This window comes from Micropterus salmoides, unplaced genomic scaffold (genome assembly GCF_014851395.1).
Source record: "Micropterus salmoides isolate LMB-PRFRI ecotype aquatic unplaced genomic scaffold, ASM1485139v1 Ms_hic_scaffold_7, whole genome shotgun sequence".
In the NCBI taxonomy this organism is placed as follows: domain Eukaryota; kingdom Metazoa; phylum Chordata; class Actinopteri; order Centrarchiformes; family Centrarchidae; genus Micropterus; species Micropterus salmoides.
The window spans coordinates 11,754,533-11,826,621 of record NW_024044459.1 but is presented as its reverse complement, the minus strand read 5'-3'; the positions used below and the strand labels follow the sequence as shown (position 1 = coordinate 11,826,621).

Sequence of the window (72,089 nt, the reverse complement as noted above, 5' to 3'; positions counted from 1 at the left end):
AGTCCGCATCTTTGCTGGGGCCTAGCTGCTACTAACACATGAGAGTTGCATTGTGGGTAATGTAGGTGCCAGGTTTTGACAAGGAAGAAGAATGTATGGAATAAAAAATATATCTCTTGTTTCTTCTGCATCGATTTTAATGTCCATTGTGAGTCCAACAATGTTATAGTAGTGCAATGCTAAATCATTGAAGTACTCTTAAGTATATAAGTACTAGAAAGTAGTAATATACAAAACTCCACTCAAGGACCTAAGTAGCACATACTCACTTTGTCTTGGCAGTGTGACATTTGGTTGAGCAGTGAGGGTTATTGGCTCTACTCGGACATTTGTGGCACCACTGTTAAACTTATATGAAAAAAAAGTCCAGATGGTGCAGCTGCTGAGCAAATGTTATCAGAAGGCTGCACCGCTGAGCTAACAGGCTGCAATCGTCTCTTTCTACAAGCCAGCCACCTGCTTCGGTGAATGTTTCAAATCCCACCATCAGTCAAACGGCTGAATGCAGAGATGACTTGAAATCTATCCACATGCCCACATGGGGTATGTGGGTAAACCTCCCCCTGAAGACAATATGATGCCATTTGACTAAAAACTTGTTTTAGATCAATACAATATTTATAAAAAACAAAACAAAAAAACCCACACTGCTTGTAGTTCTCATCTCCTCAAATCTTAGCATCTTTTTAATAGCGCCAAAATTTAGCACAGATATTTGTGATCTCCAGAGAAAAACATTCTAATAACTATTGATCTGACATTTCATCCTGTACCACCAACAGGTCAAATTTTCTATTTTTCAGTTCAGTTTATGAAAGAACACTTCAGAAAGTATTGAATGAATTCCCATCAGCCTCACCTCTGTCTATATTCAGCCATCAGTCATAACGTTATGACCACCTGTGTAATATTAGTTAACAGCAGATCTCTTAAGTTCTGTAAGCTGCAAGGTGGGGCCTCCATGAATTGGTATTGTTTGTCCAGCACATCCCACAGATGCTTGATTGGAGAGATCTGGGGATTTTGGAAGCCAAGTCAACACCCTGAACTTGTTGTTGTGTTTCTTAAACCATTCATGAACCATTTTTGCTTTGTGGCAGGGCGCCTTCTGAAAGAGGCCACCGCCATCAGGGAATACTTTTGATAGGTGGTGCATGTCAATGTAACATGCACATGAATGGTAGGACCCAAGGCATCACAGCAGAACATTGCCCAAAGCATCACACTGCCTCCGCAGGTTGCTTTCTTCCCAATATTGCATCCTGGTGCCATGTGTTCTCCATTTTCAACACATCAACTTTGAGGACAAAATGTTCACAAGCTGCCAAATCTATCTCACCCAATGTCAGTTAGCATGTGATGACGTAGTCATCGTGACATCACCTGTTGGTTTGTGGACTGCCATTTTGAAGCCTCGAGTTTGGCCGCCATGTTGAGTTTTTGCAACCCGGGAACACCGGACGTGACCATATTTAGAACGAGACAGTGAAGCTAACAGCTCTGTGTGGAGCTAGCTAGCTTGCTTAGCTAGGTGCATCTGTAATTCACGTTAACGTCATTTTAACGTCAGCGTTAAAGTCATTTTAACTGGGCTGACAACTTTGTCTAGAGAACAACAGTCTTAAAACTAAATGTACTCACCAGAGAAAGTGAACAGCCAACTCCTAATACGATTTTTCAAAGCCGCTGGTTAAATTTACACAGTGCCGTGGGTGCAAGTCACTCTAGCCCGATTAACAGGTTGCCATGGTAACTACTTGTCAATCATCTATTTTCCTCTAAATGGGACCATAATCTACCAATTGAACATCATGTTGTATTGAAGAAGACTAGCGACTGAGACCATAAACTCATTAGGAAGGTGTTTACTGAGGTAATAAATCAGGTGCGAAGTGAGGTCGTTTTGCCATTATTTCTTTTTTATTTCTTTCTTTTTTTTTTTTTTTTTAAACCTGTCCTGCCCAGCAGCCTGGTATAGAGTATGATGAGTTGGATACCATTTTGTGCCAGACAGATTTTAATTTAACAAGAGCGTATTAATATACTCCTTTGTCTGTTTTATTATTTATTTAATTATGTATTGATTTGTCACCGGGCCAGACAGGGGAGCAGACATGGGGATGGGGGGGCACAAACAGACATCACAGAGAAAGGACAAGACCTGTAAGAGGAGGATGGAAGGTGGGGACAACAGGGAAAAGCAGAGGGGAAACACCAATTGCAGAAAGCAATGAAACCTGCAATAGAACAGAGAGGGGGGCTTGGGGAGGAGAAAAACAACAACAAACAAACAATAAAAATAATAATAATAGTAAAAGACAACCAGCTGAACAGCAGCAATAAACAGCTGACATAGTAAGACAACTAAGAGAAAAATTAAAACAAGAAACAGTCACGCACAATAAATAAGCAACACAGCACACGAGAGCTGAAATAATAACAATTCATTTAAATAAGTTACTGAAAGAAAAGCATCAGGAATAATTTTGTGCCACACCGACCTCAGCAACAGGCAGGCCTCAGTAGCCAATAGGGGTGGGAGAAAGAAAAATAAATAAATCAAAAAAATATATATATATGACTCCCAGATGCACCGCGATGCAAGCGCGGAAGACCCTGACCCAACCAACAGACGCCCCTAAAAAAATAAAAACGACCATCCAAATGCCAGTTGACAACACAATGCCAACGGAACGCAAGAGGCATAACCCGCAGATGAGCAGCGCCCGGACCGACCGCGGCACATACACAACATAGACCAGTGCCCCCACCCAGCACCACACCGCCGTGCAGCGAACAACCAAAACGCCCAAATGTCAATGTCAATCAATAGAATGCAGGTTTAAGGGACTTCTGTCTTCTGTCTCAGATCGGAAGCTTCCTGCTTGATAAAAGCTAAATTAACGCCACTGCTAAAATAGGAGAATTAAATGTGGACTCAAAAATCTTAAAAATCACATCTCTCTCATATAAAGCTGTACTTGTAAATGAATTAATATCAGATTATAATATTAATTAATTAATTTTGTCTTATTGAAACCTGGCCAGCTCATGAAGAATATGTTAACCTAAATGAATCCACTCTCCCCTGTCATATTAAAACTCACATTCCTTGAGGCACAGGCCGAGAAGATGGAATAGCATCTATCAAGGCTATCGTGCCTATTAATCACTTCTAAACCTAAACTAGATTAAAAGCAGTCAGTAGCAGTGAAATTGAATATTTAATAGTCTTTCCACAGAATCCCTTTTTATCTGACCACTATTTAATAACGTTTGAGTTTCTATTGGTGGATCAGATGCCAGATCTGTGCTGTAGTTAAATTTAAGGAAGTCATTTGATCTGCATTTAATTTAATACCATGTCTCAATATAACAGTCGCAGCTCTATTGAGCCATGTATTCCTACAGCCTTCGGTAGTAACGACTTCATAAGCTTCTTTAATGATAAAAGTCTAATTATTAGAGACAAAATCCATCATCTCTTGCCGTCACCCTCAACCCTAGAAAGAATTTTAATGATTTCTTCATCTTCTTCATCAGCCTGTCTCTTAGACCCCATCCCGACTATGCTGCTTAAAGAAGGTTCAACCTTGGTCAGTACTTCTTTACTTGATATGTACCACAGTCTTTTAAAGACTGTAAAAAGCCCACTCTTGCTCCAGGGGTTTTAGCAAACTATAGACCTACAGTATATCTCATCTTCCGTTTCTCTCTAAGATCCTTGAGAAAGCAATCGCCAAACAACTATTTGACTTTCTACACAACAATAGTGTATTTGAGGATTTTTCAGTCAGGATTTAGAGCACAGAGACAGCACTGGTGAAAATTTCAAATGATGTACTAATTGCATCAGACAAATGAATTGTCTGCATTCGACATAATTCATCATTTTATCCATTTACAGAGACTGGAACATTTAAATTGGCATTAAAGGAACCACTTGAGTCTTTACCTGTAATTTCCCATTTAATATTCAGATATTAAATACTTTCAAATACACACAAACACACCACAACACACTCGATTCCCCCATTTTAGCTTGATTGAATTTCCCTTGGCTAAATGTTGCACCCTGATAATATTATCAAACTAACTCTACACATTGTGATTTTATCCCATCATGTTGTTGGAATGGATGTTGGCAGCTTTCACACTCTGACACACTGGCATTACTGCTCCAGTGCCTCGTTGAAAAGAGGGTGGCAGAGGTGGGTTATAAGAGTCCTTTCTGGTGGTCATGTTTAATATGGAGACTTTTCTCTCCATGTCACTCGGGTCTTACCAGAGAGGCTCAGAGACCAGTGGAGAGACCTCATAAGTATCTTCACTAAAAATAGCACTGCCCTTAACTGCTTACATATTATTTGATGATTTCTAGCATCTTTTAGAAGAATATTGAAAATGTTTTGAGTCAACATCTTTTTTTCTTTGAAACTAAAAAACATGCAAATGATTTTGCAGTATTTTTGCAGTATTGTTCAAATGATGTACTAATTGCATCAGACAAATGAGCACGATTTCATACAATTTGGTCTGACCCGCCATATAACGGCTTGGAAAAATTTGGCCCAATGCCACACTTATTTGCCGACCCCTGCCTTATATGCTCACATTATGGAAAGTTTAAGATTGGCGATTTTAGTAAAAATATTGTGCATGATGATTTAAAGAAGAAAGAAAAAGTAGCCAATTAAAATATTTCTGATCTATTCATGATTTATTTTCATGAGAAAAAAAAGTTTAAAAATATCCCCCTCTCTGTTTTTTTCACAAATCACACCACACACCACAGGCATGCCCTCAATAACACAGGTGGAGAATCACACTGAGCTGCAGCACACATGCAAGACATCCACCCTTTAGTCTAGGTTGCAAAGCTGGTTTGGGAACATGTATGGCTGAACCGAAGCTCTGGTCAGGACCCGTCCTACCCTGCATCTTATTGGCTAGTTGTCATAGGTACTAGGACTACCATCTAGTTAGGCACTGCGAATGCACAACTCCAAACAAAGATCAAATTGAAGTGAGATGCTTCACTCCGTTGCTAAAACAGAGCAGTCAACCCACAAGGTGAGAAGAGCTGGTGCAGCCACATGCAGTATTAAAAAAATGGTGCTTATAAAAAATTTAACCATGTAACCTATTACTAACCCCTAAATAAAATTATGAACTTGAAAATGAGCATAATAAGACCTCTTTAAGTCACATGATTCATGTAAGTCATGATTTAAGTCAATCAATACATCAACTTTTCTACCTTGCCAAGTGTAAAACCCCTTTTGTGATCCTTGAGTTTTTTTTTAGCTGTATTTATGTGCAAATTGAAAATGTACATAAAAACAGGCAGATGGAAACGCACTTAATGACTTACATTCAGAGTAGGGGAGAGCGGGGTACAGTGTGCAAAGTGTGACAACACTTTGCACACTGTCTAATACTGACTGAGCAGCGTACATCACAATGGTACAAATGTCATACCAAATGAAAGAATGAAGTCTTGAACAGAAGTTTTGTATTCATTACATCTTCGTATCTTATCTCATTATGGAGTTGTAGACTGTTGAATAGAGAGTGTGCACTTGTGACAATTTTCCCCATTGGCAGGTAAGTTGTCACACTGGACTATCTGTTTGAAAACTTAATTGTGAATATTAATTTCAATTTGTAACCAGAACTATAAATAAAATCAATCAACAATCAAATTTGGAAAATAAATCATTTAATTCAGGCCCTGCGATGGACTGGCGACCTGTCCAGGGTGTATCGCCCGATGTCAGGTGGGATTGGCTCCAGCTCCCCCGCGACCCTGTACGCAGGATAAGCGGTTGACGATGGATGGATGGATAATTTAATTCAAAACAAAAATGTTAGCAGGGCACACATTAAGTGGCACAACCTCTTTCTTTGAACTTTAAAATCAAACGTTCTCTGGAGTGCAAATAGATCTATGGTAACTGAATGTAATGCTGCAGATAACTTGCTTAAATGTATAATTTCTTAACTAAACAGATGTGGTGTTTAAACACACTAATGCAACAATGTGCATTTTTGTCCAATTTACATATGTATCTGACTCATCAGACATGTGTTTAGAGTCAATAGTTCTGGTACACATAAATTGCCTGGCCTGAGGTGCAAACATCGCAGGCCCATTTGTTGCATTTCACACACTTAAACCACGTCTCCTTTGGAATACTGTATGAAAATGGCTCCACATAGATGAGGCCAAAAGAGATGTCAGCAGCTTATGTCAAAATCCTTAGCTGTATAATATGCCTTTAACATTATGTCAGGTGGGGGTTTGCCATTCTCTGTCTTCTGTTGATCATTTTCTTCCTTCCTCCAAAACACATTCCTCCTTGCAATTACAAATGAATTACAAGCTTATTTGTCTACTACCCTTGTTGCCAAACTTACTTACTTACTAATAACTGTATGATGTAGTGTGTGTGTGTGCGTAAGACCGTATATACTCTGTCATGAATTCAGTCTTGTCCAGGCATATGGCTGCTGCTGTAAACTACAGTGTGTAATATTCTATTTACTGTATCATTTAATACTAGTGTCAGAAGTAATTACACAATTTCACATAGTTTTTTTGAGCATGTTTTATGTGTTTATTTGTACTGAGGCAAATAATCACAAGTGACGACTTGCCCCAAAGTGACATGTGTGCTAATGTTGGCTAAATCTCAAGGTTAGCTTAACATAGCACTTCAGCTGAAGTATCAAAAGACACGTTATTGTCTTCTATACTTTGTGCAAAGATATCATTTTGAACATTCATGCCTAATAAGGTTGGAATACATAAAATGTAAAGTGCAAATGTTTTACTTTTGAAGCAAAAAAATCATAAAATTATGCTCACCTCAGATTAGAGTGACCTCGACCACATGTGAACAGGAAGTTGAACATAGAAAAAGAAGTCACACAAAGTGGCTATTTTATTTTTTACATAGAGCGTTGGAGTTATGAGCAGTGTGACAACTTACACACATGACATCTTACCCCGCTCTCCCCTACAGTTAACACTGACAACACACTAGAGGATTATTGGGACGACTTTGGATCCGATTGGATCCGACAATCACGGGGGTGTTCCTGATCCGAGGCTATTCGGAATAGATTATCAGCCCAAACAACTGGACCAGAGGCATCCTGATTTCGAGTCGTAATCTTTGATATTTACAATTCTAAATCTGGGAGCCTCCGATCAGAAACCCGCAACAGCCAATGAGAGCAAGCTGACTGGGAAGCTTCATCAACACGTTGTGTATTTGCTAGCACTATAAAATAAACCATGCTGATTCCCTCTACTCAGTCATGAGTTCATTGGTTCATCCACAGTTTTATATTCTTTTTTTGTTTTTCTGTGCAAAACATAGCACACACAAAGGCAAGCAGTCGACAACGGCACTCTGTGTTTGTTTATGTCTGAAGTCACGTTTGACCTAGAAAAAGCGTTTTCACAACACGACTAGACTTATAACTGAAGCTGGCAGTAGCGAGTGTTACCACAAGGATGAACGGACGATCTGGCGGAGATTGAGTGTAGAGCCGGGGTTTAAATCAGGAGAGGTTCACTGCTGAAACTCACCTCACGTGTGTAGGAAGCCTTGGGAGCTCTGGAAAAAGGCAGGGAGAGCAGGTGCACTGCCCACAAACACCCAAAAGGTGCCAGGTGACTGACAGCTGACAAAACACAAACAGAGAAAAAAGGGGAGCAGGAGCCATCAGAGTCCCTCTCTGATGAAAGGGGTGTGTTCGGCCGTGCAGACAGAGGGTCTTCTTACAACTGCGCATGCTCCGTATTTTCCCTAGAAGAATGCGTGTTTAGGATACGAGAAGTTTAAAGACATGTTACGCTTCAATCTAATACAGAGGAAGTTAACAAAGCCAGGGAGGTTTGTTGCCATCACATTGACAAATTTGTAATTATCTTCACAGTGTTCTTATTGTAGGCTAATTCTCTATTTTGTATTTTATGGACTCTTCTTTTATGTGTAATATGATTAGAATATGATTTGTTTCCCCCTCGGACTATTAACCCCAACCCTGGCTCCGTATTTTTTGGCCACGTAATAGAGTCAATCTAAAAAAGGATAATTCAGTTAGCCCATTCAGATGGGCTAGATCTCAAAAATTAGGCTGTTAATTTAATCAAGATTTCCTTGCTAAATCACCGAGGCTGCAGAGCTGTATAAACGTAATGCTGTTGTGTTAAGAATAACTTCATTTCAGCTACAAGCCCAGTTGAACAAATCAGGATGAAATCTAAAAATATTTTATCAAGTGGTGTGTGTTAGGCGTACAGATGTAGTGTGTAGTTCACGTATACAGGGTAACCTCAAGTTAACCTCAACCTCAAGATAACCTGCTCAGAGCAGTTTAGAGATGCAGCGTATATTACCATCGGGTAAAACCTATCCATCTTTGGTAGTACGGGTTAATCGGAAAGTTACACCGGACGTCAAAAAGTTATTCCTGAAAGCATCTGGATTGGTTAGGTTACCTCGCTTCGTAGTACAGGCCGCTGGACTGGGGGGGGGTGGCAAAGCCAAACCATGACATAAATAGGTTAAATCTGTTATTATGTCTGTGGTATCACACATTTTTAAAATTGGTTAAGATGTGATTATCCTCAAGTGGGCAACAGGCATTGTACATAAGGAAAATATTCCATATTATATGTTTGTCAATACAACTTTGTGAAAGCAAAACTCCAGTCTGACACTGATGGGGATCCAGGCCCCACAGGGAGTGTTTCTGAAGTTATGATGGACGACTGCATGGATTATTTGGCACAACTTCAGCACATCTGCTTTTCATATCACAGGTGTGTGTGTGTGTGTGTGTGTGTGTGTGTGTGTAGCAAATGTCCAATATGAATAAACTGTGTCTGATATGATGATTTAATTATGGTTTAACAGAATAGCAGATGTCTGTGACAAACCCACAAGTTCAGACGACGACAGATCAATTCATTACCAATAATTAGCGATAATAGGAAACTAATTCAACATTGCAGCAAGCAGCTTATCTGCTTATGGCATAATGGGAATGAGAGCCAGTACAGCTGTAAGTCAGACCAGCCGGGCAGAACCCAAACAGGCTACTTATCTCTGTCTGTCAAGTTTGGAATTCTAAACAGAACAAGTGAGTCACTTTTGTATTTGGCAAGTGGATAGACGTTGTTCCACAGACCTTGATGAAACTGCAGATCACACGCCAGCTTCACCTTCAGTGTTTATCAATCCTGAGAACCATGAGCGCCGTCTGATGAATTGATCACTCACTGCACATGGTCCACTTGATTGGAAGGTTATCTAAGTTCATGACGAGAAACAATGGTCGAGCTGATGAGATGGGGTTGATTTAAACTTTCACCTAAAGAGTTTGTACTGAAAACAAAAGGCTTCTAAAAGATAATAGTTGCTATTGTTCCAACAAACATTAACTTACAACATGTGCAGCGCTCTGCATGATATTTAGCATATCAGATCCCTCTTTACATTTGTCATGCTTTAAAAGTTAAGACACGATGGCTACTGAACCTCAATACTTCTTTAAAAGGAAAAGACCTAAATGTGTCTACCTGTCATTTAGTATTTAAAACTGTCAACTGGCATCAGTTGTCTGGTTAGATTCATAATCTTGTTTAGTTGCTGTTTGATCACATTGTTCATAACTTGAATCTTGTAAATCTTGTTTTTGTTGACATGCAGCAGTTTAGCTTCTCACACAACAAAAATCAAGCAAACATGTACTAAAGTATCTCCACCAGGGAATTTAAGCTGAACCAAGCACTTTTGGTGGAAACCCAACCAAACAATGTTGACCACATGTTGGAAAGCCTTTGGTAAGGTTTAGGGAAAGATCATTGATTGGGTTAAAACAATACTTTAACACTAACTTTCAGGGTTACACAGGAACCAAACCCCAATCTCACTTGCCTTTCTTTAGTTACCAGTGCATTTATTCTGATTACTTTGATGAGTGAAAGGTATTTTTCTTAATGACACGATCAAGTTGCTCCTCTGACTTGAGTGCAAGTGGCACTGCCTCATGTGGCTTCAGAATAATTGGAGAGCAATATTTTAGAATCAGCTATCAAAGTGTTGTTTAAACGCTCATTTTCAAATAAAACACATCTTCTTTGTATCTGTGCAATTTTCAAGCAGGCTGAAATCGCCAGATATGTAGAGGCAGGAGAAAATGTAAAATGAAAATGTAAAATTTGTATAATTTAAATGACTTGCCCATGGACATTCTGCTTACTTTCAAGTTCACCAAGACATACTTGTTGTGATGTTAGTTATAGTAGCGGGAGAGTTGTGAGTACTGTTGTGTGCTGGCTCTTGTTTTGCAGCAGCAACTGTGGCCACAGTTTGCTAACCCACAACTTGGTTAGTTACATTACTCGCTATGTTGTTGTTAGCTCTATGTTTTGGATTTCTACAGAATCGCATGTCTTTCCTAGGGGCATCAAACTCTTGTATTAATTACTTCATTCATTCAGCAAACATGGGGCCAGGTTTACGTTTAGCACAGGACAACTGCTCAGTTATAGCAATATACAATTAAGCTGTCATGTTTTACCTGCTGTGTGCACCAGGAGTGGCAATTCAGGCCGTGAATTTGACTCAATCCCAGGCCACCCTGTTCACGACAACCACCAGACCGCTAATATTTTGGACAAAGCTATTTGTTGATGTAACCGGTACCAAACCAGGTACAGTCTTTGCCGCTGTGTTCATACACAAACATTAAAGGCTATGATATGCAAAGACTGAGTTTTCAAGGTATGCTATGGCTGCACCCTCAAAAACTCCAGAGAAATAGCTTAGACTAGCTACATTAATCATAGCACACACAAATGTACAAGGCTACACACTAAAAATTAGCCAAGCTACACTTTTATTAGGCCTATCATGCAAAAGTCCAAAAAGGACTCCTATAGCCCACAAAAAAAAATACTGATTAAAATGTTCAGTCCATAAAGCAAACAGCACAAAAATAAACACATTTCAATAATTTCTACTAGATATATTTAATGTTTTCTATAGAAAATACAGTTGCAGAGATTCAGTACAGAAGCTGTTGCCATGGTTACTACCAACAGAGCGGTGTTTCCTCATGGAGCACTTGTCTGTCTGTTTGTTCACATGAGGAGCGCAGTGAAAGCCCGCGAATCCAAAACAGTACGCTTTATAGGCACTAAAACATGTGACCTGCTGCGTGGAAGCTCTTAACACTTGGCAGAGAAACAGCGAGACAGAGAACACGGACACGGTGGATGCGCGGCGCAGATTGTCCTGCTTGCTAGATTATAAAAACGCTTGCAATATTATCGATGCCGCTGGTCAAGTTGACAATTAACGGCAGGCCAAAACGGCCCTCAGGCCACTGGGAAATCCCCTGACTCTCGTGACGGCCAGTCCACCAGTGGTGTATGCGCTACTTGATGGCTACTAGGTGACAGAGTGCATTTACAAGGCAAAATGTGGAACTGGGGTCAATAGGGGATTATAGCAAATATTTTTGGTAGGAGTGTAGACTGTAGTCAGAGATGAATTCATGATGAAGCTCATGTGATGACAAAACACGTTTTTATTCACATAATCACTTCCACCGATGAAATCTTCCACATCAGGAGAGTTGAACAAAATTGTATGCTTCACCTTGAGTTTCCTTTGTGTAGCACAATTTCTGTTACATTAGTAATAGCGTGTAGTTATTTATCAGTCATGAAATGTATTCAGAGCCATCGATTTTCTACCATGGGGAAATAACTAATGCATTCATTATATGGTGTTTATTGAAACATTGCCTCTCTTTGTGCAGCTATAAGGGAATGAGTATAGTATTTGTTGCCATTTTATTCTGTGAAAGCACACCGAGCTGAATTTGTGAGAGAAATACTTTATGTACATTAACTCACCTTCATCGACTTGAACTGGACCATGTAAAATGTGTTCTGTTAATGGGGGAAACTAGAGTATCCCACTATTTCAGAACTTTTAAGAAAAGTATTCTTACAGTAGACTCACTACTGATTGGTGCCAATATGACAGTGCTTCCTAATTTCTTAGTTTTTTTTGTATATTTGTCCCACTTGAATGTTTCAGATCTTCAAACAATTTTTAATATTAGATAAACATAACCTGAGTAAATACAAGATGCAGGGTCTTAAGCCTACTGGAGACGGTGTCTGCCTCCTGAATTTTAAAACACACTTGAGTTAAATCTGTCTTCAGTTTGGTACTAATGCTGCGTTCCAGACATCGACTGTAGGTTCCAGACTGCTCGGAACTGGGAAATTTCGAAGTTGAAATATACAACTTTCTACCACAAAGCGTTCAGGGGCATGGTGGTGCCTGATGCCAATAGTGAAAGAAAGACATGGCTGACCATGACAAACTCTTTGTCAAGTGTACACCCAGTTTCACCCTCAGCTCTGCCCTCGGTGTTAATTAATTTTATGGCCGTTTTACTGAAAACAAGTGAGTGATGTAGTAATCCTCAAAAGTCAGTAAATGTTGTACATTATACTTCCTAATGTTTTGGCGTTTTTAACATTTTACTGAATAACTCTTTTGATTCTTTTGCTGTAATCAGCTACCTAATAAACATTTCTACATCAATTTACATGCAGAACAGGTTTTACTATATGATAGCATGAATAATTTTAATTCAAATACATGGAAATATACTTTATGTTGTCTTTTAGTTTATGTTAAATGTGTGCTTATATATGAGCTGCCATTGTTGTGTGATTGTCATTCGGCTGAACTTGTGAAGTTGGAGTAGATATTTTTCTCCAAGTTCACCAGTAGGAAATCCGACTTCAAGTGGCGTTCAAGGGTAGTTTTTCTAGCTGGTCGGAAATTTCCAAGTTACGAGTTGCCTGGAACGCAGCATTAGCTCCAGTGATGTGATGTATATAGGGAACTTGTGGTGTAGACTCAAATCTTTTTCAAAAGTGTGCATTCACTCACTGTCCTTTATTTTCATGAAGGTTTTTGCATTCAGTGATTCATGTAGTTATATTTTATCACACAAATCTCCTCTTCAGTGTAAGCCACTAACCTTGGGGGTATGATTTGTACTTTAGAAACCACATTAATCAGAACACAAAATAAATACCAATAAAGAATATTAGATATGATGATCCATGCTGTGGGATAATGTAAGAACTTTAACCGAGATGCAATATCTCTATGTAATGGCCCACCCACCTCAGCTGGCTGCTGTCACCGTGAAGACTGGGGTCCTGAACTCGTGATTATATCACGTTTGACAGAGTGAGTCGCCCTGCACAGGAAGCTCATCTCCACCTCTTGTATGTATAAGCTTGTGCTTTCAGTCTCCGCACAGAGCTGCGGCAAAGGGTCCGGGTTAGGACAAAGACTGCGATAATTAAATGAGGGTGGGTGTGTAACTGCAGATGTCATTCAGTTACAGAAGCCTCAAATGCTGTCTGTTAATGCTGACAAGCTGTTAGATTGAGATCATTATTTATATAGTCCAAAACAAATTTAAAAGTGTTCCTGCATCCAGGTATAGATGTTTTCTATTTCTTTTTATCTGTACTTCACAGCTGTTATGGGTAGAGCAATATGCGCTGGACCGAAATGCAGATAACAGAGTAGATGCAGTTCAGCCTTACAGAATGGTCAAAGTCAGAGAGACTCAACGAGGAACAGTCCAATTAATCAGGTAGGTACAGGTGACAGGTTTGAAAGTAATTGTGTGAAACAACTGAGCAACATAGGACAATCTGGCAAGTGGAGTGGAAACAGGTGAGCAACGCAGGTCAGGTAACTGCAGGGCTGATGAGAGAAGTGGGGACAAGTGTGTAAAGAGAAGTCAGACAATGTGGAATTACATCCCTGCATCCGAACCAATAGAAAGAACATGCGGTATCATTCTCAGGCTAGTGCAGTTTGCTTTATATATAAACTAATGCTGAAACATTTCCTAGTCAACTAACAGAAAGTGATCAGCTAATAATTTTGACAATTAAGTTATTTATCAAGGAAAATTGGCAAATGTAAGAATTTCCTACTTCTTTCTGTTTTATATCTTTGTAAATTGAACATATTTGGAGTTTGGACTGTTGGTTGGGGACAAAAGCAGTTTGAAGACATCACAATGGGCTTTGGAAGCTTGTGATGGACATTTCCTTATTTTTAGACATTTTACAGACAAGGTGATTAGTTGGGGAAAAAGTCACATTCGTCGATGATAAACAACTGTTTGTTGCAGCCTTTTTATATACACTATGTTTGCAGCCCTAATAAAAACTTTGGTAAAGGAACCAGGTGCATGCTTTTAGTGTATATGTCCTGTTTGTGCATGAAACCCCCATTGTCCTTGTGTCTGTGATTTAGCCTTTCAACTTACCAGGACTCAGCGTTGCAAAGATAAATGAGCCTTTTCCTCGATCATGCGTTAAACTGATAGTGAACCCCGGAATCCGAAGGGAGACAAAGCCTTTTCCCGCTCTTCCTTTTAAGTTGTGCAAGAGTTAGCGTTGATAGCGCCCGTTTCCCGCCTGGACTGTTGACAGGTTACAACACCAGATAATACTGGATTCTCTAATAATAGAGAGCACCTGGCCCTTTCATATCACCATTCATGAGTCAGTAGGAAGGAAAATTCCCTGAATCAGTTTGCGATTGGAAGGACCTGCATCTGCTGCTTGGAGAATGTGATGATTCTGGACAAAAGCTACAGAGGAATAGCAGAAATCGCACTGGCACCTGACTTTTTCCAGCTGACATCTCTGGCACTCAGACAAGGATTAACATCCAATTTGCCCCTCTCTTCCTGGGCTCAAGTCTATCCCAACAGCTCGGCACTTCAAAGAGGGAGATAAAAAGGAGCCAATGGATGGTCATTCTTCAGGGGGAATTGACTTAGTGAGGCTCTGTTTAAAATGGCAGGAATACAAAAAGGAAAGCTGTTTTGATGTGCTGCAGAGTGCAAGGGTCGGGCCAGCTGTACAATGTGACGGCCCTCCAGTGTCTGAGCTGCACAATACAGTCGTGATGCCATGAAATACAGTATGAGTCACTTCACTGAGTCACTACAGTGGTTAAAACAGGTGTGCTGTACGTGATAAAACTCCTTACGAGTAAATATGAATAAAGTAAAAAGCAAGATTTTACACTTTGTTACTTTTCCCCAATCCTCTCCTGGAGTACCCCTTGTCCTGTATGTCTGAGATCTCTCCCTGTTCTAACACAGCTGAATCAAATGATCAACTCATACTGAACTCCTGAAGCTGCCTGATAACAAGCTGATTGTTTAAAGAGATCTAAAACAGGACAAGAGTTACTCTTGGAGGAGTTTGGGAAAATGCTTGTATAGACCACTCTGCATTGTAGGCAGAAGTAAAATACACAGCCATTACTGTGGTGGTATTTCACTGCAAATCTTGAAATGCCATTGAGAAAGACAATTTATAAAACAAAAACTTTTCAATAAAATTTAGTCCAGCAGACGTGAAAGTGATTTGACGCCGTCAGCCCACAGATTTCTTGCTGAAATTTCACTTTGACAATCCCATGTGTCTCAGATTGTCGTGAAGTTATGTATTTAATTAGATTATAATTCAAGTTTGTTATCACAGGAAGCGGGTTAAAGCCGTTGATTCCTCATTTGAAAAGTTGAAAAATTCTTTAGCATCATAATGGTTTATTTCAGTTTCACTTTAAAATCACAGTGAAATGGGATTTAGAGCGTCTTTAGCTTCTGTAATGTGTTGTATCAGCAGAGCTGCCCGGCCCCTGACAAGTTTCTGGGCCCATTTTTCCATGAACATTAGAGTTGGCCACAGTTTACATCACACACTCCCGACTCCGATGACCTCGAGCAAAATAACAACATGGTGCGTCCCAGATGAAATCATTTTCTGTTTCCATGATTCCTCCTTGCTCTGGGCCTCTCCATCAGGTTTTGTTTTACCAGACTCTTCTCACAGGAATGGCAGTATACAGTATGATACGCAGTAAACAAACAGACTGTGAAGGGAATACATACTTGCCATACTCGCCTCAGGTCGAGAGAAACAAGTCTAAACATAACCTTCTGTAGCCATGCTAGCAACCGTAACGCTCATTATACACCAGAGAGCAAAAAAGATGTATCGTAGGTAGGAAATGTTGTCAGATGTCCAATAACTGATGTATTTATACAATAACTTGTGGAGTAATTCACAAGTCATACTTTCAGTTTTATGAGATTATAGGGAAAGGTTACAGTGTGAATTAGGATAATGGCTGATTATTCTTTGATCCTACTAACAAGCCAAAGCGTGGTATATGTCATCCCTCTGGGCCATAGAGCTGCATTATTGTCAAAACAACTCATCAATGAGCTGCACTGTTGCACTCTGGGACATGTTCCTTCATCACCATGAGACACACACACTGCAGTTTATTTCGACTTAGTCCTACATACTCACTATAGTACCAAATGTGTAACGTGTTAAACTTCAGCTGAAAATAGTCCAACAAATGCATAGAAATGTTTTTGAAGGGTTATAACTTTATTAGGGACTAGCTGGCTTGAGTACGAAGTGCTACAGACAGGGTAGAGAAGGCAAAGTATCGAGAAGCACATTGTTGACAATAAAAATATAGGATGTAGTTTGAGTGTCAGACTGTTTTATTTATTATAGTTATCCTTAAGTTTTGTTTGTTGGGCAGCATTATTAATGCTGGCTTGTATTCGGGACCCATGTGGCCAACGTTGTGTATCCATGGATGTATTGTGAACAGACCTTTCAGCCCACACAGTATAACTCAGGTGTTAGTCCATACTAACTGATGTGCTGCTTCTTTGAAGAGTTGGAAGCGTGAACTCATAACTCATTACGTTATCAGTGTGTGAGGTATGCAGTGCATGAGAATTTTCCTCTCAGGCAGACTGACCTGAAAAAGAAAGTCTGTAAGTTTTATCAACTTACATTTAAGACTTTTAAAGACAACAGCAGCAATTGGACAACTGTAAAATGAGAGCAACCACTGCCGCAGTCTTTCAGAATTCTCATTCTTTCAACAAAAGAGCAGCACGTGGAATTTAACAGGTTATATTTAAGTGGAATTAACTATTAATGAATTGAATTAATTTAATCTGTCATGACAAAAACATCTTGTCTTTAAAGTCAGTGGCAGCCATTGAACACTTTTGAAACCAAAACAAAAAATCTAAATGAAATGTAAAAGATTTAATGAAATAAAAATTTATAAAACCATCACACATACCAACACTAACAGATGGTAGAAATGGTCTCCAGCAAAAAATAAACACCAACAATGAGATAACATTTTTTGTGCTGAAAATCTGTGAGATTTTATTTGCCCTGGGCTATTCAATACAACCACAAAGACACTGTGCAAAGAAAGCAAAGATAAGTCACACTTATGGAGAGTCGGCAAGCAAATGATATATATCTGCATGTACACAGTATATTGCCAAAAGAGTTCATGCTACAAACATATAAATCAATAAAATGAGGGCTCAAAACTAACACAGGAACAAAAACACCTCAATCCAAAAGTTTCAATCAATACACTGTTTTAAAACAGTTATATATATTTATAACAGTTATATTCAAATCCATAACACTGTTTTCTTTGTAATATTTGCCATTGTCTCCCGTCTCAGATACTCTGCAAATATCCAGCTAAGACTTGGTTCTTTACAATCTGGATGGCGCATCATGTTTTCAGATGCTTTAAAAAGCTACATTTACTGCTACGATAGATGCTGGTTTTATTCAACAAGACAAGGTGTTTCCCCATAAATCTGCTGCCTCTCCATCCAAATAACCCAAACAATTGATTCTGAGTGAGAAAAGTATTACAAAGTTCAAAGCTTCTGCTCTGATACGCAACAACTGAAAATTAGAAGGATACATGAAACACATGGACTTCTCTAAATGATGTGCCGCCTACATAATGTACGGTTACATTTTTCTTAATAAAAGCAGTTTGAAAACACATTCAGCATTCATGGTATTTCAAATTAAATTGTAAGTCATCGAGCAACAACTGACATTTTGTTGTGCTGGCTATAAGATATTGAGACTTCAGAAATAGTTTACACTCTCAAAATCGTGTTGTCTCGTAACTGACTGTTCACTAAGCCCCGCCCCTTGTAGTTACAGTTGCTGTCAAGCGTTAACGTTTTTTATGATAACGGCGGCAGATTTCCTGTTTAAGTTCTTACAATTTTTTTTATTTTTATTTCAGACAGAGGCGGACAGAAGCAGACTTCTCATTTCTAGCCGGCAACCGTCGATTTTGCTAAAATGACAACTATCGTTGGCGGCCAGCTAATTAAGCTGCAGCTTCATGAGCTGGTTAAAAAGCCGTTTTAGTTGACTTGTTTTAAATCGTGAATCTTGTAAAAGGTCCCAGGCAAAAAATTCTCACTAGTTTTGATCCATGGCGTGGAAATAAAGGAGAAGCATTTTTCTTGTGTTGCAGTAGAGCTAGATAGACATAGTATCTAGCTCTACACTGCTAGAGCACTACACTATAGTAAGTACGATAAGGAAAAATGTGAGATTCAGACTGTTATTCTGATTTAATCTGACCCTGTTTAGCTTTTCAAAGAGTATTAAGTTTCACTCTTAACATTACAACAGAAAAGGTGTTGAGAATGAAAACTAACCAAGTTTGACAGCATAAACTTCCCCAAATCCAGCAGAGACCAGGACACAGGCGCTAATGTTAGCCTAAACTCTGATAGCATCTACATGTGAACAAAACTAAAGCTTGGCAGGCCTGCCATAACTAGTTACGTTTATTAAGCTATAACTGGACAATCGCTGGTCAGGGGAGGGGTTTAGCGAACAATCAATTTCCTCACGTTTCAACATTTGGCACTGCACAAGGTGAAACAATGAATCCAAAAATTGATTGCCATTTTTTAAAATCACAAGTGGATCTCCAAATTACCTTGGATGTCCGTAGCTATATATATATATGTTTAAAAAAAGGAAATGGATATATTTAATTTTCCAAAAGTGCAACAAGCAAGCAAGTACAAATAAAGCAAAAGCACATATAGCATGACCAAATCTTTTTTTTCTCCTTTTTCATTTCCTTCTTTAAAGCACAGAGTTAAAAAATATACTACAAATTTGTCTTAAAAACAAGAATATAAGCAGATTGGTATTGCTGTAGCTTATCAATTATTAGTAATACATTACCAAGCTGGTGGGAGAAGGGGTGCATACTACAGACACTCGAGGACAAATGAAGTAAAATTAAAAAGAAAACAGAACCTGAACAGTAATGGAAGATATTGTCCTTTTTGTTTGTAAGTGCTATAAACAATATCCTCACGCCCTCAGTCGTCGTCACTCTTGCTCTTGTCTGACTGATCCTGCAGAAAAAGAGAGAGAGAGAGAGAGAAAAAGTGTATTAAGAGAGAGGGAGATTTAAAGGCAGACAAAGAGCCAGAGGAGGGAGGGGGAACGGCGTGTGAGGAAGGTTTATTGTCTGTTGGAGCATAAACAAGAGATGCTGTAGGTCATCACAAGCTTGTTATATCAACACCTTGAAACAAGAAAGAAGGATCTCCAGAGGAAAGAAAGTCTGAAGGTGAAGCCTCTCGTCTTATCTAGTTTCTGGGCAGAAGGTGGTGAAGGGGAGCTGTGAAGGAGGATGAGGACTTTCGAAGACCCTTTGGAAATTCGGGAAGGATAGTTCAGTTTTTAATCTGTGGTTTTGTTGCAAGTGGGGTGAGAGATAAAGAGAGAAAAACACTTTGCTTTGAATTCAATGCACAGTAAGATTCCACCATGACTGATAAGACAGCTGAGGAAATCACTCACTACATTTGTATTCACAGTGTCAACGTGGCTTTTGGGCACGCTCTGGTGAAGGTCTTATTTTGGCAGAGCTGTTTATATTAACCTCAAAACAACCTACGGTTCAGGATCACTGTTGGCATGAATAAAAACCTTCCCCCAGCTGCCTACTTGCACTGAATACTGATCAAAATCTATGGAGGAGAAACAACTTCTGATCCCTATAGATTTAATATCCTTTTAATGACACCAAATGTACTTGTCTTGCTCTTTAACTAGATTTACGTTTCTGCATTACCGATGATTCAGACTGAAAACAGTCCTGCATTTTCTGTCGAGGGGGGCTGTGTTGTTTGTGAGTTCCTGTACTAGAGGGGCGTCTCTAGGGAATCTAAGAAAAAAATATAGGAGAATAATTTATAGACATCATTGATTTACCTTCAGTATAAAAGGTTAACTTTTATGGACTGTAAAATGCTCTCTGCAGTTTAATCTGGAGCACGACTGAAATGTGTAAAAAGTTAGGAACTGACATGCAGAATCGAAATGCCTAAAACTGGTACCAAACAACACTATGCACTGGACAGAGAAACAAAAGGCCACAATGTCACTGTGAATCCAAAGAATCTCCCTGACTCCCTGGTAATAATAATTTATAACGGTCTTGGTCTCAAGACCGGTCTTAAGGCCACTTTTTGGTGGTCTCGGTCTTGTCTCGGCCTCGGACATTGAGGACTCGGGATTTTATTTCAAGACCAGTCAAGACCATACCTTTGGGAATATCAACAAATTGCTTTTCCATTGTCTGATTTAACATCCTAACTTTGATTAAATAATAAAAATGCGTTGTTACTGTTAAGGACTGTCCCCGCGATGGTAGGCTAAGCTTGGAAAAGGAGTGTTGAATAAAGATGCTTACGTTGATTTCAGCTCTTTCAGTGTTTGTATGTCGGTGTTTTATTGGAAATGTCGATCTTTCAGATCAATTTGAGAAGTACCTATGATCTCGTTCCACATTTTATTGTGTGTCATGTAATGTGGGGAACTGGTCTTGGTCTTGATCAGTCTCGCCCTCGCTCGATCTCGGTCTTGTTCTCAGCCCCTAAAAGTCTTGGTCTTGTCTCGGTCTCGATAAACTCTGGGCTTGGGGTGTTTCTCAAAACCAAGGATGCAAAGAATGTACTTGTGTTCTTGGGGAGAACATTCTTGCTAGTCGTTCTTAGAAGGACGAACTTGCAATGTCACGAGCACACAACGCTGCTGATGGTTTGAGACGATGCGTTCTTGCTGGTATTGCGCAATACCCCCAGCACAGAGGCTGCATGCATTGCAACAGCCAGGCTTCATCCCCCAAAACAAAGAGCTCAGAATTGGATTTAGTGTAGGTTTTTACTTACCAAGATATATTTCACACAAAAATGTATATATAATAAAAGCAAATACTGTGACCACAACTCTACTGTACACTAACAATGTAATGTCTAATATTAATAATAATAAAGAAAAGACAGTCCCCTTTCATACTATTTCTGATCATTTTTCTGAAGTTTCACAAGACCAGATTTATTTTACATCACCATTTTTCTGTACATCATCCAGATGTCTCTTGATTTAAGTTAAAATCTTACAAAATTACTCAGAATGTAATGACAGAAAAAGACATTTTAGATTCGCCATCATTTTTAGTAAAACTGCCAATAGTCGACATCTACACAGTTGATTTCTCGCCTCAAACCTCGCTTGAATGCCGAAATGAATGCTGGGATATCTGTGCCGTCAAATTCACACAAGTTACCAACCGATGCATCCTTGGTAAAATGGATGTGTCAAGAACACTTCGGGATTTTTAACAGTTCTTGCCAAAATGCAAACTTGTGTATTGGGACAGTACTTGTGCCACAAAAGATGACGTTTCACAAGAACACAAGTACAGACAAGAACACAGATTGAGAAAGGCCCCTCGTCTCAGTTTGGGCGGTCTTGACTACAACACTTGTGTGAAGAATAAGTGTCATGTGTCACCTGTTTGACGGAGATCAGGCAACTACAGTAAGTGACAAGTAGCATCATTATTTTGTGTGTAAAATTAAAACAGAATTTAGTGAGAATATAGGAAAATATTACATTTGTGTAGTTTGCTTTTATCAGATAAACTTTAAACTCTCTGATGTGTGTACGGACAAATCAGTGCAGTAGCACTTTCACGCGCATGACGAATGGGAAAAGCGGTGCTAATTATATGAAAATTGGTACATTAGCGGTGGTTGCCATGGATTTAATTTCCCCCATTACTGTTTTTACTCAATGCTAGAAACTAAACAATTAACTTGATTAGTCCAATTATATATGTATAGAAGAAATTTTGAGAGATAAATTGATTATTAAAAAAGTCCTTAGTTGCAGCCCTAATTGCATTTCTGTTGGAGTTTGTGGGAGGCCTCTGTAGTCTTCAAAAAACAAAGCAAAGCCAAACAAACAAGGTTCCGGCAGTCACTTATCTTTGTGAAAGAAATATATGTTGGCAAGAAATACCTTGATCACAATTCATATGCTTCAAACCGGAATTACTTACTGCTGAGATTCTTTGGCACAAACCCGATGTTTTGTTTCACTGTAAATCTTTGGGATCACTCAGAGTACTGCTGTTTTCAACAATTTAATTTGCCTGCACCTACAGGTGTGAAACAGTTGCCGATTAGACGGCTGAAAGGAAACCACCGGGACTTTTCATCATGATGACCAGAATTGAGCTCCATTGTGTCAACACGCTATTTGTCATGTTCCATGAAAAACAAAAACAAAAAACATTAGTGATAAGCTGCTACAGTGAGCTTTCTTAAGATGTGTTAGCCAATAATTTTATATATTATTTGATAGTTGTAATATATGTTAGTGTCTTTTCCTCTTTTCCATGTGAATTTATTTCTCCAATTTGCCCGGTCAGAAATATATTCACGTGGAGACCTGCTCGAAAGTTTGAAACAAATGTGCTGAATTGGATAGACCTACATTGTCATCGAGATCTTCGTCGCTGTCGTCGTCGCTCACCACCGGCTTGGCCTTCCCTCGGCTTTGTCTCTTCTTGCCTTTGTCATGGCTGCGCGCCTCCTTACTCAACTTGATCTTAACCCGCACCGACTTGGCTAATGAAGCACAAGGGGAAAGTAGGAGTGAATTAAGTTCCCACCAAACAAGTCTTACACAACTGGTTTTCTCATTGCTTGCCGAGTCAGTAAACATAAAGTATGTATGTGATTATATCTGAATCACCTGTTTATGACTGCCATAGAAATTCTGACTTAATTTGTGGCCTTAGAGATGAAACAACAAGTCATTGAAAGACAAATTCATCTGATTATTTTGAAAAACAATTAATTGTTTAAATTTAAAAAATCAGCTTCTCAAATGAAAGTATTTTATATCATTGTAAACTCATCTTTGGGTTTTCGACTGTTGGTCGGAAAATAATACTTGTTAACTTGTTAACTTTGAGCTCTGGGAACAGGGCGCTACACTAACTTCTTTCCCAAGGAGCACATTTGTTCCTAAATTAAAACATTTTGGAGCACAATGAAAAATGTTTAACTAACAGAGTTTTTTTTAAACAAGGAATTTATTACATACATATTTATATTGTTTGTGTGTGTGTGTGTGTCTGCTCCTTCTCCTTGTGTGTAATTATGATGTGCATTGGAGGTGATTGGAGCATTGTGGCTTGTGGAGGTTTCAACTTTTTGAACCAGGGATAGATACACAATACACCAGCAGCACCCACACAGGCCACGCCACACTTTATGTAAACAAGAATACTGAACATGATAATGAAAATAGAACAAGGGGAGCGTGTTGCTATCAGGAGGAGACGGCTCGAAGCAGCACATATTGACACAATTGCTCTGTGATTCCAAACTAAATCTACCTCTGTCCACTGCAGGTACACTATCCACAAGCTGGATGTGTCACTAGTGTATGTATGTATTAGTATAATATTCTAACATTAAATAAAAGAATATGTTAATTTAATAGTATCCCAGGACAGGATGGCACTGCAGCGGTGAGTAAAACTGCTCAGAAAACCATTGGTACACGTCTGTAGTCTTCATGTCAAACCAGTTTTCCTCTGCTGTGAAAGACGAGTTGAAAGTTCCAGAAAAAGCTATGAAGGACAGGACCTACTGCATGAAACTCAAGAATGAATTTTCATGCAGTAGTCCTGCAATTACAATTATATACGTCATTCCTGTCTTACATTATACATAGTTACATTATATATGATTCTGTGCTACAGTTTGAAAGCAACAATGGTACATAGAGATGGTGGAGTGAATGTCAAACCAGAACAGCATTCACTGGGTTTATAGAGTAGAATTTGAATGTGATGACACGTGTGGGTGTGTGTGTGTTTATTTGCATGCACGTCCTAGAAATGGTGTCTTACCCTCTGCCTCTGACTCTTCCTCGTCATCCTCATCGCTGTCATCTTCACTCTCTTCGTCCTTGGCAATCTTCTGCCTGGCACTCTTGAACACAGACTGAAGGACAATGGAGTCCTCGTATATCTGTGGGCGAAAAGAAATAGAAGACCCGACTGGATGTATAAACAAGTTCCTTGAACAGGACTTGCCGCGCAAAAGGTGGATATGGATAATAAAAGAGAAGAGATGAAGCATTAATTAGAAAGAAATGGGAGAAGTGTAAAACAGCTAGGAGGGGGCTACAAATAGAGTAAGTAGCACTTATTCTTAATTGATGCCTACTCTTTGACTATAGCAAGAGGCCATTCAAACCTTAGGAATTTGCTACAAAAAAAGGAAACAGTGCTTCTTTTTGCCTCAGTCTGTAAAAAGAAGGAAAACAACATTTCTTGTCCAGTGTCAAGGACAGAGCCACACAGGAGGTTTCTGACCTGGGATCCCTCCAGGTTGAAGGTCTGGGCGTTGTGACAAAGCAGCATCACATCCTTCTCCAGGTCGCCCACATTCCTGTATTTATGGTTTCTCACACGATCCTGTTGACAGAAAAACACAAGTCACAACTAATGTGATATCCAGCTGACAATGTCTTTCCTTACTTTCTCAAAACTCTAAAATTATGTAACGCTTTCTACATGACACTTGATTACTGTGTGAAGATTACTGTTCGGTAATACTATGCATACTATCGGTTAGTGTGTTGTTTATTTTCTTGACCAATCAATCAATTGATTGGTCCATAAAATGTCAAAAAATAGTGAAATAAATAAAAAAAATTAAAATGGTCATCACAATTTCAAAAAGCCCAAATATCCAAACTCTTTAAATTGCTTGTTTGTTTCTCAGTTCAAAACAACAAAATATTTAGTTTAAATTCATAAACCAAGAAACCAGCAAACATTCACATTTGAGAAGCTGGAGCCAGAGAACCTGAAACAACTAATACATTTTGACAATAGATTTATTTTCTAACAATCAACTAAACAAAACTGCTGGCTGCCAAAATACAGCATGAATTTGTTATTACTATAAAATAATATTTATTGTTTGACTGTCTGCTCATTCTGCATCAATTTCTTCACTAGAATTATCAAATTAAAGCTTGCAGATATTTTACTATGCTCTTTGATCCCACTATCATCATTATCCCTCGGGTTAATAACTGTTTACAGACCTTGATCTTTTTGAAGTCCACGGGTTTTCTGATTAGCTCGTAATACTCTGGGAGCTCCTTCCTGGATGGTAACTGGACAAAGACCTCGCTTAGTTGTCTTCCTGACCTGATAACACAAAATAATTTCACATCATTATTAAATTCATACTCTACCCTGTTTACAAGCACATCAATACTCAAAACGACCTTTTAAATCCCCATAAAGTTTTGTGTCCAGTTTTTCCAAACCTCTGTTAATGATTAAATAATAAACAAATACAATATTCAAATTCTGGGCTTATACTACAAAAGAAAAACTATGCACGGTTTAAATGAAACTGTTACGGCATTTTGTAAATGGGCTGCATCTAGTATATAATTTGCCTCTCATTCACACACGCAGTGGAGTTGCCTTGCATGGCGCTAGGCTAACCACTGGGAGCAACTGGGGTTAAATGTCTTGTTCAAGGACACTGCATGTGGACAGGAGAAGCCAGGAACTGTAAACCCTGCACTTACTGGACCTTTCCAACTCCTGAGCCTCAGCCACCCATCGACCACCAGGAAAATGCAGCAGAAGAAGCAACATATATGCCATGTCAAACAATGACAGAAAAATTAACAATTAATAATGAAGTGTTTATGCTTGGAGCGAAGTTGGCAGTTTCAAAGTTAGCGAGGTAAACAACAAGCAGCAAGAGTACATGAAGTTGATTTTTAATATTACATTAACAATTAAACGTCTATAATATTTAAGTATTATTATTAATATAAAGCGAATATTAACTTCATTTATCCCCCAGGGGAAATTGTTATTGAGGAGGGGAATAAACTGAACTGTTATCGTCATCAACTCTCATCCATACGTTTAAGTTTTAGTGAAAATGATGTGCAGTGTTATTACTAACTGAAATGCAGGTAATTGGTAGTCCTGGAAGTCTATAACAACACAGACAGGAGGAGGTAAAAGTTTGTAACGTTAAATGTTCGGTGACTGACAGTAAAAGGATGTAACGTTAAATGTTCAGTGACTGACGGTAAAAAGGATCTAACGTTAAATGTTCAGTGACTGATGGTAAAAAGAATCTAACGTTAAATGTTCAGTGACTGATGGTAAAAGGATCTAACGATAAATGTTCAGTGAAGGTCTTGAGAGGACTACGTTCTTCCATAAAGGCCCTTTCAGAAAATAAGTGATTTGCACTGCGCTGGCTGCTGGGTTCAGCGCAAAAGTTCAAAACTACACACGGTAGCTCCACTTTAATATTGAGAAGCTGCAGAGGTGCAGTCCCTATTCATTAGCTACATTTCCAACTAAACTGAGGCTTATTGTCAAATAATTTTCTCTCTGGTCGCCTGCCATTCACTGGTCTTGTGCAGAGTTTTGCGTGCATGTTGCCTAAATGCATGATGTGGTTGCTCGCGGGTCTCATTCCAATACTATTTAAAAATGATATATTCTTTGGGCGAAACGCCTCTTATTAATTATTATGGGTCCTCCTCGGAGTCTGTAGTTCTGAGTTACTGCCAGTGCTGGAGAATGAGAGGCAAGTCTGTTGTTAGGTAACAGTCGCTGGACTGACAGTATCTATTTTGTTATTATGTGACATTTAATAAAGCATAACGTTATTACAGCGCAGTGGTGTTGTGCTGTAGTTATAACACAGCCATACCGTAACACTCAAGGTTACCTCACAAAACATAATAAAACAATACCGCAATAATCGATAAAATTAACAACTATAATTCCAGTTCATAAAATCAGGGTACAAAACAACTGGAAACAAAGACTGAGAAAGAGTGATCACGTGGGATATGCCAGATTAAAAAGATGTGTTTTTCAGGCGGGATTTAAAAATGGAAAGTGAGTCAGTGTTGCGGATGTCTGGTGGAAGACAGTTCCTTAGATGAGGGACAGAGCGGCTGAAGGCTCTGGACCCCATGGTGGTCAAACGAGCAGGAGGTACAGTAAGGTGAATAGAAGAAGATGACATAAGAGTACGGGTGGGGGTGTTAATATGAAGGAGGTCAGTGAAGTACTGAGGAGCAAGGTTATAAATGGCCTTGAAGGTCAGGAACTTGTAATCAATGCGGTATTTAACTGGGAGCCAATGAAGCTGCGGAAGGACAGGAGTAATATGATTAATAGAAGGGGTTTTGGTGATGATACGGGAAATAGAGTTCTGAACCAGTTGAAGTTTATGTATGGATTTGAGAGGAAGACCAACGAGAAGAGAATTACAATAATCAATGCGGGATGTGACCAGTGTGTGAACAAGAATGGCTGTACTAGTGGGTGAGAGAGATGGTCGGAGGCGATTAATGTTACGTAAATGGAAGATCAATCAGGTAGAGCTGGGTGTCATCCGCATAGCAGTGGACATGGATGTTAAATTTACGAAAGATATGTCCAAGAGGAAGCAGATAGATGATGAACAGAAGGGGCCCAGGACAGAGCCCTGGGGAACACCGGTAGTGACAGGGGATAGCTCTGAGTGCAGCCAGAGAGATATGATTTAAACCAGTCCAAGGGTGTGTCAGTGAAACCAATACAGACTAATCTGTTAAGGAGGATGTTATGAGAAATGGTGTCAAAGGCTGCACTCAGATCAGGGAGGATGAGAATAGTTAGTAGTCCTGAATCAGCTGCCATGAGAAGATCATTGGTGATTTTTACCAGTGCTGTTTCTGTGCTATGGCAGGGATGGAAACCTGATTGGAATTGTTCATAGAGGTTATTGTCAGACATGTGTGCATGGACCTGATATGCAACTGTTTTTTTAAAGGATTTTAGAAAGGTAGGTTAGAAATAGGATGGAAGTTGTTGAAATTGTTGGGGTCTGCACCAGGTTTCTTAAGTATAGGAGTTATTGCAGCTGATTTTAGAGACGAGGGAACAATACCAGAGGTGAGAGAGGAATGTAAAATGGTAGTTATTTGGGAAGAGAGAGAGGGTGAGCAGACTTCTACTAAGATATTTTGGACAGTGTTAAGTTTACATTAAAAGAAATTACGGAAATACGGTAATCGCTGCATCCCTAAAAGTAACAACAAATAAGCTCATACGAGTAGGATGTTCAATAAAATATACAAACACAGAGCTACAATAGTGTCCTACAATTATGCAATATGTAAGTTGTAATATATAAGGCACATCTATTAAGTCTTTCAGACACGTGTACACCAATGTGGATACTCCACACCTCTGAATATGTAAACAGAAGCAGAGATTTTTTTCCATAAACTGTCCCTGCACTTTCCATTTTAGAAACTTTACTTGTTCAAAACTCTAATAGAGCTCTTTTAAAGATTTGCTTGCTGCTTCTTTTAAAGACCTTTACCCGCCACTTATTAAACAGAAAAGGACACAGATCAGCAGAGTTTTGATTCACTTGTAATTAGCTTTAGGAGGAAAGAGAATTAACTATCAAAGTTCCAGTAAGCTTTTTTTATTACAGGTTTTGACCTGTTTTGTATAAATCAAAATAATAAATTCCTGAATGTATCTTTAAAAAAATTAAACCCAAACTTTAGCCTTTCCCTTGGACTACCACCTAAAGGTTCAGCCTGATTTCAAAGCTGCAGATCTCAGGTGACTTGGACATGGACAGAGCTGTGAACGTGCAGTGAGCTTACATCCACCGTGTAAATTGTGCTGAAACCTCAAAGCTGGATGGTAGGCTCGAGAAGGGTTTTTTACACCTTTGATGTATTACGTGTGATGCCTCCCTGCCAAGGAGGACCCTCCGGGAACAGACCCAATTGTTGACTTCTGTGAAAGACGCTGGAATGAATACAAATGTGATCACGAAGGCTTCGAACAAGAGGGGTTTCCTCTAATAGCTTGTGACAGAAAGACGGTAATACAACTAGGGATTTCATCGTGACATACTGTGTTTAAGATCACACTCATGTTTATTAAGAGATCTCTACACGGTTACACCTTAATCTGGTTATGGAGGAAATGGAGCCGAGACTTCTGCCCGGCTCCACTGATGAGATATGAGTTTATCAAATTACAGGAGGCTTAAATCAAATATAAGTTGCACTTAAGTTTGACTTGAAGCAGCATGGATGATTAGTTTGTATGATGGAGAAACCATATTCTAATTTGGGATTCGTTAAGTGCCAGAGCTAAAGTATGATTGAGATGCTCTGGGATGAACAACCATCAGCTGGGAGAGGAAAGAATTTGACTTCTGGAAAGGCAAGTATGCAGTTTCCTGGAAAACATCCAGCATAGTAGTCTCTCAGTGCATATTTCAGGAACACAATGGACATGCTCTTTCTTGGACAGGTGAATATTAGACACACACACACACACACACACACACACACACACACAGACTGTCAGGACGGCTGGACTGAAAGAATCCACAGATGTTTATCACACTGTACTGTTGTACTGTTCCAAAGACAGGACTTCATGTCAGTTCATTTTACCCTGCTGACCAGGGAGAAAGCCGTGCTTTCAATAAATTAATTATTTGGTTCTTTGTCACAAGTACATTTTTTTTTAGATATAGCACCACAAGAACAGAATGGGCCTTAATGGGAGTGGATGTATACCTTTTGCTCCAGTTTACGATACAAATATGTTCCAACTAAACTAACCTTTCTAAAGTCTGTCCATATAGTGATTAAGGTGCATAGGAGACACAGGGGACAACACTCGTCCATCACTGCAGAGTAGGAACTGAACACTTTTACACTGACAGAGAAAGTGAAGATGTTTGGGTTAATTACCGGCAGTCGTCGATAAGATGGAAGGTCTGTGAATGTGGAAGTTATTCTTAAAATAGTCTTAAAACACTAGTCTGGAATTGGTCATGAAACAAGCTTTGTGAAGAAATAACATGAGACTGTGGAGGTTGGAAGCAGCGATACATTGTATGTGGAATAGATGATTAAACCCAACAGGAATTACTTGTTATTTATAAACATAAAATTGATTTGAAGAAAAAGTCATACTGCGATTATTGGGGACAACATTGCAATTTGCGATTCAATTATAATGGAACAAATGGTACTATGAGTCTACTTTCTTAATTTTCAAGGAATGCGTGAAAGAATTGTGTATTTCTCAACTTGAACAAAGTTAAACAATATTTATAACAATAACTAGTAAAACAGAACAAGGGGAGCTTGTTGCTCTATGGAGGAGGCATATTGGCACAGGCTCAAAATACATCTGTCTAATGCAGAGTCTCTATCCAAAACCTGGAGGAGTGTATTAAATATAGAGTATAATGTTTAGTTAGTTTACTGTTAGTATAACAATAATATATTAAATACTACATTCATTAGAATTTCATATAATAGTGTACTTTTTACCACTAGTTGAGTATTAAAACCAGTTATAGCTGTTTGATTTTGGAGGTTGTTTTTATTCATCACATCTTTGTGCAAACAAAATGCTCTACACTGGTCTCTTTATTTAATGCTAAGTAACTTGTCAATAATCAGATTGTTCAACATTTAATGATTTGCTGTAGCACATCAAACTTTTTAATGTCCCGCCCCATCCAGGCTGGTGATTGGTCGGCTGACGAAAAGTGACTGAGCACGTCGGCTCTGTGACAAGTTGAATATGTTGACAAAAAGGCAAGCAATAAAGCAATATACAGCTAACAATAAAGGGTCTGCTAGCTAAACCCAAACCTTCCTTATCTTCTCCCTGTTTTCTTCTGTCTTACTGCTTCAGCTGCTGATGATGTCGCTCTGTCTCTGTCACAGAGAGCGGTGGCGAGTCAGACTACGTTTGGAACGATTAGCGGCAGGGCGGGGAAGGGGACACACTGCTCATAAAATATTTTTGCACATTGCACGTAGGCTGTTTTTAAGGACACATGCTGCACACAGACTGCAGCGCACACAGAGACCCTCCGGTTCCCAGCCTAATCCTTACAGACTGAACTACTGCCGGCCCAGGAATTACATTAATCGTGCAGCCCTTACTTGTTCCGTTTTTATTCAAGTCTCAGTTTGCTGTTGAGGCAGCTGATAACAGCACAGCGGAGTAAAGGTGCTGAGCTGTTGGTTAAAACTGGACTACTTTGGTGAAAAGTTTTGTAGAATATACTCTTTACTTTAATGGCATTTTCTGACTATTCAACAAAAAAATGGTTCTATGGGATCTCCTGGTCAGATTTCTTGGAAATTCACTTAAAAAATGTATCTTTTAAGTACATTACAGTGCTACACGCAGGTTTAAAAATGAGGTGCTACAGCCATGGGGCTTGTCAACTTCCACCTACAACTCGAAATGGTCTACACATCCACCCCAGGCCAAAAGTGGGTGTTACTCCTCATCTATACTGTAGTGAAAGATGCATGTCACCATATTTTTGGTCCTGCAAGCTAAAACTAATGCTAAGCTAAAGCTAAAACTGACGCAGTCTAGTACAACAGATACCTTTAAATCCTACCTTTAACAAGAAGGATGTCTGATTTAACCCATGTGTAAATACATCTCCTTACCCATCTCTGTAGTTGATGACCGTATCGATGATGGTGTTCATTTGCTTGGTGAGTTTGGGGGGGTTGGGGGAGAGTTTCTCAGCTGGTGGACGTCCACGTTTCTTCTTGGCCTTGGTGCCGCCGTCATCTCTGCTCGATGAGTCCTTGTCCTGACGTCTCTTGCGTTTGCGCTTTTTCAGCCGGATCTCCTCCTCCATCTCTTCCAGGTTCCCATCCTCAATAGCCTGGAGTTGAAAGGAGCCAGGGCAAAGACTGGGTTAATCCTCAGTCGCTTCAACTTGCCCACATATGATGTGGAATTGAAGGATCATTGTCTATCAATGTATAATTTTCACTAACCATCTCTGTCATCAGATTTACAATTCCCTTGGCAACACAAAAACAAATGATTTGACAGCAGTAAGTACTTTCACTAATTGCAGTATTTTTTTTCTCTGTAGACATGCTCACTAGCATACATTAAATGTCTTCAGCAGTGCCTGCAGGTGTCTAAACATTTTTCTTCTTTTAATTAGAGCGTCTCTGAAATACAGCTAATGCTTCCAACATATTCCTCAGTCTCAACGTTTATTTAGCCTGAGTCAATAAAATGGAGTTGCAGATTTTGGTCTTTGGATTGAAAGAAAGAAAAATTAACAATCTACTTATGTGTAAAAAGCCTGATTCACATTTTGCAGTGTGAGCATAAACAAACAAAATACAAAAGAAATTTGTTACTTTGCTTCATAAAAAATAAATAAAACTCCAGGTTAATGCCAGTCTTAAATATAAACAATGTGACCTTACAGATTACTCGACTGAATGACTAAACAAGTGTGGCGCTCCAACAGACATTTTATATCTTTAATTACCCAAATTGAGTTTATGCAACTCAGTCATTCAATATATTACACAGGATTGCTATGATTAACTACTGTGGTGCTGAGTGAGGTAGTGAAAAAGAAACAAACTTTTCCAGGTCTCTACGCTAACCTTTTTCCCAAGGAGCACATGTGCTCCTAAATGAAAAAAATTTGGAGCACAGCAAAGAGTGTAACAAACTATTTATTATACACATATTTATACTACGTGTGTGCTCCTTCTCCTTGTGTTCAACTATGGTATGAAACCATTGGAGGACTATGGAAGTGAAGACCCTTGTATGTGTACACCTCGGCATCGGCCTTAATATTTTGAAAAAAATGTTGAAACAGATGTGTTGAAAATTTGACACAGCTTTTAAAATACTGATCACTATTCACAAAAACTTTACTGTGATTGGTGCTGGTGTAGTTTTTGAACAGGGCGGATTCATGATTCACCAGCAGCACCCAGCCCGACCTAATGAAAATAAGACTACTGAACAGTATTACAATAACTTTAGTAAAACGAGGGGAATGTGTTACTCTCAGGAGAAGGCTAGAAGGAGCACATACTGGCAGTGGAAATCTGCAGAGGCTCTTTCTACAACATGGAGGAGAAACTAGTTTTATTGAGTGTATTAGTGTAATATTATAACATGAGATAAAAAGTTCTATTTTAATCTAATAGTTTACTGTTGGTATTTTAATATATAAATTATATAATTTTGCTATATGAAGGCTATTGTCATTTTATTGTATTAGTATTTTATGTAATAGTGTACTTGCTTTTTCATTTCTATTAGGGCCAGTCAATAATAATAACACTATAGATTAGTTGAATTAGTAGTTCAATAAATACAAATTAGGTTGTTAACCAATTTCATAGTTGTACAGCAGTTACATTTATCACCATTTTTAATGTCACAGATTGACTTGTATACCCGTAGCCACTGTTTTTCGGTCAGCGTGTCACTGTAGTCCACGTCCCGACGACAGCGTGATCCTCGGCCGAACAGCTTCTCCTCCTCCTCTTCATATGTGAGCCGTTCCACCTCCGCGTCGTCTTTGATGATCCAAGATGGCAACTCGTCCTCTTCCATTAGACGAGGCTTACGCTTTGGGTTCCTGGCGTGCTCCCGGCGTCGGTCCATGTCCATGCGCTACAGAGGAGAAAAGCAGGAAAATCCTATCAGCTCAAATAGCAGATACGATCCTTGGTTCCCATATTTTATACCTAAGGCAGAATTTTTACAGGAATTGAGGGGTTAACAGCAGCTGTTGATATCACCACCGCATCACAAGATGGATTAATCGTACATGATCAGGCCACATTGTGCTTTAATTCTATTCCCCACAGTTCTGGTTTAACATTACAATATAACTGGAGTTACAAGCCAGCATGATGGACCAGCTGTGTGTAAGTTCAAACTTGGCCTAGTTATAACATAAATGATTATTAAGTTGAGATTTATGCATTACTTAAATGAAAGCATGGAAGGAAACCAAGGAGAAACGTTACAACATACCACTAAGTAACAACTAAATAGTCACACATGCCGGGGTAGAAGTAAATCATACAATGTCACAGAATTATACTCACTAATGGTATAACAGCAGTTTTTCCCTTTTAGAAGTTACCAACTTGGTGGTAGTTGTATCAACATGCTTATGAATAACTGATATCTTGCACAAAACATGTGACAAAACCACCAGAAACAAGTAAAGCATGATTGTGTAGTGTTTTTAAATACAAGCATTACTCAAGGGATTTTGAAATTCAGCTGGTGTTTCGCAAAACTAACTAACTAGTTGAGCCAAGAGGCCGAACAACTGCGCATTTGAAACACAGATGTCACAAACAGTTTAGTGTAAAATAAGTTGTGGCACTGGAAATGACACGGTGACTAGTCCTGTATCCATGGCAATTCAGTCATTTGCAAAGCAAGAAGAAGCGCCTGGCTAGTGCCTGACAGTTGTTGCCAAGACTGAAGATGCCAGAACAAATAATGACACTTAACCAGAATAATGGTCTCGACATAAAGGACAACCAACAATTATCGGGGGGGGGGGGGGGCAGCTGTCAGCTTCTCCTCTTTTGGCAAATTCATATTTTAAGAATGTAACTGTCAATTAGTTCTCACAAAAAAGTTGTGCTTTTCTTACCATGAAGAGCTCAAATTCATCTTCATTGCGGGCTATCATCTGGTTAAGGGTTTCGTCATCGGGCACCTCATCTTCTTCCTAGAGTTACATTTAAAAAACATCAAAATAAAATGATGACAGATTTTATGACATACCAATTAAATAGCTGAGAATGCATTACAACACCATGTAATGTTATAAATGAAGGATGGTTAGCTCGCTGATCATATCTAAGCAGCTGTTTGTGGGCATGCAGTCATTTAATCAAAACCAGCATGCATAATTTAACTAAAAGGAAAAGAAAAATATATTCAGGGCCTTCTAAGTGTATTAAATAAAAATGCCTGATGAAGCACAAATACTGCATCTTAGTCTTGAGATGATGTTTCTTCTAAGATAAATAGTAAAAAATAAAAATTTAAACATAAGTTACAAACTCAGACAGTACCTCATTCTGCTCCTCATGCTCTAAAATGGCCTGGAGGAAGACACGACGCTCGTGGCTCGAGGACTTCTGGTCGAACATGCCTGCCTGGATGACCTTCTGATCCACGTTGAGTTTGTATTTGGCAGCTGCCAAGATTTTCTCCTCCACACTGTTGACGGTACAGAGACGAAGCACACGCACCTCATTCTGCTGACCGATGCGGTGAGCCCGGTCCTGAGCCTGAAGGTCCTGGAAGCAGCAAAGAGAAACATTACATCATTTCAGTTGCCTCATCATGAAATAGGAAATTAATTAACACCCACCAAGAGCCAGAGTAACTGTCTATTGTAGATAAATAATTAAGAGCCACATCTGTTTTAAAGGTGGCTGTTTAGTCTTTGGGCCTTATTGTTAAACATTGCTTAGATAATATTTGCTTAGATTTTATTTACTGCCAGTGAGAGCACTCACACACCAAGCAGATACCGGAGAATGACTTGTCAAATGTGTCGTGTCAACTCACATCATATCTGTTAACACATGCAGGTACATTCTGCAACCAGACCACAATCCACTAGAGAACCTCTGAGACATTATGTATCGGTGGAACACACGCCCCCAAGTAGTGCCACAGACTCCCCAGGAGCTCACTGATGCCCTGCTTGCTGATCCAGGTCTGGGAGGAGATTCCCCAGGACACCATCAGCTGTCTCATCAGCAGCATGCCCAGACGTTATCAGCAGTGCATACAGGCACGTGGGGGTCATAGACACTATGGAGTCACATTATGGCCTGCAGTGATGAAAATCACGTATCCAGGCCATAGTCAGTTGGTGACTTTGGTTTCCTTTGACTGTTGTTAAGTAATTTTGTTCTGAACGAATTATACAATGTACAGTAAAGATCTTGAACTGTGTTTTGTTCACCGAGATCTGATGTGTCTTTTAAGTGTTCCCTTCATTTTTTTGGCAGTGTATTTGCTAAAATCTTGTTAAGGGCAATGTAGAGTTTAGATTTTGTTTTATTGCTTTGCGTTGCACAGGTGTGGTTAGACCATCTTTGGTTGTAGAAAAATAAAAGGTGGGGACAAAAACTGAAGAGATACCACACAAAATGAGTAAATCACTTATTTGCTAGACTAACAGCAAGCAGCCAGTCTGTTTGTGCTATCTCTGCAAATTCAATTCAGTGTTCTTAACGACCACTGATAAAGGCTCACGGTGCTGAGCAAAAACTAAAAGTGATGGGCCACGGGCCACAAGGAAGTTTAAATAGCTTGATGTTGTCAGCTCAACAGAAATATTATTGATTGAATAACTTAATACAAATAAGTGTGGGAGATATTTGGGAGGAAAAACACTTTTAAACTCTTGGACTAGATTATTTCTGTAAACAACAAAAAGTATCACTGGCTGCTTCAATCGTAAATGAAATTGCTCCATTGGACTGGAAGTCAGGAAATAATAACAGGTGTTCCATTGCTGCTGCTCTTGTGTTGTGGTGCTGAGCAGAGAGCTCTGAAAAGGTAACTTTATAATTCATCATTTGAATTTGTGTTTCTCTTTCACGTGCTGTTTTGACCTGGCATTAGTCTCACAACATTCGTGTGTGTCCGCAAAAACAGTGCAGCATTGGTCGGTCTGCAGTAAAAAGTGACGCAACTCTTCAGTAAATATGCCTTTAAATCTGCTTATCTCAACAAGAACTGCCAACACTATAAACAGCATACTGAACACTTTCTATAATCATGCATTCACACTGTGAGCACCAGTACTGTTCTTACAGATTATGATAACATAATCTACTGATGAACGTACCTGGTGTGGGTTCCAGTCACTGTCAAAGATGACACAGTATCGGCAGCCTGCAGGTTAAGGCCGAGGCCACCCGCTCTGGTGCTGAGCAGGAAGATGAAGTACTGAGATCCTTCCTCATTAAATTTCTTCAGCAGTAAAGCTCGGTCCTCAGACTTGGTGGTTCCTGAAACAGCAAACATGATCATTTTTAAAAATGCAGTCTGTGAAGTTAACTTTGGAAAGTCTGCTTGAACTTCTTCTTGTTCTTCTGCTGCAAAGTGTATTGTTTGCAGGAAAGTAAAAATGTCACCTGTGTACTGTGCCTCATCTTCAACCAATTAAACTGTTTCAGAGGTGTCTGAAAAGAGCATGTAGTGGCTGTAACTGAGCAGGGTTCAAAATGTGATGAAACGATCCTAACCATTCCATGTCTGATTAAAATATGCTAAGGAGATTCACAGTGCACAGCTGCATCAGTCTCTAAATTTAATATCTTTCTCAAAGTGCTATGTGGATAGTATAAAAGCTGATTAACAAAATGATACTTTTTGATCTGATGATTCTTCCTTTGGTAGTAGACCAAAATACTAAATTATGTGAATAAAAGATTTTCACCTCAAAGTAGAATAACAAACTGTTTGTCTGACTATGTGCCTTGCACTTGGCATTTTAAAGATTCTATGAAAATCCTGAATTACCATCCAAAAAGCTCATAACACACTAAACTGTGAGTTATTGCACGTCGGCGTGAGGCTGAACCTTTGGTACAGGTCCAGTTTGCTCAAAACAAAACATACAGCACTATGTGCTGCTAACACTGCTATGGAAAACACATCTTCTTCATCAGTCACTCACACACAGCAGTCAAGGAACAATGCAGCGAGAGACACGTAATCTTTTAAATACACAAAGGGATTACAAGAGATTATGTGCATGTGTCTTGTTGTAGGGACTACTTGGATGAAAGTAGCAATTCTTTGTATTATAGTAGTATTTTTCTACTTGATACACAAATACATTGTGTGTTGATGCATTACATTGACCATACTTTGGGTTTTACACACCACATTGACACTGTAAGGTTTGATAAGGCTGCTTGGACAGCTTTAAATTCTCCTCCTCTGACATGGAGGCAATAATATACGATAAGGTGTCCTGATTTGCACAATAATGGATAGTGAACATAGAGTGGCATTTCCCTCGCTACACAGGAATTATTTTCTCTATCACACATTATGTATCATATCATTATTAGGATTTTCCAGATCAAGTTTTTTTATTTATTTATTTATTTTACCTGAACCGGATATCAGTCATTTAACACTGGGTATTTGCTGATTCAGAGTCAGATACAAACAATTACCTAAATGTTGATTAAATATGAATCTGACACACGGAAATAACAGTGAAAGCACTACTAAATCTGACATAATTTGATCCAAATACTGGATGTCTTGGTTCAAAACTATTAAACTGATAAGCTTAAATTATTGATATATGACTGAGAGAAGAGGTATCATATGGGATTAGTAAGTCTTATATGTATTCAAGTCTAAATCTGTATGTGATAGAGTGATTTGTATCAATAATCTGTATGTGATAGAGTGATTTGTATCAATAAATCTGTATCTATGCCTCTGATTTACAACTAGTATGATATCATGTGTATGTCAATTTAGCATTTTTCAGTGGAAATATATTTGTGAATCTCCACCAATTTGTGTCACACAAGTTCAGAGAAGACCAAGCCTTTCCAGTAGATGGCGGCAGGGATTGCGTTAACAAACTATTCTCCGTCATTGACAGATGACAGATCTTTGGCTGAGTACAGACACGGGCTTGCAGAAAGCAACAGCCAACAACCACGTTTAAATGTGGTCTGTTATCAAGTTACTCACAGATTTAACATTAGTTAGCATTTTAAACGGTAAAAGTCACGTCAGGCTAAAAATGGGAAGCTGCTGAATGAATGTTTTGGACACTGCTCTCTTACACGATAAATGTGTTACTGCCACAGTTAAGCAAATCCGTCTAAGATTAAACCGGGTATCAGAACACAGTCAGTCTCACCAGTGCACCCATGTCATTTTTCACAGTCACTCACGCACTAATTATCACTTGCATATGCAGTGAAATGCTCACTCTGTAGAGCCTAAGTGTCAGTGAAGAGAGCAGCGCTGGAACACTAGTAGGCTGAGGTGGACAAAACTGAGTACAGTAAAGGAATGATTAGATTTTTCTTTATATTAATTTTCGTATTTCACCTGATAATCACAGAATGTTTAAACATAAGTAGAGTGTGAACTCACCATCAAGACGCAGATACTGAAAGTTGCGGTAGCTGAAATAGTCCTCCATGATCGTCATCAGTGAGGTCATTTGGCAGAATAACAGGACTCTGTGGTTAGTGGCATGTAGCTTGGCAGGATGCGATCTAGGAGCTCAAACTTCCCAGAAGCTCGATACAGATCATGCCTGGGTGGAGGTAAAAGGCAAAACATGTAACAAGAATCATTATTACTGATAGTGAGTATTAACGTCTCTGGAATCCATTTGACAGTGACAGACAGTTAACTGCAGCATATGTATATCGACATATACTTTTTTATTCCACACATTCTTCTTCCTTGTCAAAACATGGCCTCTACATTACCCACAATGCAATTCACTTGTTCAGCTCATTACTTCCAATAAGTCCGTTTCATTCTTTTACAACCAGCTTTACAGATAACGCCCTCTGTGTCAACAACCATTTGAACTATCAGTAAAATAAATGCTACAAACCTGGAAACCTCTCTGAAAGTCAGTGATAGGTGAACAGATGAGCGATTTACACATTTTAATTACTAAGAATGTTGAGCATTTTTAGATCTTTAAGATCTTTTACAAATATCATTAATAAATATCTTTAACAAAATATCATTAACAAATCTACATAAAACAACATTTGAAGGTTTGACACAATAGCTTGTGTGTGTGTGTGGTTGTTCTGAGTGGAGGCTGGAGTATTTGTGAGCACACACTCCACAGGAGCAGAGTAGTACTGGATTACACACTTCTCGGAGTCCTGTAACCAGCATATAGTGACAAAGAAATCCTGCTGCCTGGTGTAGCATTGGATGGGGAGCTTGAGTGCAAAATCCTTTTAATCCTCATTAGCCACAAATAGATTTGAGGTAGAGGTGTACCAATGTATTGTATTTTATTGATTTAATCAATGTAATGCCCTCGATTCAATCCACTGCACGTTCTTTTGAACGATTCTGTGCTGTGGGGTCGACAGCTGTCCCGTTTCTAGTAGATTTGTGAAGAAATGCTGCTCTTTCGTCATCTATATGTGGATATATGGAAACCAGAAGATAAAAGACCAGTGGCTCATACCCAAATCTCAAAATTTTACAGTAAAATGAAAATGGTTAAATAATATGTGACAATGCTGTAGCATGAATTTTCACAGTTTGGTTTGAGGTGATCCGCTGCTATGAATAATTGCTATCTGCTGCCAAGTAGCACTAAGCACTGCAGAGATGTAGCAATTATCTGACACACTGGCTTTTCAGACGTGAACTTGAACGCCGTCTCCCATAAGGTGTTAAATTGTTGAGTTTCAAAGTCAGTGAGCAATTAGCAAACCACCGCTGCACACAGTGTTGTAAATTAACAAATTCTGGGTGTCAATCAATTTGTTTGTGACTCTGTGCACAATCATTTAGAAAATATATGAAAGCCAAAACGTGTGCTGGTAAAATCAGTGGAATCTTCTTTATTCCACAATCATAAGATATTAGAAAGGCTGTCACTTAAAAGCAATTTTTTAGATCTGACCATCAAAATGGATCGTGAGTAGGGGGGATGAAACGGTATGAAAATTTTATATCATGATTATAGTGACCACAGTTATCACGGTTATCAGTATTATCACGGTATTCTAAAAATGTGCTGAAAAATATTAAAATGTACTGATACACACACTGAAACCATTTCAACAAGTTTTATATTGAAAACTACAAATACAATTGCCATTTTGTTTGCATAAAAAATAAAACAGCAAATACCTTTGTAAACAAATGAAAATCATCTAAGTGTGCATTATCAAGATTTTATGTTTTATATTATATAGGTAATACAATGACCCCGTGGACAATTCTTGAAAAAAAAAAAGTCTTTAGAAGACAGTGATAGTAACTGCAATGAGCCAAAAAATGAGGAGTCTGTAGCGTTTCTAGATATGCTGGTTGGTTGACTAAACTGCGTATCGTGCGTTACGTCCCAAGGTCTAGGGGTATCCTGGACACAACATAAAAGTGTGGCTTCCCACTCTTCCCATTCCCAAACAGGAAATACAATTTAGCAGTTTCATTAGCTTCAGAGATGAGCAGTGCCCAAAACAACAACCAAAACAATCTAATAAACCTAAAACAGAAAGTAAAGAAAAGACTCTAAACCAGGCTTCTAATCTCAAAAACAGGAGAAAAAGGGTGCAAACAAAAAGGGCTTCTCACTCCTACACACTGCCAGTAGCTGACACAAGGAAGCTACAACAAAGAAACATCTGTATATAACAAAATGACTAAAGCCAACAAAACAAGGTTGTCAACGACAATCACAATTACAAAGCTAAATTACACAGATTCATGTGCAGTGGACGAATGGACTCTGCTGACACACAGCAGCAGAACAACGTGTAGCGTTTTTACAAGAGCAGCAACACTGAGAGCTTCAGTTTACACGCTGTTAGCAAGTCAGAGAGACAAACCAAAGCTAAAAGTTAACTCACCCTGCGTTCACTATAAGGTTTTTTCGTCAATCAAGTTTCCCTCAGCAATCTCATAAAAACTAAAATACGACCGGAGTGACTGAAAAATCTCCGCAGCGCTGTCTTCCGCCGTGTTGTTATTGACCCAAACAAACCCACGTTGCTTTCTGCGCATGGCGCCTGCTTCTGGGAGATGCTGGACAGTGTTTGCCGTGAGATTATAACAGCGCAGTTAACCGTTTTTAATTTAGCTTTTATAAGTGTCTACATCATTAACAGGCTTCCTCCACACGCAGTGTACAAGCAGCTGTTAAAACAGAGTCGCGGGTGGAAAAATCCAAAGAATTTTAAAATGTACTGCTGATGGAGAAAGTCAGCGGAGCAGACACATACAGGGAGAGAGAAACAGACAGAGGTGTAAGCCGGTGTGTTTGCATTACGAGACCGGAGGTGTAGATGTGTGTGCGGAAAACAGAACTGAGGGAAAGCGAGCAGATTCACTTAGTAAACACTAAAACAAGGTATAAGTAGAATTAAAATGGTGAAATAAGAAATAACCTACTATCAAAATACATCCCACTAACAAACTCCCCGCACGCCGCCACCACAGTTACACCGTCATAGGCAGTGTTAACAAATCACTTTATAACCAACATATACAGACTCCTGATGCAGCAGCAGTTTGGTTTTGCCAATCAAGTAGCAGCATGGAAAAGATCAGAACGTGTAACTTACCCATTTATGATGCCGTTTGGATAACCCAAGTGCTCAGCAAACGATTCCTAGAACAGAGAACATTTACTGGTTTAAATCATTCTCAACTCATACAATCAAATTTGTCTGTCTTGGGAGATAGGACTTCCAATCAAGTCTCTGAGCTACCTTAAAAAATAAAAGACAGGAGCAGGTGTTTTGTTAAGGCAGACTGCTTATAGGTTTCTTCTTAAAACAAATGCGTATGCAAAGTTTTCTCATGCAGGGCCTGTTTTAAAGTTATACCCCTGCACATATAAACAGTAAAAAGAGTCAGATTGCGGATTGTTGTGTAATTCAATCTAAGAACATAAATAATGTGAGACACCATCACAGATGTTACCGGATGAACACAAAGTTTAACAAAAGAGATTTGCATTAAACAATATTCTGATATTATACAAGCATTTTAATGGTAATGTCAGAAATTAAAACATGAAATCTATTTCATTGAAGGTAATACATATGCAATTAGCTAATAATTACAGTAGGTAAATGACACAGACATACAACTGGAAATCAGTGGCAAATCTTCTAGTGTCAGGATTCCCAGGCCTGTAACAGCCAGTGTCAGTGATCTTGGGCTAGCAGTGCTCACCTCAATGTGCTGGAACATGTATGGATGGTTGCAGATCTTCTTCAGCTGCATGATGGTGTTCATCAGGGTCTTTGCTCCTCCTTTGCCCTGGAGAAAAGCATAGCATGGATTAAAAGAAATTAACTGACAGATAAAAACAACGATACTTCCCTTGGTGTGAGTTTAAATCAGCAATATCTGATCATCAGATTTTAATTTGATGTGTAGAACTTATTTACACATGCAGCAGCTACGGAGCTACATTATCGTTCAGCTGGAGTCGTGTTTGTGTCCACCTGATGGATGGAAGATCAATACTTGCTCTCTTGCAGTTCTGTTTATTTCCTGAGGGAAATACCTATTTCTGCAACATGCTCCACTATGTTCAACAGATTGTTGATTGTCTGCTGTTTGGTGCCAAGCGAGTAGAGTACAGTGGGGTTTTAGAGCTTTTTCATTTTAAACAACTGCTTGCTGTGGCCAATGATGCGATGAGAGTGAACCAAAATATTCAAGCTGTTCCGTAGAGCCGAGGGAAGCTACAGATTTAGGTGATAATTATGAGCAACGACTTTCACTAAAAATCTCAGAGAAGCTCAGTTTGATTACAAAGGCTTGTCAGGTAATGCAGGTTTAAACTTCACAGAGATGCGTATTCCTATTTCCCTCCTGTGCATCCTGCATGCCAGGGAGCTTTAGATAACAGAAAATTCCTGCACACAAAACTAAACTGAGGCTAAAAGTCAAGATGCAGCCTCAGAAGTAGTATAACATTTGCAATATACTCTATTATCTTTAGCAAACACAACATCTTGTTTACCTCCGTTTCTCAGCATGACACACACTGACAAAACAAAGCGCAGACGTACAGTGATTCCACAGGGGTGTTGGTATATTTACCTTCTTGTCTTTCTCTGAGCCGTCAGTGAGAAGGATGCCTTTCTGCATGTGGCGGTACAAAACCTTCTGTATAGCAGACATGTCACATTTTATGACATACTCCACCTGAAGTGAATGAAAATAAAGGCAATGCAATCAGTGAAACAGTGATGACCTAACCCTAACCCTTTTCAGTCGCAAGGCTGTCTGAGCTCACACCACTTTCTTGATCATAGCCACCTCATCCTTGACAACATTAGGGCGGAAAAAATAACAGTTAAGGAGAGATAAAATACAGGGAAGAAGTTCCTGTAACTTTTGAGCTGTACTTTCATGAATAAAGACTAAAAATGTATATGCTATATATTAAAAGTGTTGGAAACTATATACAGAAATGTTTTATGCTTTCAGCTTGCTGCCCTTTAAAATTCATGTTATTATGTGAAAGTCAGTTTAAGAAAATAAACTCTGATTGATTTACAGGCTGATAGAGGCAGATGTTACTCTTAAGTTCATGCAACCTAAAATATACACTGGTCAAAAAAATTAAGAGAACACTTCATCATCACAGTATAACATGTCTTCAGCTATTTAATTCTGCATTAGCGATTGCAAATCAATGTTGTTTTGGAGCAAATGGAAGTGACAACAGGTGCACTGGAGAGGCAACAGCAAGACCACCTCCATAAAGGGAATGGTTTTGCAGGTGGCCACAGACGCATGTTCTCTCCTTATCCTTCCTGACTAGTTGTTCTCTAGTTTTGTGTTTTGCTTATGTCCTTGTCACTACTGGTAGCATGAGCGATACCTGCAGCCCATTCAGGTTGCACAGGTAGTCCAACTCCTCCAGGATGGAATATTTATACGTGCCATCGCAAGAAGGTTAGCTGTGTCTCCCAGCACAGTCTCAAGACACCAGGAGACGGACCATTACATGAGGAGAGAACAGGACCAGTATCTGCTTGTTTGTGAGAGGAGAAACAGGAGGAGCACTGCAGAGCCCTACAGAATGACCAGTAGCCTACTGATGTGCATGTTTCAGACCAAACTCCATGAGGGTGGCATGAGGCATCCTCTAGTGGGATCTGTGCTCAGAGCCCAGTACCCTGAAGCTCGACTTGCATTCGCCAGAGTGTCCAAGAATTGGCAGGTCTGCTATTGGCACCCAGTTCTCTTCACAGATGAGACCAGGTTCACACTGAGCACATGTGACAGATGTGAAAGAGTCTGGAGACCCTGTGGTGAACTTCATGCTGACTGCAACATCATCAAGCATTACCAGTTTGGCTGTGGGTCAGAGATGTTCTGGGGAGGCGTTTCCTTGGAGAGTCGCAAAGACCTCCACGTGCTTCTAAGTGTTCCCTTAATTATTTTGAGCAGTGTATTAGGCAAAGTGAGCGAGGAGGATGATGTCGACAGAAACTGTCAGATCAATTGTTGAATAAAATTGTGTGTGTTTTAGTTTACTTTTAATTTCCCATTTTCAAATTTAAACAATGTCACTCGTTTTAAATCAAGTGTTATTTTATAATAAAAGACTAGTCTACAGAGGTCTTGTAAACTCACCCTCTTTCTAACTCCACAGCCCCAGATTTTTTCAATTTCAAACGTACAGTGCTTCAGTCTTCTGTAGACTTACAAACTATAAACATTTAAATAAAACCTGTCCTTTTTGGTTCCCAGAGATTCTCAAGATGCTCTAAGCATCCTATGAGTGGGTAGGAGTCACTCCTTTATCCTAAGATCATTTCTAAGGGTGTCTTCATTTATAGTGCTTTTGGGAAGCACCTCTTAAGCTTAAGGAGAGTTTTAAGATGGACCATGGAACATATTAGTGGGGAGATTCATCGACGTAATCGATTATGAAAATCCTTTAATTTGCATAACGTGTGTCGGCACGTTGCAATGAAGTGCTGCATCTGGTTATAGCAGGGATTCTCTTGGAGAACAAGCTGCAGCTAAAAAAACTCACCTACAACCATCTAAAGTTTCGGAGTCAGACAGAGACCCAACTACGTGGTGCTCTGTAACAAGTCAAACAACTGCTGTGCAGCAACATGTGAAGCAGCATGAACACATGAAGTGAAAGCATTGTTTTGTGACGGCAGCGGGACAGCACCGTGTTTACATTTTTCACACCCACACATTCATGATATGTCAGGATGATTTACGTTGGTAGTAGTCTCTTATATTGTATTTTCTCTCTTCATCGCCTCCATGTTTAAATAAAATTACATAATATTAAATTATTGAGACCAGTTTTTGATATTTATTTAGATTAAAATTTTTTTATTAAAGTTTATTATTAAAGATTAGATTAATTTACTAATCAATCGCGCAGTCGAGAAACAGGGATTGTTCTCATCGATTCAATTTAGGGCTGAAACGATTTATTGAGTTATTCAAATAATCAAATTACTAAAATGCATCAACACAAATTCTTTGTATTGATCCTTCGTTTAATCCATTTAACTATATAGCACACTGTTTTGCACGGACAATTATTACTGACGCACATAGCGCTTACGCTGTGATCAAGTTAACTCGACGTGATTTGATGGCACTGTTTGCAAAGGAAGGGAGAAAAAAAAATAGGAGGGACGAAGAAAAGACCGGCCCGAAAAAAACACAGAAAGTGTAGGATTAACAACTCTGTAATGTTAGTCTGTCCACTGTAAAACTAAACTAATGTAGCCTACCGCAACAGCACGACGGAAATGCTTCAGCATCTGATCAGAAAGAGCGGATCCCAAAAAAGTTAACAGTAACATCAACTTTAGTTTTTAACTGAAATCCTGATTGACTGTTGAGTTGAACGCTAGCCGCAATTCTCTGCTGTAAATGTATAAACGTGCATTTGTTGTTATTGTTCCCCGTCTGGTCGGGCCGTGTTTGTGTTGTAATGTCACAGTCATGAGTTACACAGCTGATCCCTGTACTGAGGGGGCGCCAAGCGAAAGTACTTCTTATATGATTACTAGATGAAATAATCTGTAGAATTCTCAATTACTAAAATCACCGTTAGCTGACGAGATGATACACTCACCAAAAATATTTTTCCCATTTATTAAATTCAATTTGATGTGTTACAAATAAGACTGCAGTTAAAGTCAGATGTAAAGTTGATAACAGTTGCCTTGTGAAATTAATTTGTACCCAGGCCTGGTTTGAACCTGATGAGGAAGGGATGCACATTATTTTCAGGCACAGTGGCCTCATCCCTGTTCTTAAATAATATTTACAGCTCCCTCCAGCATGTAGAAGGCTACAGCCCATAATAATTGCTGAAGTAATAAAGTAGTGTTAATTTCAAGGTTGTAAAGAGTCGAGAGTGCCCCAAATTAAGAAATAAAAACCTGCTTGTATTTGGATTGATCGTATGTGACCATGAAATATGAAAGAAAAGACACCAGGCCCTGTGCTGTTATGAAAATACACTGCAGAATTTATTAGCCACGCCACTGGGCGCCATATTATCCTTTATAAAAAAAAATAATGTTTTAATAATAATTACGTATGCCAATGTACTTACTTTACTTGGAATGTACTTATTTAATTAAAACAGTTTAGTCAAACAGCAGTGCTGGGTTTCTGCATTGCAAACCATGACTCAATTATTATCAAGCTACATCAAATCAAAGTAGAAATGTTTAGTTCAAACTTACCTTCTCTGGCAGCTGTGACTCCACCTCTTTCTTCAGTCTGCGGAGCAGGAAGGGGCGGAGCACCTTATGCAAACGCCGAATAATCAAGATGGTCTCCTCCTCATTTAGGTCAACCTGAAAAAGTCAGAAATACAGCATATGTGATAATATATCACATAATGTTTTGCTCAGTTGATAGTAGTAATGTGCAAATAAGTGTAGCAATACACCAGCAAAAGCAGTGAAAAAAACCTGCAACCTAGTAAAAATGGTCGTAAACAAAGCACAACATATATAAGCTTTGCAAATGTTTCATGAGGAAGAAATGCAGTAAACACGTTTGTCAAACATTATCGTAGAAAAAATACCTTTTTGCGTGCACCTCCTTCATTGTTCATGTGGTGTACTGTGACTTTTCAGCATGGAATTCTACAGTTACGCCGAACAGAGGGGGTGTACACCAAAAGTTTAGATTTGTTTAACTTGACCTGCTGGTTACAGTTTGGCATGGGCCAGTTACCTGTTTCAAGGTATCCCACAGTATGAAAAACTCAAGGTTTCAAAACCACAAAAGTTTTCCGTTATACAGTTGCGGAATGACCTGTTTTTTAATGTCTCGTCAAAGATGGAAAGCGCAGGAATCACGCAGGTTGTGTGCAGCATAGAGTGTAACGTGACCCCTCCCCATCTAGTTGGTGTGAGCAGTCAGTCACTTGTGTGTAGGATGGCCGAAGGAGGGATATATTTTGTTTATCAAATGGTCAGAAATAACAAGACAATGCACAGATTTCGGTCATATGTTAACTCATTGTCTTTATTGTACGCGTAACAGCCATGCTTACTGTCGCGCAAAGTCAACCCCCAAAGGCCCATTCTGAGCCAGGAAAAACCCTGAATAAGGAAAATATGATATCCCCTTTACGAGAGCACCACCTGTCATTCTTCGCTAAATTCAAGGTAACACTATCATGAATTTAACAACTGCAACAAGCCAAGAGTTAGCATGTTTGACACTGGTGAAATAAATATTATTGGCTTGCTACCGAGGCAGAAAACATGGCTAAATTAACTAACTAACATCAGCTAATAATTAAATTGAGCTTCTAACATTGTGTACATCTGTTAAAAATCACAACATTTAAAAACACAAGAAGGAAAAAAAAACTGCTGGCACTGGTGTCTGGTGCTCGTGGTGCACACCATACAACAGACGGGTGTCTCACGCTCTCTCTATCTTATTATTATTATTGTACCAGATTATTATTTTTTTCTTTAAAAACACATTTTAGAGCTATAATCACAATACTACGATACTGTGAAACCGTGATATTTTAGGTTAAGGTAAGGTTATCGTACCGTGAAAACCTCATACTGGCCCATGCCTGGTTACAGCACACTCGGAAACACATTTGCAAACTTAGTTGTTTGTTGAATCTTTGAGAGGTAAGAACAACTTAACATGAAGAGACCAGCTGAAGCAGCTGTTTTTGCCTATATTTCAGCTACTGGTTTGGAAACATAAGAATCTCCCTTTGTTTATAGCAAATTGGCCTTGGACAAGATGCCAAATGAAGATGAACAGCTCATCCTACTATAACCTTCTGTGAACAAAGAGTAAAGAATCAAGAATCAAAGAATCAGAACTTGTGAAGAAGCTTCATATATAACTTGTCAGTTATACTAAACTGTATACTTTTCATCACTTACAGTAAATAACTACAGTTGAAATGACAGGTGTAATTACTGTGAAGGGAAGAAAACTTCAGGGGAAACAGATTTAAAGGCAGCCCTCAGAAGATGTGCAGTAAATCCATGTTTAGTAAAACATGGGTGGCAGTATATGTTCAAATGTACAACTCATCTCAAAAACAATCAAAAAGTTATACATTTATACAACAAGAAGTATTTTTAAAAAGTTGTTCACAGGGTACTCTAAATTTTTGGTGAATGTCTATTTATTTCAGATGTTCCTCTGAGTTTTAGTTGTTTTTTATCTGCTACTTAATCAAATTAACAATCCAATATAAAATCAAATTAAATCTTAAACAACTCTGCCTGTGTAGCCTTAGATGTTTTGTTCTCACTGTGAATCAGGTTCAAGATTCAAGATAAACGCCACACACAATACTTACCCTCTCTCCTGTCATGGCGAACGGGGCGTTGAACCACTGCTCGAAGGTGCTGCAGCTCTTGAAGATGGTGGGCAGGAGGAAGTTGAGCAGGGCCCACAGCTCGGGCAGCTTGTTCTGCAGTGGTGTACCGGTGAGGAGGAGTCGGCGGGGAGCCACATAGTGGGTGTTCAACACCTGGGTCAGCTTACAGTGGTGGTTCTTCATACGGTGACCCTCATCCACAATCATGTACTTCCAACGAATCTGTGTGAGGAAGTTAACTTATTGGACCCTATTTTTTAAACATTTTGGAATAGTGAAAATCAACAGCTCCAAATTTGCATTAGAAATATGTTTGATCACAAGGGAGCTCAGGAGTGGATGCAGATAAGAACATGTTGATTTCCTACTCTGACCACCCTTAGGTTACTTTCTTATTGTCTCTCTTAATTCATATGCATATAATAATTGTTTATGCTCACATTTTAAAGTGATGTGAACAAATTCACATTTACTCCTCCTTTGATAACACAGCACAACTTTTGCTTAATCTGTGAATTATTTCGACTCCATGCCACCAAATTACATTAACTGAAGCTGGCACAGAATTTCTAAAACTTAGTTGTAATTCAAAGCTGTACTGTTATTGAAACCAAAATCCAGAAATATAGTAATATATATATGGCTGTACAGCTGCAGTGACTTAATCAGAGGCCACTTAAGTATGCACCTGCACTGTCATTAACTGAACAGGGGGCTGGTTTTAAGGAGATTCTTATGCCACAATATTCTTCTTCAACCATGCATCCACGCAACCCTTCTTCCATTTCATTACGATGGGAAAGTAGGTACCTAAATATAAAACATTCCTAGCTCTAAACATACTGTGGCAAAAATACCGGACTGTGCCTTAGAAACAAACAAACACATCTGGCAACAACTTACACTGTCCTGTCTACACAGGAGTTTAGTCATGAGTATCTAAGAGAACAGATCTTGTTTCATTTGTGCTTTATTCGTATATCAATGTGCCAAAACACAGGTGACCTTCACTTAATACTGTGCCTGAACGTATCTTGTGTAGATACTGCTAAAGTGCAGCTTTCACTGCACAGTAGCCAGATTTCCATCCAAAAGTAGCAAAGATTTAAATCAACTTTTCAGAAAATCTTTTAAAAACATGGTGAACTTACATTTCCATTACTACTACTACTGTCATAACAAATATTAAGAGTTGGTTCATTGAGATCAGCTGCAGGTTGCGCAAATTCTCCAGTCAGGTGTGATTATTACACTGCAGAAGAAGGAGGAGCAGCTAGATAAAAGAGCACCAGTCAAACCTCAAATGGTGGAGAAATTTTTTTAAAAACGTGATGGAAATACAGCATCAATGGTTGTTTCATGTAATAATAGACCGATTAGTCAATTACAGCTCATTGCTAAATTGGAACAGCAAGAGCTGACATGTTTTAAAGTTTAGTACTGGTGTAAAGTTTGCCTATGCAAGTCTAATGATGCTACCATTTTTCTACAAGTGCAGAGCAATTCAGTTATACACCGTCAGTCATAAAACGTGACTTTCAAACTCTTTCTAGCACCTCTCTAGCATCTCAGGTATCATAATCATTTAACTACTGATTAGTGAAGTTCTAGTGAAAGTATGTATCTGTGCGGGACCCTGTGTGTGTGTGCGTGTGTGCGTTCATAATTATACAGAGGACAAAGCTTTGATTTCTTTCACCTTGGCCAGAATTTGCTTATCCTTGATGATGTATTCATAGGTAGTCAGCAAGACATTGAACTTCCCACTGCGGAGTTGAGGCACAAGCCCACGGCGCAAAGCAGGGGTACCCTTCCATGTGGGAGACAAAGAAAAGACTTCCTGCCATAAGTCCACCAAAAGCAATCAGAACGTATTAGATGGGAAGGAGTAAGTACAAGTACAAAAACAGATTTTTCTTACCTTGTAAGCAATTTTGACCACAGAGGGTGCCCACTTGTCAAGTTCATAAACCCAGTTAGACAAAGTCCTGGGGAAAAACAGAGACATCAGTGACAATCACTACAGGTGTTGGAGGTTTCATGTAAGAACATGGTCTGACTATAGAGCAATTGAAGACGCACTGTTGGGTCAGGTTAGCTAAAACATGAACAGAAGAGAAAAGAGCAACTTGACAAATCATGCATAAACGAAGGTTTAGACAATAATTTACTGGGAAAAAAACAAAAGGAAAACAATTCCTTGCAGTGACGAAGCAAAATAGCTTTCCAAAGGGTCAAATGGATTGCAGCTCACAATGAGAGACTTTTCTTAGACAGGGCTTTGTTCAAAACTACCGCCACCACCTCCTCCCGATCAGTCTGTGAGCATTAACTTCAATTTCCCAGCACACACCACAACAAAGAGGGCTTTCCTCCACATTACTTCACTCTGCATATTAAAAAATTTAACACAGTGGCCCTGAGCTCAAATTTAGGCCTCTGATGTGCTCAGCTTGACTTTAAAAAGCACAAAAAACCTAAATAATGATGAAAAACAGGTATTGCATAAGACATTTTAATATTTTAACGCCTGCAGTTGTTGCCTGCAGTTGTTAATTATGAACAAAAAACACAACTAATTAGGTGAAATGTAAAATTGGGAATTAAAACACACCATTTTCCCTATAATGTAATGTTTTTTTGAGAGTGACGTTGAAACTAAGATACAAAACAACTGCACTTTGGACCTCTTTTGAGAGGTGGTCTCCTGTTGTTTCCAAGTGAAAGCTGGAAAGATTTGTGTTTGAAGAATTTGAAGGGATTAATGCTGGGAAACAGAAAGGGAAATCACACATTCCGTGAAGCTAAATGAATTATTAAAGAGATTCTCATATTTTGAAAGGAGTACTGTTAAGACAAACATGACAATTAAAAAATATTCATTTTGACCTTGAATAATTTAATGTTTAACACCAGGTTTTTTGAAAACCTATTTCACTGTTTGGAATGTTAAGTTTTGTGCACTCCAAATTGCAGCAAGCACTATCTTCCATATGGCCGAGATTGAAGACGCTGTTTTTTCTGAAAATGATGTTTAAGAAAGTCCAGTGCTGTGTCTCAATTCGGATACTTCTGTTAAAACACTTCCATGTTTTACACTGTGTAAACTATGTACTTCGACAGGGTAGTGTTGTCTCAAAAACTCCATTTACGGGAAACAACAATCACAACAATTGACCATGACAGAGCATTAGCGCCAAATGGACCCAATAAACATACTGATGACGTCTAGCCAACAACAGTATAGTAGTAAATGGTGGGGAAAAATGTATAACTCACATTTGTATAGCGCTGTTTCCACCAGAGCAATTGCAATCGCTGCATCTTCCCTCCCCTTCTGCTATGTAGCCAAGATGGTGACCACTGAGGGTGCTAAATGTTATTCACTTTACTGTTATGAGTACACCATCCAGTTACCTATAGTGCACTACATTTTTCCATAATTGTCAGTGTGAATGCACTTACATGCTCAAAACAGCAACTGTAAGTATGGAAGAACGCAAACTGAGACACAGTATAGGTCATGTATTCACTCAACATGAGATAATATTTTTGAATGCAGTGCTTGCATAACAAAAGCTCCTGAAGAGTGTTGCATTATGAGTTGTTTGTGCCCTAATAGGGCTGGGCAGTATTACTGCAAATATAATTTCAAAAGAGATAAAAAAAAATTTGACAATACCATTGATATTGATACAGTTTGATGTTGGTTAATTAATATGTTTCTGTAAAGTCCTGCCAGCGTTTGCTCCTCTCTCTCCCTCACCGCGCAGCACCGCCCCTCCCTCTGCGTCTCCAGCCCCCCCCTAAGCTCACAAACTCTACAACATGGAGGGAGACAAAGTGCAGGTCGACACTGGGAAGAACTGGCTTGTAAAAAGAAAACAACGGTTCAGTCAGTGTTTCTTACACATACACTTTACTTCGGCAGGCCGCCATGGTGTATTTGGCGACGCACTGTGGCATTTATTAGAGAAACACAGTTATTATGTTACAAGGCCCGACACGGTGGATATTTTACAACCAGGTAAAGCGACAGTGAACACACCAGTGCAGATGTCATTCGTTAGCTACCATGTTGGTTTTGTTTTGATAGGCTACGTCATCAACACGCCTCCTCAACATGCGGCGCAGCTGCTGTTTTAAACGGAATAGCGGGTGGAAAAGTCCAGAAGATGAGTTCTGTCTGGGGGGTTTTCCAGAGACTTTATGTAAGGTAGCCTACTACTGATGGAGAAAGCCACCGGAGCAGACATAAAGAGAGAGAGAGAGAAGGAAAGAAGCAGGGCACGCTGACGTATCTGCAGCTGAGAACTGAAGGAGGTAGTTTCAATAAGTGAGTGACACTTAAATAAGGTGGAGAAAGAACTATAATTGAATGGTGAAACGGTGAAATAAGAAACAAGCTACTACAATTAGTAAAAGCATGCCTGCTGACACAGACTTTTGGTCCATATCGCCCAGACCTAGGCCCTAATGTTGGTAGGCTAGTGAGTCTCTTCAAGTCTGTTTGTACTGGAAGTGTCTGAAGGCTTGTGTAACATTTTGCTCCCACAAAAGGAAAAAATTCCAAAGAGTGAAAACAAGTCAAAATACTCTTCTGATGTCTTTACTACAGAAACAGACAGGGGACTAATCATCTGTCAAGGGCCAAGAATCAACATGCTGCTGTCACTGAATATCAAGATGAGGAGCTCAAACAGACTGAGAATGTGACTGGTAGACATTTTGACAAGTGTTTCTAATGTTCAAAACACTTGATTTTTCAAAAAACAGGTGTTAGGAAAAAGAGGGGGAAGGCTCACCCTATAATCAGTAGACAGTTTGTGTTTGCTGTGTACTTTGACTCATCGCTGCAGATGAGTGTGCACACCTGACACCTGAATTTAATTTGAGCCAAAAGAAGCATCAGTGTCTAAATCAGGTGTGGGACTCCACCCCTCCCCCCTGTTCTTGGGTGGCTGTGGCTCAGAAGGTAGAGCGGGTCATCCAATAATCAGAAAGTCGGTGAGTCGATCCCCTGCTCCTTACACTTCTCTTTTTCAGCCCTATCTTGTGATTTAGACTAACATGGTTGGCTTATTTCAACCTAAAATTATTTCCTATGTAATTTTAGACACTAAAAACACTGCGCAAAAGACTTGTGATATACGTTAGCTGAGAAGTACTGACGAGAGAGGAACAATGATGAGAAAGGGGCCGTTGATCCTCTTGTGCTCCATTAGATAGGTGATAAGTGCGATGGTTTGGATGGTTTTGCCGAGGCCCATTTCATCAGCCAGGATGCCATTTAGATTGTTGTTGTACAGGGACACCATCCACTCCAGGCCCTGGGTCTAGATGACACAGAGAAATAAAGGAATGCCTAAGCATTTGCTTGCAGAGAAAATAGCATAATATCTTCACAACATCTGTATGTATATTTCTACTCCTCCAGCACATAAAAGACAAGAAACCCACAGACAGATTCAAGACAGAGAACGCTTTAGGCAGTGTTCAAGGAAATTATCAAGGAAACTTACATGTTCTATATCTAATTGCATGTCAAAGAGACTAAATGTTTTAAGTGGCAAACTTTACACTGTTTTCAAGGGCAGGCATGACAATCTGAATACTAAATGAAAAAAACTATGGGGAGGTCAGATGGTTAGTAGGCATAATATGTAACATGTTTCATGACACGCACTGCTCTTTTTTGTTAAATCTGTCCAGGCACTTTAAGTCTAAGGCTACGTTCAGACTGCAGGCCTAAATGCTCAATTCCGATATTTTCCCCAGATCCGATTTGTATCGGATTTGGACCACATATGAAGTGGCCCAAATCCGAACTGGAAAAGATCAGATTCCATGTGACTTGGCCTGTTCACACTGTCATACAAAGATCAGATCTGGGTAACATAACATGTTAAAAAAACAAAAAATATTGGATTTGAGTCACTTTGGCCTGCAGTCTGAACATAGCCTAAAAGGTTAGAAAATAGGGCTGCAAGTAACGATTATTTTTATTAGCGATTCACCTGTGAATTGTTTTCTCAATGAATTTTTAATCATCAGAAAATAATGAAAAATGCCAACTGCAAGTTCCTAAAACCAAAGGTGACCAAAGATTTTTTAAGTTTCCCTCCAGATAAATTTTTTAATACTCTGAAATGGGGCTGGAAGCAAATATACTCCTTCTCCCTCATTGAGAAATTCTGGATCTATGAATGAATGTCCTCTCTCCTCCGCTGCTTCATTAAGCTGAGGTATCAGAATGGCAAGTGTAGTTAGCATCTTTTATTTGTTCATGTTGTTTGAAGTCAGAAGTCAAACTCTGACATTTTAGGGGACATAAACATAAGAAAAATACATTTTTGGATGGTGGGGATCTTTAAATTCAATATTAGCAAATCTTCACAGCTGAGAAGCAGAAGAATATTTGGCCTTCTTTTTGGAAAAATGGCATTAATTATTCAATATCTAAATAGCTGCTGATTCACTTTCTGACGATAATTGATTAACTAAGTAATTGTTTCAGCTCTACTAGTAAATAATTCAAAAGTGGACTTTTAAATTTGTTTCTTCTACATGTAATGGCAAAAACCTTTAAATGTGTCTAAAGAAGCAAATTAAATTCTTTTCATAGTGAATTTTGTAAATGCACTTTGATCTTGTTGCCACTTTGGCATTTTATATCCCAAGTGATTCAAGCGTGGTAGCAAAATATCAACTGTGTAGCTTGCCTCTGGCCTGGGGAAAACAACAAGCAAAAGACAGTATGAAGAAGCAGGAAAGGGCACAAGGGCACTGGCAGCAGAAAAGGGGACCTCCACCCAATTACCAGCATGCCTCACAGCAGAGCTAATTCCACAGAAATAAAGGCTGGTGGAGGGTACTATTTATAAGAACTGATAAACTGAAAACTATATTAATGTGTAGCTTAGCTTCTGTAAATTATTTCAGGTTTGTTACACAGACTGCTGTTGGCATAGCAGACAACTGATCCAATTATTGTACTGCAGAAATTTCTCCAATTTCCCCAAGGAGCTGCTGCCATATCTCATTTAAAGCCTGACACGCCATAAATCAGAGGAGTGCTAGGACTGCAACTTGTCTGAAAGAAAGATAAATGTTGGCAGTATTCAATTGCCAGTTCCCTATCTCTTCTAATATACTATCTTTTGCTGCCATTCCCACTAACTATAGCAGAGACGAGAGTATAGTGCCACGCTGGAAAACAGTTTGGTAGCATATTTATAAGCAGACAGTTGTCTTTAAAATTACATGACTGAGCATTCAGTTGCCTAGCAACAGATACGTTTGGTCACACCCTCCAGGTCTTTACAACTGTGCAGCAACATTTAGGAGAACTGACAAGCACAGAGGTGGGCCCTGTTTCTGTTCCCAGAGCTCGGCCAGCATCGAGTGTGTGTAAACGGCCAGAAGATCAGCAGAAGAACTACGGCCTTTCCATTACGGCTGGGCAATAATAATAATGATAATTATAGCAATATACTTTTCCTCAATAACAATATGTTCAATATATCGTCAATAAATGTTTGATTGAATTAATTTGAATCAGGAACAAATAAGCACTTAATTTTTCTAGTAATATATTTATTTTGTTGAGGAAAAGGGACTGAAAAACTATTTACTCATCATATTTGTTGAAAAGAGATTTTATCATAATTAAGTGTTTATCACGTTCTGACCGTAAATAAAACTTTAACCACACAGTTAACCATCTGGTTTCTTCAATTTTCACTCAGGAGCAAAAATCTGCCTTTAAACCTGAAAGAAATAATGATTTGACATTTATTGTGATAATTACTGATATCGAATGGTATGAAATGTTTTTATCGTGATAACATTTTCACCCAGCCTTACTTTCCATACACACAACATCACAAAACAGAGGAGGCTGAAGTCATCATCCTGCTTGCTCACTTAATACATAAATGACAAAGGAACATCCTTGTTAAGGCATTTCACTAAAAGTATATTATATAAAGTAGTAGATTGCAAAAGTTCCCCACAGAGCAAATTAACATTTTCACTCATAAAGCTGTTCAATCAAAACAAATCAGACGTGACTAGTGGTGGTGGCGCTGGGCCACGTGGCAGCCAGCACCAAGATAAGCTGTCCAAAAACATTTAGGATGTCCTGCCTGCTCAAGCCAAAAGTCAAAAAAGTACTCACAAATTTCCTGCTGCTGAGGTCGAACAAAATTTAACTACAAGAACAACATCTTCCCCAGTGAAAGAACCACTACCAAAACCCTTGGACATAGTTTGACATTGTGGCCCAGTGTAGCATACTGGATCTGTATGTTGTTTCTACCTAAAAATGATGTATTTTACATTCCTGCCAACTACTTCATGACTGCAAAGCGGATTGTTTTCATTTACTTCAGTATTTCTATTACAGTCACCTCTGTTTTTGTTTCTTAAATTACTGTCGTAAATCAGCTGCCATTTTAAAAACCTTCCTTGGTGATTAATTCAAGGACAATTCGTCATCCATGATTTGAGAGAAGGCTTCAAAATGCAGTTTTGCATTCATGAGTCATGGATGGATGAGTTGGAAAAAATCAAAGCCAGAAACACAAATAAGAAATGACACTTAAAAATTAAGATGGGATTTTGTTTGCTTGCTCTTTGAATAAAAAAGGATGTTTGGCAGGAAGGTGATAAATATTAAATCTGACACTCTTTTAAAACACATTGTGGTAACAAATAATCTAAAAATAACAACAATCACTGTTCAAAAGTGAGAACTAAATATAACAGTTACAAAAGTCTACAAAATAAGAGGGAATGCAAGTATATGTGTACACGTGTGCACGTATGTACCTGGTAATGTTTGAGTGTGCCGTTTATCAGCAGCGACGACTGCTTCTCCACCCTCTCAATGACAGCATGGGCCACACCATAATAAGACTGGGAGCTGGTTTGTCCAGTAGGAACACTGTACTCATCATCCACATCCTGCTTGGCTGACCTGGAAAAAGAGAAGAGTATTTGAAACCCCTCTAACCTCGACTGAACTGTGCTCTTTGGAATTGATTTTAATGATCAGTTTTGAGGCTTAGCTGGATCTGGCGTCAGGAACTCAGTGGGAGTACAGCCAGAGCTCCTGAGGAAAATGCCATGTTTATAAGGTCTACCTGAACTTTATTTATTTTTTCTTTAATCTAAGTGTCTGGAATTTTCCTTTGAAACCAAAAAACATGTTATATATATATATATATAAAAGATATATTTCAAGTAAATCTGGGATAGTGGGTAAGTAATACAATACTCGATGATGTGCTTGGCCGCCGTCACAAACACTTCAACTCCATTGGGATCGATCATCTTCTCCTCGGTTTCTGCCTTGGCCGCTTCCTCTTCCTCCTTTTAAGGCACAGTGGATAACACATGGCTGAGAGCATACTCACTACAATAACAACAGACAGATCACAGAGTAGCTCTATTGAGGATGAAACTAAATCATAATCTGCAGTGCATACAGCTACAGCCCCCTGGTGGTTCCTGATGTATGTATGTATTTAGTATGTGTGTATATGTTGAGTTGGTCTGACTGAGATGTGCACTTAATCCCATTTAATAAAATTTGCATGATTTAAAGAAGTTCAGGAGATTGAGGCTAATTTAAAACCCTCCACTGTGGGAGTTAAATAAATGAGAAAGTCACTGACCTCCTCCTCAAACTCTGAGCCGCTCTCCTCGCTGTCTGACCGCGGGGCCACTTCATACCTGGTTTTTAAAGAAAGAAACGCCAGGAAGAGGAAAACAAGGACAATAGAATATACAGTTACTTTAGTATTTATTTTATGACTCCATGATGTCACATCAAAAAATAATGTACATCTTTTAGTATATAATATAATGTACATCTTTTAGTAGAATTAACTAGTAGTAATAACGGTAGGTTAGGGTTTGGTTTTTTTTTGTATAATAGTCTCTCAACTTTGACAAACAATCTATTCTGAAATGTCCCTGTAATGTGGTTTATGTTGGGCAAACTAAAAGAGGTGTAAAGGTCTACATGTTATGTTTTGCATACATAACCGCAAAATGCACAAAAGACATTTTGTACAGGCCAACCATGGCTCTGCAGTGGCAATAACGTTCTGGGGAATTGAAAAAGTATAACCCTCTCCAGGAGGTGGTGGCATAGTCAGCTCCACAGAGAGGAATATACTGGTCTTAACACAGTTGAGCCTTTTGGCCTAAATGGAAAACTGAATTTGTCATGTTTCCTCTATCTGATTACACTTGATGGCTGCAGTACTTGTGCTTTTGTACTTTGTGACTTTGAGAGAGAAATGTTCTTTTGTTTCTGGGGTGATTATAGTACACATGGTGTGATGCTTGGACATGGCTATGGCACTTCCCACTATTGGATCCATTATCATGTGTTGGCGTCTCTGATTGGGACACAGTGATGTCGAAATGTTGGTCTGTTTGCACTATTAAAGGCTGCAAATCAGTCAGTGTGCTCCAGTCTCTTTTTTTCCCCCTTGGAAGTGACCATTTTATTTTCAGTTTCAGCTCTGGAACAAAACATCACTTTAATTTCAGAGGGATGCACAGGGATGCATAACAGTTCTATGCAGTAATGTGTATTCTTACCCAGGGTTCATCTCAAGCCAAGCCTCCAGCTGGCTGGATTTGGGAGCATCCGTTCCCTGCAAAACTTTCCCAGTCTCAGTCTGAATCACTTTGACTGGCAGCTCACTCATTTGGCTGCTCTCATCCATTGGCTGGAGGACAAACAAACCACAAGGAGAACCATGTGTAAATAGACAGAAGTGAACTCATGTTGGTCCACTTTAGACAAATGTTAGTGTTTAGGGTTTTTTAACAGAACAAAATCCTTGCTTGGTTTTTAGAGCTCTTTCTCTGCAACCATCTGCCTGCTCCAGCCGAAAACAGCGCTATGACAGCGGTGAACTCACTATATAGCTTTGTAAAGCTGAGGCGAGCTGCGGATTTGGGTGACAATTCTTTGTAGATTCATCACTACAAGCTTTGACATTGTTTCCACATGACACACGTCATTTGATACATGATTATAAAAATGTTGATTATAGCCACTTTAAAACTGACAACATGTACACAATGATTTTAAATACCAAAATAGCAACAAAACCACAACAAAAAGAAAAATATAACAAAATAAAGCACTGCAGCTCACCTCTCCATCTGGTCCAATGGCGCTTGTGCCTTCGTCATCTCTATCCACCTTCTAGAAATCAAACACATAAACCCACTCAGCTGACACATCGTTGCAAATGTAGTTATAATGTATGTGACAGCATGGTGTGTTTAAGTATCGGTAACATACATCATCTCTCAGTAATGGTGGCTCTATAATGGTTTTGTTTGCCATAAATGGCATAGTTTCCTCCATTAAAAGGGGAAAGTCATTTTAGTCTATTCTCAGGATCATCATCACACGTGCTCAACTGAGGTGACACAACATGTGGTTAGAGAAAGGTGTCGTGAGAAGCTGCAGGTGTAAGATCTGACTGTAAGATCATTTTAAAGCATAAAATCAGAAAAGGCCATTGGTTTGTTGTCATTGACCACATTAACATTCTGGAAGACGCTTGAAATTAACAAAATAGTGAACCATGAGATTAAGGTGATTATAAGGCACAATTTACAGTTGAACTGTGGTCGGTGCTCCCAGGGAGGGTTGGATTGTATGTTCACCCAGCAACACTGATATACCTTGAGCACTAACCCCAATATAAAGTGTTTATCTGTATTTTGACCAAACATGTTTAGTAATTTACAAGCTTCAATAATAAAGAAACTAGATATGTGCGAGGCATTCAAAAAGATGTGCATCTCCTGTAGGAAATAACAGGTTTAAAGCTAAGCGCCACGGTAAAGAAGCCAGAAAGTACTGAGCGATGGACTAACATATTATTAGCTTTGCTCTTTCCATGTTTTTTTTTATTTTTCTGACTCAATAGTAAAACAAAAATAGAGAAAAAAAGCAATATAAAAACCTCTGAGTAAACCCTTGCTTTTCAGAAACTAGCAGAATCCAAATCTGGCATCCATGAGCATAAACAAACCCTATAGAATAACCGCCACTTGACCATTTCTCCTCCTACCTTCTTTTTTTTCTTCCTCCTCTTCTTCTCCTTTGCAGCTTGGGCCGCTTTGTGTTCGTACACCAGGGTGGTGAGGTTGGCCACGTATTCATCCGTCTGCTGCAGCAAGTAGGCCAGACGCTTGTCTTTCTTTTGGTCAATTAGTTTTCGGTATCCTTCCTCATCTTCCGCCTGAACAGGGGATGGTGATAGGAGGTTAATGGTGGAAGAGGACCAGAGCTTCTTAAGGATAACAATCGGCAAAATATTATCTACAGCCTGACAACTGATTCAAATCCAGTTGGTTTATGCTTTCTATGATTAGTGCTGCTCTGGTGTGCCAATGCATCAATCCAATATACCACATCAGTGTTGGTGCAAATACTGACCCATCGTCCAACTATACAAGTTAATACCAGTCACTGTCATCATGACATTTACTACAAAGCTTTAAAACTCCAAAACCTCTTATAGTCAGGTGTCTCGAATCACAAACTCTGACTGTGAAAGAACCAAAAGTCCTGTACACTGTTTCCTGTTTTGGTTCTCAGACCTTTATCGGGTCAAATTGACATGAACATGTTTTGGTCATAACATTGGCCTTACACATAATAATTGAAACCATCCACACAGACAGAGAGAGAGAGAGAGAGAGAGAGAGAGAGAGAGAGAGAGAGAGAGAGAGAGAGAGAGAGAGTTGGGCTTGGTATCAGCCAATGCCTTTAGTCACTACTGGGAGAGAAGAAATAGGATTGGTACATCCCTATTTAGATGCATTCAGTATATTGGTCAGTACAGGTCATCAGTACACCAGAGGAAAAAAAAAACCTTAAAAAGTAAGCATGTGATATAAGCAGAGCTTTGGTACTGTAATGTATATACACAATGTTTGTCAAAGTTTGCTGCGTGTCTTTCACCTGGTCACTGGTCAATATTTATTTCTGAAAGGTGCACTATCACATATATTTTGATTCTCAGGTCCTTACCATAAGTCTCCTCATCCTCTCCTTCTCGATTCTCTCAGTCTCCTTCTTCTGTTCCCGCTCTGTGTTGGTGTGCCAGGTGGCGACAGCTCTGGTGAGTTTCTGCATTTTACCGGACACTGAGCGGTGATACTCTTTGAAGTCTTTAGCATGCTGAAGGATACTGTTGAGATATTCCTGAAAAAACAAGCCACAAAACATATTGAAAAATAAATACTATTTTGACAACAGGGCACAGTAAACGCTGTTTTGACACACTCAGCCTTCTTTGTCGGTTTTGTATTGCATTTGCATTTCAACATGCAGAGATTGTTTGATGCTGCTGCTGCTTGCATGCCTTTAGCTTTCTGACATGAAATTTTGTTTTGAATGTGGTTGTCAAGAACTGTTGTTTTAATGTTTTCTCTTCTTCAACTTAACTTTTTCATTTGCAGCTTGCAGAAAACATTTGGTGTAAGTATTACATTTATTCATTTAGCTGACACTTTTTATGCTAACCAACTTACAATTGCTATACATGTCAGAGGTCGCACGCCTCTGGAGCAACTAGAGGTTAAGTGTCTTGCTCAGGGACACAATGGTACGTGGGTCACAGTGGGGAATTGAACCCGGGTCTCTCAGACCAAAGGCATGTGTCTTATCCATTGCGCCATCACCAGAAGTTTTCTTTAAACATACGCTCAAAGTAAGTGATTCACAACTGTATTTTGTATCAACATCACAGTTACTATGAAAGCACTTGTTTCCAGACCATTCATGGGACATTGAGAGAACAACACATATTGGAAAACAGCTGCTGTTGATATGTTGAATTCCTCTGATCCCTTCCTAAGACAACACCTATTCTAAACACTCTAGCGTGAATCACCTGATGTTTCTGTCTGCGCTTCTTCTCCTGCTCGAGCTTCTGCTGTTTTTCCAGCTTCTCGGTCATGCGTGCCTCCCGCAGCGTTTGCCGCTTGCTGCGTCTGTAAGCCTTCGAGTTGAGAGCCGTCTCCAGCGTCGTGTCTCGCCTCATACACGCCACCACGTCCTGTCTAAGCTAGAGTAATAGGTTACACGTCAAAACATCAATTTCTGGGTGGTATCAATACTCTCAAAACTGTACATGTTAACAGTAAATTTTGAACAGAAAACATACTGAAAATAAAACATAAAGCTGAAGTTTATGAGGCATCATTTCATTTTTAATAGTCTGAATTAAAACAACTACTTGGAAGTTATTTTCTTCAAAACTGTAATGCACTGAGAAGATATCACAAATCTGGAAGTGCTCTAAGGCAAAAAATAAATGTGATCCAACTGAAATGAAAAGCTTGTTTTGTAATTATGCATGAAGTTATTTTTATCGTAGAATTTATTATATATGTATTAAATATTTAAATACACACAGCTGATATTGGAGAGACTAACGGCAACAACAACTGCTCTTGTTTCAACACTAAACTGTCACTTCACGATTACAGAAAGTGTAAACTGCATTATTACACAGCACAAAAAATCTGATCTGAATCTTTCAACCCCTTTGGATCCTGAGAAACTTAAAATAGTTCATAAAGAGTAAAACCAGGGCAGAAAGCTAACACCTGCTGTGTGGACAGAATAAGCATGAGTCGATGAGGAAATCAGCAATGGATCCTGAAGCTGTGTCAGTGATTGAACTCCCACTCCAACTGTGAGGCATTCTGCGTAATTCTGGGTAAATTAATATTCTGTGCAATCACACTGAACAAGAGACATGGCAACTGCTGCGTACCTGCCGCTGGAAGTTGAGTAGACGCAGTGCCTTGAGCTCCACTGTGGCTTTAGTCCTCAGGTCAGGGGGCAACGAGCCTGGCAAACTTTCCAGTTCCTGGATTCGATGTGCAATCCGAGCTTGCAATCTGAGTAAAATTACGAAGATGGAAGTCAAACTATGACAAACTGGTCTAAAAAAGGTCTTTTGACCCTGGAAAGACCACACAATAAATGCACACATTCCTGCCTTTATTGAATCGGACAGTACAGAGGCAGATAGGGAAAAGGGGAGAGAGGAGTATGATATTAGATTAGAGTGCAAGTACTGAGACAACGATATGCAACAAACACAATTATTAGATTATTATTATTATAGTGTCGCTGACTGGTTAATTGACTCATGGCACGTGTTTGAGCAGTGGTCTGACAGAATCAGGAGTATTAGGATATGATATACGCATATGAATTAGAGGTAAAGAGATAGGGTTTCCTCCCCAAATATCAATATCAGTATCTACCTCCATTTCCAGTCCATCAGTCAGGCTATAATCTAAATCATTGATTATTAGAAAAACAAATCTGCAATACACTGGTATAATCTTTTGTATCAATTACCGTGCAGTACAAAACTTTACAGAATTTATGAGATTTCAGAACAATTCACTGTATTAAAGGAGAAATCCTGCTGTACTGTATTTGATACACAACCAGTTCACGAGGGCTATTTCTAGTACTGGTTCTGTTCCTACAGTCACCTATTCAGCTTTATAAACAACAGGTGAAGTCACACATTATGCGTGCGACTCTAAGTACTATTATTTTATAGTATCCTAATGTCGCTTACCTAACCCAACAGCAACACTGCATGATGCATTGGTTATATAACTGTCAGGGTGACTCAGATGTTTATCAACAACTACTTATAATGTAGCACCCATAGTTTGTTCAGATGGCCTCATTGGACAGATAAACTAGAGATAAAGTAGAGGTCAACTCTCTCTGGTCTGTGAGCATTTCTTGAACAATGCAGCTTGTCAAAGGTGATGTGATAGCACAAAGACGAGATCATCAAAACAACAACCTTGAACCTGTATGCAGAAAAACAAGCCTTAGGGCCCCGGCAAGATTAAGGCCTGCGAACCTTCATCATATCTCCTTCAGCCGTCTCTGTTTTTCATGATACAGCCTATGAAACAGTGAGTTGTGATTGTGTATGCACAGCACCTTCACCAAAGACCAGGGAGGCTACAACACAAAATGGTTCTTCACCATTAAGAAATGTACTTCACTCTGGAAATGTACTGGCATGTCAGATTCTCTATAAAAGTCAAACATCAGTCTGACTGGGTAGGACTGGACAGGACGTACCAACTATGAGCTGTCAAGTTCATGAAAAATCTTATTATCTTTATACAATTACATTCATTAAAAAACCTTTAAAATAAACATTTAAGACAAAAATTTGACCTTTGAAGTAACCCATCAGTGATTTATTGTCAGCGTCAGAGCTAAGATACAATTATGAGCCTAGTAAAAATCAAGTAACGTGTGATTAAAGGCTAATACACAGCTAGAAATACAATGGCTGCCAATTAATGGTAATTAATGGTTCTTGCTGAAGAAATATAATAACAATGTGACATAATGGGTCTCTGAAGAAATAATTTAATGACTGGCTTAATAAGAATAAAGAATTGCTCATATGTGCAGAAAGTGTTTCTGTGCTGTAAACAAATGATAAAACTATATACCTGTACTCTCTCTCTTGCAGGATCCCCACAGGGTCCAAGCCCTGTGGCTTCTGGATTGGCGTGACGCGGTTCTGTTTCTGCTGCATCTGGAGCATGGGGGACACCTGCTGCCCGGGAGCTTGAGGGGCCACTGAACTGCCTGGCATGGGCCCAGCTGGCACAGCCGAGGGCTGAGGTGGTGCAGGGGACGGGCGTCCACTTGAAACAGGGGTGAGGTGCTTCTGAGGGTTGGCTTGATTTTCACCACTCTGACCTGGAGACGAAAGACCTGGACTGTTATTGGGTCATGTCTCAGTAGGGCAGGTTGCTACAAAGATTATCAAAATCTCACAATAATCATGAGTTATTATGATATTGATAAACTACAAAAAACGAAAGAGGAAGCACTACTTGGATCTGATACCAATGAAACACAAAGCAGGTGCTTCTGAGTATAACTGCTTCTTTGAAGAACAAAATTCTAAAACAGTCTGGGTTTTGATCCTGATGAAGACCGGTGTGTTGGCAGCATATGTTGGTCTTGTTTTTAATCTTGAAGTCATGATAATGAAGGCTTTTTAACTTTTGTACTTTAACAAAGCAAAGTGCCTTGAGTTTTGTGCATTTGACTAAAAATCTCTACAGCCAACATTTCAGCTGAACACCATGTTCAGCTCCCAAGTCTATCAGGGGACATGGACACATCTGTAGACAAATTAACTTTGTTCACCTACACACTAAGCAGTTAGTCCTACATATAAACCACATTCAGTGAAACAAGTATGAGTACTATTTTTTTTTTTATATTTACAGTGCACCAGTCACCTAAACATAACAATACGGGCCTTTCCCCTCCCATGTTTGGCTCCATGAGGGCTTTAACTGTTTCCCGGTCAATCCTACAAGTGGCGTTGCTGGTTGTGTAACGCTGGCTGTAATTTCACGAGATACAGCTATGTATTTCATAGATATATATGTCACAAATATGAAACTGTTGTCTGACTGGAATAAATATTATACTACAAATCTGTTGCATTAAGAACTCTTATGGTGTGAAATCAAAAATACAAAAGAAATTGTGCAGTTTTTTCCTCTTCCCGGTGATCGGCGCATCTGTGTAATGTAAGTTTAATGTGCGTTAGCATGTCGGATGTTTCCATTCACATAACGTTACCCTACAACAGTGGCGCACAGACACGGTCCTCGTCTCATACACAACTGCCTGTCCATTGTTGTTGTAACATTCACTGACCAGTAACCTGCAGCGGGTCTTCCAGCGCCACTGCTTCATTACCGCTCGCCATAGTGTGACTGACTCACACACCGATTCAATAGTAGTGCTAACCTCAGCACCACTGCCCCTCTATGCCCCAACTTGTCCATATCTCTGGCCTTCTGAACTTTAGACACTTGCCCATTTCGAGTCAGCGTCCAGCCCGAATGTTTAGAAACTATAATATTTATTAAAAAAACAAAAATTTTATTCAAAAGCTTGGAAATCAAAGAACACATTTTAATTGCACCAAGAGAAAATATAACTGGAAAGAACTGCTTCAGTGGACAAGTCACAAACTGGAGACTTTCTAGACTTGCAGACTCCGATGTCTCATCATACTGGGAATTGATTTCACTCAAACCATAATATTTTGCACAAATATATAATTGTTCACAAAATCACTGTGGTTGTTTCCCTGTATTCTATGTCTACCGGTTAGGATTTGTGTCTTGATCATTAACAGGGTGGTGATGGCGCATAGATAAGATGCTTGCCTTTGGTGTGGGAGACCTGGGTTCCCACTGTGAGACATCCACCAAGCACCTGAGCAAGACACTTAACCCCTAGTTGCTCCAGAAACATGCGACCTCTGACATGTATAGCAATTGGATAAAAGCTTCAGCTAAATGAATAAATGTAACAGCAACTAGCTTCTCACTTGTTTCTGGCCAGCAGAAAATGCTGCATCTTCAAAGCCAAAGCTTTAACACTGTATTCAACCTTGGATTGCAGCTCCTTTCCACACTATCCCATGTCACTTCAAAGTCTCCTCTCAAAACAGAAACATCAAACAGCTGCTGTAGCCCTTTTCAGACTCAAACCCTTTTTCTTTCACTCACAAATTGGAGGAAGATGATGAAGTGGAATGAAAAGGTGTATAGAAAAACAAAACTATAGCACCTCACTGTGGCTTTAGTCCACACATACAGTTAACTGCAGCTCACTTACTTACCATCGGACCATGGCTTGGGTCCGGTGCTTTGATTGTGTGCTTGCATGGCTGGTGTAGGGCAGGGACTTGACTGGGGACCACCCATAGGTGCCATTGGCATACCTTTCAAAACAATAATATATTTTTTAATAATTAATCGCTTGTACTCTCAAATTGTAAGGCCAAATTCTCTGAGCCTGTTTTGTGAATTACACAGATAATGTGAGTCTGTGGGGGAAAATGGTATCTACGGTAAGTGTTCTTTATTTTATTGTTTATTTGTTGTAATACTTTTTTTTTCTTTTTAGGAGAAATGTGACATTTCTCAGTTTCCTTTCTCACATTCCTCAAAATTTTTTATATCATTGTTAACCGAATAAATGTTTTGGACGCACAACACATTTTAAGCTTTTTGAAATCCAAACTTTTGACTGTTTGTTTGACACAAACCAAAAACATCTCTTGACACCTGAAGACACCTGCTCTTACTGAAAATTATTTGCATTTGAGAAGCTTGAATTTATCAAGTCTCTAACTATGATTACACCTTAACTTTTAATGCAAGCTGACATACTGTTGCTGCCAGGCTACATCTACTGCCAGGTTACATTACATGTGTGGATGCTCTCTAGTGAAAATCTAGGCCACAATGAGATGCGAACCATCCATGTTTTTGAGGTGGCCTGGCTCACATTTCATGGAGTACACTGAGGTTGAATTCATTCACTTGCTCATATTGAAGCGGCCCACAGCATCACAATAAACCATTTGTATCATTGTACAACTGGATCTTCTTACCTGCAGGCCTGTTGTAAGGACTAGCACTAGGCGCCTGCTGCTGCTGCAGCGGTTGTTGTTGCTGCTGCTGCTGCTGCATTGTGGGTAAGCTCCTCTTGCCCTGAACAGCCAGTTGAAGGTTTTCAGGCAGAAGGCTGCCCACGGCCCAGGATCTTATAGGCCAGGATCTGAGCCCTGAGCTGCTGCAGCTGGACTGGACTGAAAGCAGAAGGGGCCCGGCCCTGCTGGCCCATGTTGGGCATGGCTCCCTGGGGTTCCATCGGCATCATAGGGCCTGATTGGGAGGGAGGCATGTGGGGCGGTGTGGGTCCCCCACCACCTCCACCTCCTGACATGGGACTGGAAGCGTGCTCATGGACACCCATGGGAGATGGGTGGGGGGACATGTATCCTACAGTATACAGGAAGATGTTTTAATGATTTTACATAGCTAAAATTTACATTTGTAGCCTTAAAGTCATGGTTCCCAACCTAGGGTTTGGAGGCTTAGAGCCCACCTAAGTGGTCATAAAATAAATCAAACATTTGTCTGATGCTATTTAGAAATAAAAGATGCCTTACTATGAACATAAATTAATAAAACAGTCATAATTCATTTAAATGAATTTTGCCAACTCACAAAGCCCCCTACTGTTAGTTTTAAAAATAGATAGGATACCTTGGCTGTGCTGGTCCATAGGACTTTGTGGAGGCCCCATGCCACTATGCAGAGATCTCATTCCCACACCTTTCATGTGACCAAAGTGCATCGCATCTGCCATAGTCTTGTCATTCATTCCCTCCATGGTCTGAAATTAGAAAAAATAATTAAGATTAATTCATTGTATGCAACATACTTCCCCCCAAACTGTAATTTCTAATGGAACCCTGAACTCAATGCCTACAAAATTAAAGACAGTGAATCAAATTGTCAATCACTTAAACATTCCACATATTAAATATCAATATTGATGATACTCAAGGCAATATTTCTCAGGTGCTACGTGCCAAAATTTTCAAAAGACTCCAGCTCCACTCCAGCATAGATAAATATCTCAAAAGATGTAAAAAAAAAATATATAAAAAGTATAGCCCAACTGAAATTTTTTGTCATCAATGCATTATATAAATACATAGATCTTAATAGAAATGTAATAAAGACATGTATCTTTTGTTTCCAGAGACACTTTCTTAAATATATTCTGATATTTCTGTACTGGAATTTGTTGTTACTTATCGGGCAACATATGCACAGCAATATATCTGCAATAAAACAATATGGGTGATATATATAGGAAACTTTTCACAGTCGTTCAGTCACTCGTATCTGTTCTCACTTTTAACATCACATTTTAGTACAACTTTCGCTCTGTTAAAATCAAATCAAAACTTTCTCTGATCATCAACCATGCAAGGCAAGTTACATAATAGGCACCACACAGTCCTCACTATCAGATCTCTACACCAAGGCAGAAAGACGTAGAACAACTCTCATCACACAACGGCCCCTCCATATCTCATTTCAACATCCCCCACCAGGCTCCCATTATAAAACGACTCTGGCCAGGTCAGTTCATCCATACCAACTGCCATTAATATGATCACACACCATGAAGGAATTATCACTAATTGCACAAATACACTTTACAGCAAGTTTTTAATTCTATGTGTAAATACGGAATATGTACTTTTTCTTTTAACACCATGTGTATATTCTTGCTAAAGGTACATATTTTCTTCTGTATTATTATGTGTACCTGTGTGAGCCACATGAAAGACAACTTTCCAGTTTTGCGACACACATTAGTGTTTTTGTTCCAATTCTGATAGATATAAAATAACTACTGCACACAGTCCTTGTAGTAACAGCAGTAGGTACACTATACCTTGTGCATAGGATACATGCTATCCTGAGAGTAATCACTTTGTCCCTGGCCCTGCATGCCGTGAGGTGCGTTTGGTGTTCCAGGTCCAGGACTGGCTCCCATCATACTGTGAACAGAGCCTGGTGAGGGGTCCGGTCCAGGACTGGGGCCCAAAATGGGTCCTGGGGATAGACCTGCCCCCGGGGAAGGGCCAGGATGGGACATACCACCTGATGTGTCCGATGGGGTGGACATCTACCGAATTGCAGGAAAGGACACCAGACAGCTTCAGAAAAAAAATGAGATAAAGATAAAGAAAGGAGGGACAGGATTGTAATACTATGTTAACAATACACAGAAACGTCCTACACCACCATACAATTGTATGCATTTTAATATTTTAACTGTTTATATTTTCTGCTCTTTTCTTGTTTGTGCTGCATTTCCTGTATGAAAGATGTTAATTAACCCTTATTATTTAGAAAAAAACAGGCTGTTAAATGACCATTGGGCTGAATCAACTCCTCTGTGTTTCCAATTACACTGTAGTTTCATTGGACAGGATTATATTGTATAGGTCTTTCTATATCTGTGGCACTTCAGAGTACATTTTTATTTTAAGGACTATACAGAAAAAGATGTCTGCTTGGGGTGGCATTTGTGTAAAAATTAAGGTGGCCTGTAAGAATTCTGTTTTGTAATATGTGCTGTTTGTCTACTTTGTAAACAAAGTCCCTTTACTATTTATTATTTATTTATTCTAGCATTTTAAGATAACTTAAATCAGAGG

General features: G+C 39.2%; 1 protein-coding gene across 1 annotated transcript; it reads right to left on the bottom strand.

Annotated features, from left to right (window-relative positions):
• Nucleotides 1–19,128: 19,128 nt before the first annotated feature.
• Nucleotides 19,129–71,554, bottom strand: smarca2 (SWI/SNF related, matrix associated, actin dependent regulator of chromatin, subfamily a, member 2). The gene is given in 36 exon segments (XM_038702541.1): nucleotides 19,129–19,407; nucleotides 22,844–22,977; nucleotides 24,273–24,393; nucleotides 24,741–24,842; nucleotides 25,481–25,586; nucleotides 31,940–32,163; nucleotides 33,723–33,941; nucleotides 34,945–35,022; nucleotides 35,372–35,599; nucleotides 37,168–37,199; nucleotides 37,202–37,330; nucleotides 39,456–39,566; nucleotides 39,569–39,621; nucleotides 42,638–42,684; nucleotides 43,254–43,340; nucleotides 44,133–44,237; nucleotides 47,777–47,890; nucleotides 49,888–50,130; nucleotides 51,608–51,718; nucleotides 51,830–51,896; nucleotides 55,081–55,244; nucleotides 58,741–58,888; nucleotides 59,189–59,283; nucleotides 59,589–59,646; nucleotides 60,526–60,656; nucleotides 61,091–61,141; nucleotides 62,022–62,192; nucleotides 62,987–63,160; nucleotides 63,852–64,025; nucleotides 64,740–64,866; nucleotides 66,472–66,724; nucleotides 68,679–68,780; nucleotides 69,456–69,585; nucleotides 69,587–69,846; nucleotides 70,114–70,243; nucleotides 71,321–71,554. Coding segments are annotated over 36 exon segments (4,749 nt in total). The 3' UTR covers nucleotides 19,129–19,371.
• Between the last annotated feature and the right edge of the window lie 535 nt (nucleotides 71,555–72,089).